Source organism: Malania oleifera, chromosome 11 (genome assembly GCF_029873635.1).
Source record: "Malania oleifera isolate guangnan ecotype guangnan chromosome 11, ASM2987363v1, whole genome shotgun sequence".
Lineage (NCBI taxonomy): Eukaryota > Viridiplantae > Streptophyta > Magnoliopsida > Santalales > Ximeniaceae > Malania > Malania oleifera.
Genome location: NC_080427.1, coordinates 60,115,663 through 60,187,751, shown reverse-complemented (window position 1 = coordinate 60,187,751; position 72,089 = coordinate 60,115,663). Strand labels below are relative to the sequence as shown.

Below are 72,089 nucleotides of genomic sequence, written 5' to 3'. Positions count from 1 at the left end.
CCTTACTGAGAGGTGTCTCACCCCAAATTATTTGAATATTTCAAGAGTCCTGGATAGGAGAGCGAATAAAGCTCCGCTGAGATAGATACCGCTGGTCTACCCTTTTTTGAAGGGTAAGTCTTTTTGGTAGGTTCAGATGGATGTTGTGGGAAACGACCCTAGGACTGGTCTTTGGAGATTTTGGGAGTTGTATTATGGATATAGTAAACTCTGGTTTTGTATTTAATGATATTTTAGGATGTATATGATTTTATGTTTTCCTGCTGCCTAGGCTTCCGCATTGTATTTTTGATATGTCCTTGGGGCTCACGGGTACATGTGGATTATTGTAATGCCCCCCTTAACTTATCATATAATAAACATAAATAATAATAATATCAACCCGAACCCGTAGGTAGCAGGGATAACCTGACATAAACGGCGGAAACCTAAGCAGCAGTAAAAATAAATTTGCATCCATCAACCATTAATTACATAATACCAGAGTCTACTTCATTCTCAAAATACAGTATTTATATACAATCTCCAAAACATCAAATAAACCTAGGATCATAAAACAAAAATCTCCTGATCCTAAATCAAAATTTTACCCTCCTAGTGGGGTATCTCACTAAGCTCAACGGCGGCCACAACCTATCGGTCTCTCAAGGTCTCCTGAAAAATCATTTAATATTCGAGGGTGAGACACTTGTCAGTAAGGGAAAATAAACTAAATATAAGTGTATGACAACATGAACATTTAATGATAATATAGATATACAGTACATTTCATATATCTGTAAACATTCATCATAATATACTGAATCATCATATGCTTTCATATTTACTAATAATTCATATAGTTCATAAAACATCTGTTATAACTGATAATACTGAAAACATACCCAAGATGAATAGCTAGTTGATATCATGTATTATCCCCCATGATGGGTTGTGTAGCCCGAAGGTGGGACCCGACAATGGCTGGCCGACCACTGTCGAGTAAAAAATGTCTGTAAGTACGATGGGCCTGCCGCATCCTGGTCCGGACTGCCAGGTGGACGTCTACAACTCTACACTGAAAGCCACATCGACTATCCATTTCCCACCCCCTCGTGGGGTGGTTAGCACAAGTCTGAACATCGATATTTGATCTATATAGCTACGGTACCGTGCTCCTGAATTGAACTAAATTAACATCCAGGTTCTGATAACATATAGTACATGATAATATAGCATCTTTCATGATTTCATAAATATGGCCTCGCGCCAAAATCATACATAAATACGGCCTCGCGCCGAAATCATACATAAATATGGCATCGCGCCGGAATCATACATAAGTACGGCCTCACGCCGAAATCATACATAAATACGTCATTCTAAAAATAATTATTTTATCATGTATTTGTCAGAATCATAATGTACTGTATACTTCTATAATTTCTCAAACCATACTGCATTCATATCAACATCATATCATAATATTTCTCCACATAAAATAATATTCATGCCACACATTTGCTGTATAAAACCATACATTGTGTTCTAAAAATCATGATTTCTGGCATCTCATACATATATACACGTTTCAACATAATAACAGTATTTTTCCCAAACATGCATTTATTCCATAATATTCAAATATCGTATATATTTTTCAGGAAATCAATTTGCTCATAAACAATAGTAATTTGCGTGAAAAATAACTGCTTTAGTTTATTCTCTTACCTGACTACTGAGAAAGCCCCCTAAAATATCCTAGTCTAACACCCGTAGGATTTCCTGATTAATACCCTGAAAATGAAAACTCTCAGTATTAAACTTCAGTATTTTCGCATGTATATCATTTCCTATAACTATCGTAAGATCAAATTTTGCTTAAAAAGCCTTACCTCAACTCAGGGATGATTTCCAACTTGCTTTCACCAACGATCTGCTCTGGGAGATTTGGAGAGAACTTCCCTAGGAGCGTCGTGGTGGCTTCATCTTGTCGATCCGGAGTAAATTTGGCCCGAAATCGAAGAAAGAAGGAGAGGGAGCCAAAGGGAGAGAGAGAGGGTGAGAGATTGCTTAGTTTGGAAGTTAAAATTTGAATTTTTGATATTTATAGGACTGGATTCGTCGACGAGCCACGTCATCTCGTCGACGAGTCCTTCAATAATTTCGTCGACAAAATCCACTTCTCATCAACGAAATTCAGTTTCCTCAAAAACCTCTCTTAGTATTTCCTCGTCGACGAATCTTGGCTTCGTCAACGAGGCCCTCTTATTCCCTCGTCAACGAATCTCCTGTGTTCGTCGACAAGGCCCTGATATTTTCCCCCGGTTATTATTCCCAAAATGCATTGTCGTCGACGAACGCGAACGCGACGAAGTCGACTTCCTCCTTCTGTTACTGTTTCCATTTCCCTTTCTCTTTATTATTTAAATCCCATTATTATTCGGGTTGTCACAATTATGATCTGCAAGATTTATTAGTTTGGAAAAAAAATGGTAGAAAAGGCAGGTCGTTACAATTTAGCACTCTGGCATTGTATTGTATATGTATATGGTTGTGGATACTCGACTTCAGCTTCTCGTTGCTTAGGTTGATGGTTCTATATTCATTAGAAAATAACAGAGCAATGGAATTTCATAGCATTTAATAGTATAAAAAAAATTAAAATTAGCAGGATGTTACACTAAGTATTTCACAAATGATGTGACGAGTAATAAATTTTTGACTGAAAATTCTTTCAATTATACCATGCTTGATAGTAGGCTTATTGTAGAGCAGTTTCATGAAATTATGCATATCCTTAATTAGTTTAATCATTATAATATAAAAATGGATGAATGCATTTCTATCTATTATTGATAAGTTACCTCTATCCTGAAAAGATGTTAGAAAATCTTTGAAGCATAGGAAGGATGATATGTCTCTTGAACAACTGAAGCAACATTTCCAAATTGAGGAAGTGTTTACGCAAAACCAGAAAGGTGCAGAAGAGTATACTTCCAAAGTGCATATTGTAACGCCCCCAAAATATGCTCTGATATAATAATAATAATAATCATAATAATAACGTCATCACATGACATCTCTGACACCACAGTTGTAACGCCCCCATTTTTTTTTTCCTTTCATTTTTCATAATAATCATAAAACACATATTCATAATATTTCCAATATTACATCTATATCCATCCACTGCCTATGGAAGTAAAAATAGACCTTTCCAAAACTAAACATACCAGAGTATTACCTCTCAACCATTATTATATAATTTCTCAAGACAGAACTATAACCCAAAAATTACCAAAAACATTTATATACACCGATTCATATCAGTACTTACCCTATCTGTAATATCTACACCCCGAACCTGAGTTTTTAGGCTTGCTTTCCTGGTGATCCTGAAATGTTGAAATATTTATTGGGGTGAGACACCTCTCAGTAAGACGGAATAAATTATTATCAGTGTGTAGCAAAAGATTTTAGCATAAGCATAATACATCCATTAATTAACTTTAAATGAAATAGCATTTATAAATTGTACTCACACCTATATAATTGTATAAATACATATTTTCCTTTCCATTTGTAAAAATTGGCCCATACTTGACCCCATTTATATAAATCTACAAATCACATGATTCGTACATCATCGTAACAATTTCCGTGATCCGTACATATCAAGCACTCGCTGAGATTGAGGCATTTTGTGTCGTTGTCCCCCAATTCAGCAATTTATATCAAACACTCGTCGAGATTGAGGTGTTTCGTATTGCCATCCCCCAATTCAACAATTCATATCAAGCACTCGCTGAGATTGAGTGTAACATCCTCAAAATTCCTCCATTTTTTTATTTATAAATATCTACATAACTATACCTAAGCAGCGAAAACATAAGTCATACAACCACATATACTATACAATACCAGAATTCTGTGCATACAAACTATAGCCATTAAACATTTCCCTATGGTATAATCTACCTCAAAAATACATCTTTGTGCAAAACTTACCCTACAACTAAGGCAACAAAGTAGTCACTCTATCTGCGAGCCTGCTCTGCTTGCCTAGTAGGCTCACTTGAAAAATGGTAAAATAATGGGGTGAGACGACGCTCAGTTAGTGGAAATATGCTATTACTAGTGTGTGGCGACCGAGTCGTAAAACTATAACATTAATATATAAAATTGCATGATTTGGCAAATCTGTAAAACACATGTATAGTAGCTTAAAACATTTGTATCATCTGAACTTTCTATCATTCATACTGCTATATCATACTATATACGACAAAAGCTGTAAAATTGTATGCATATACATAACTGTGCTCTTTCCCTCGGACTCTGTATGTCATGATTTGACCCCTCATGACAGGGTTGTGTGGCTCGTAGGCGGGACTTAACCTGTTCGGCCCTCCAGGTAAGTCATCATACTCTATAGTACCTCGGCTCGGCCAAATTGCATACTCTCCTAGGTGCGGGACTGGCTGCTACCTCGTCAAACTAGATCCCCCAACCTAGAGAACTGGGGAGCTGCATACTCTCCGAGCATAGTTGACGGTACCCACACACTATCTGAGATATGTGGTTGCACTCTATCTGTATTAGCAACAGTACCGTGCTCTATAAACTGTATCTGTCTGTAATCTTTCCACAGGGATATGATACTATATATATATATATACACTCTTTTTACTGTTTTCATTATGCTTCCAAAATAATCATAACACTAATAATCTGGACTGTAAACGCTATAATATCTGTAACATCTTGATACTATAACTATATAATCTGTCTGTATTTTCTATCTATATAATCTGTCTGTATACTCTGAGTGTTATGACATTTAGGAAGACTTAACATTCTGTAAATACTATATATTCTGATCTGAATAAACGTGTGTGTATGTATATATATCCATCTGTGAAACTATTTGAATAAAAGTGTATATGTACATGCATCTATTTGTATAACATCATATACTGGGAAATATATATAAAATTCTACATCAAATAATATCTACTCAGGCCACACATACTTTATAATCTCATATTCTGTAAAAACTATATAATAATTGGTATATATGCAACTGTAAAATTTCTGTTAATATAATTAAATCTCCTAGCATAGCATATTTCCCTTACCTTAAATCTGAAAAGCCTCTAACTGAACTCTAGCCCTACACCCGCAGGGTTCTCCACTTAATACCCTAAAAACAACACCCCCCAGAACAAAACATCAGTATTTTTTTACCTACAACGTTTCTTATAACTACAAGGAAGGCATAATCTAAATAAAATACCTTACCCTGGATTTGGGACGAATTTCAAACCTCTTCCACCGACGATCCGTTCCGGTAGACTTGCAGAAAATTTCGCCAGGAGCGTCGTGATGGCTTCAAATCGTCGATCCAGTGTCAAACGGGCTGGGATCAAAGAGAGAAGGAGGGAGAGGCATTTAAAGAGAGAAAGGAGATTTCTTGCGCTGATTTTTCATCAAAAATCCAGGTTTCAACTATTTATAGGGCTGGATTCATCGACGAGTCCTGTAGAAATTTCGTCGACGAACTTGCACCCTCGTCAATGAGTTTCAGTCAACCTTAAACCCTCTCTCAGTATCTTCTCATCGACGAGACGTGGCTTCGTCGATGAGGCCTTGTGTAAAATTTTCCGGGCTATTACATTCTCCCCTCTTTATAAAATTTCGTCCTCGAAATTTACTATTCATATACTCATCATTCTTTAAAGGAAAAATGGTCTACTTATTTTATTACCTGCCCTCACTTATGGCGGAGGAATATCGTGGTCACATTCTATGTTCTGGGGGATTACACAAATAAAATTAAAAACTACTTACTATCTAAATAGTACATGTACCTGCAAAAGAAAAATTACCTAACTGATTACATTAGTTGATTACTATTGGAACAAATGTGGGTGTTTCTTTTTAATTTCATCCTCGAGTTCCCATGAGACTTCTTCCATAGCATGGTTCCTCCATAAAATCTTCACTAGCTGAATTTCTTTAGTACGCAGTTCTTGTGTCTTTCTGTCTAAAATCTGTACTGGCATCTTTTCATAAGCTAGTGAATCCTTGAGTTCTATCTCTGTATAGCTGATTATGTGGGACTGGTCTAGGACGTATTTCCTTAAAATAGCAACATGAAACACGTCATAAATTCGAGCCAAAGCTAGCGACAAAGCTAGCTTATAGGCAGCTGACCCTATTCTCTCTAGTATCTCAAAAGGGCCAATATACCTAGGGCTTAACTTACCATTCTTTCCAAACCTCATAACTCTTTTCAGGTGAGCTATCTTCAAAAATACTCGATCTCCCACATCAAACTCTAACTCTCGGGGGTGAGTGTCTGCGTAGCTTTTCTACTGACTCTGTGCTGTACTGATTCTTTCTTTAATTAGTTGGACCTTGTCACATGCTTGCTATACAATCTCTGGACCTAACACTCGCCTTTCACCTACTTCATCCTAGAAGAGAGGAGAATGACATCTCTTGCCATAAAGTGCTTCGTAAGGTGCCATGCCGATACTAGCTTGATAGCTATTATTATATGCAAATTCGACCAACGAGATAAATTGAATCCAACTGCCTCCAAAATCAAGCACACAGGCATGAAGCATATCTTCCAATGTCTGGATTGTCCTCTTCGTCTGACCATCTTTCGGGGGGTGGAAAGCAGTGCTAAAATGCTAGTTGTGTACCCATAGCCTCCTGAAATTTTTTCCAGAATCGTGATAACTCTGATAGAACCCTGTTCGTGCAGGCACTATCAAGCATCACAAATATAGTCCGACTGCTCGACCTGGTCTATTCTTTCACCAGTGGCCCCATATACTCTTGCAAGTTGATTATCTCGATACCCACACTGATTCACATGTGTGGTTGCATTGTATCTCAGTTAGCAACGGAACCGCGCCTCTAGTTATTTAAAGCCTCAGATAACCTAGAGTATCTTTCAACTCCTTCAGAGTGTCTTTCAACTCCTTTAGTAACAAGTTGTGGTCTCAATCAATCATATATATAATTTACAATAAAACATAACAACCTGTGTAGTTCCAGTATTTTTGCAACCGTAATCATGCAATCTTTCATGCATTTTTCTTTTCTGTCGGTTAGTGGTGTTAACTGGCACAAACGCTCTTGGTTCAACCCTTTTTACATTTAAAATCTTGGTGATTAACCAGCACCTATTTTCTACATTTTCAGATAATAGAATGGAATTTCATTTTTCACAGTTTGTTCACAAACATAACAGTTTAGCATGTTCCAGTTCATATAACATGTCACATTCGTTTCGTCAGAACCGCTTTAATCAGTATATAATTCAAAAAATACCATTTGGACTGCAAACATGGGTATCAAGCAGTTCCTACCTTAGTTTTAAAGCAGTTAAAAAAGTTTTGGAAAATTTGGAGTTCATATGCCAAAACCCCTATTTTTGCCAAAAATCGTAAAACCGTAAAATCGTAAGAAACAACATTTATACTTGGTAAAATTTTGTAGATAAGCAGTCAAAATGTACTTAAAGGCATAAGCCATCTTTCTAGAGGTTCAGTTTTCTAAAAATATTGATGTAAACAAATCCCCTTACCTTAATCCCGAAAATAGAAATACGAACGGATTGATCCAAAATAACGACCCAGGATCCCCGAAACCTAAAAATAGAAGAACATTACTTCACTATAATCTCGACCACTACATAACTACCGAATCAGAAACAAAATTAGATCCTTACCTCAATTTTAGGGAAAAACTCGAAAATCCTCAAATTGGAAATCTGATCCTCTATAACTGTAGAGATTCTCCTCCTAATCCACGTAGTGATGTTGGATTGTTGATTCTGACAACAAAAAGCACGAAATCCTAGAGAGAGAGAGAGAGAGAGAGAGAGAGAGAGAGAGAGAGAGAGAGAGAGAGAGAGAGAGAGAATGGGATAACTTAGCATGGAAGTAATGAATTTTTCATAAAAAATTAGGTTAACCCGGCCAGCCTCATCGACGAGTTGAAGAAGGTCACTCGTGGCTGAGTAAGCAACCTTGTCAACGAGCCTAAGATTTCATAATCTCTGAAAATCCCTCAATATCTCCTTGTCAACAGGTCTTTGCGTCTCGTCGCCGAGCAACAAAAGAGACTTCGTCAATGAGAAATTAAGTCTCGTCGACGAGCTCTACTGTTTTATCCTTTTTAATTTTCCTCCTCTTTTCTTTATTTATTTTCCGAATTCAGGTCCCTGCAATATGTATATATGTAGAAACAGTAAAACTCTGGTATTGTATGTAAGTTAAGTATATTATGGTTCCGCTGCTTAGATGACATGTATGTATAAACAGGTAAATTTTCGGTACCCATGGGTTCAGGTTGACTTTGACTACATTTTATGGTATCATAGTATTTTTAGTAAAAAAAAAAAAATATAACAGAAATTTGAGGTCATTACAGTTTGGTATCGGAGCCTAAGTTGCTAGGTTCTGTAGACTTTAGTGTACAGCGGAAACAATACCAAAGTATAGGAAGAGATCACGTATTTAGTGAGTCAATGTTAGGGGAATTAAGATGAGTATTTAGGGTTTTGTTCTGTGATCAGGAAGCAAGATTTCCGTAATGATTTTTGTGTCTTTCTTGGGGTGACGATTTCAGGAAAGTCATAGTAAACTATTGTTGGGATGTGATTCTAAATTGTGAGACTGAATCTTAAATTGAGAATAAGGACGTTAGGTTAATTGATGATATAAGATTCCAGTTAGATAAATATGCTAGTTATGTTATGTAGACAGGGTCCTCTGACTACGTTTATTTATTTTCAGGATAGACCCTGGGGGTAGCAATGCTCATGCCAGTGGTGATGATGGCGGAAGCCCCTCTAGTGCAGGAGGCGATGATTCAGATGCAGTTCTGCATAGTGTAGCTCAGCAAACTAGGGTTGTACTATAGAGAAGTTTGCCAAAGTGAATCCTTTGGCATTTTTAGGAGGAGCTGATCCTGCAGTTATTGAAAACTAGTTGCAGGAGATTGAGAAAACACTGTTGGTGCTGCACTGCACCGATCAACAGAGGGTCCTATATGCTACATATAAGTTGATAGGTGTGCTTGAGAGATGGTGGACAACCGTGAAATTTCTTAAGGAACAGAGACCCGTACCAGTGGCCATGACGTGGAACCAATTTAAGGAGATATTCTTTGATCGTTATTATGCCCCTACTGTTAGAGAAGCTAAGATAGCAGAATTCTTGAATCTGACATAGGGGTGACTGATGGTTCAACAATATGCAGCAAAGTTTATCGAGCTGTCATTCCTTTCTCCCTACATCTTTCCAGATGAGGTTAAGAAGGTGAGAATGTTTGAGAGGGGTTTAAGGCATGGCATCCATAGATAGGTGGCAGTCCTAAAGGTGCAGGATTTCTCTGAATTAGTGGATAGGGCCACAGTGGCAGAGGAGAGCAGCCAGAGGGATGTGGGGACACCGAGTCAGAGAAAGAGGCTCATGCCTCTAGGGTTCCAGGTAGGGTCCAGCTGAGGCCCTTAAAGGGGAGATAGATACAGCGGAGCTTAGAGGTAGGAGACTGGGAGACAAGAGGTTCAGGGTGAGCAGGATTTTCTAGTTTGTCCTATGTCTGGAAAGAGACACATAGGAGAATGCTAAGCAGGGAGGAATGTCTGCTTCAGATGTGGTGGACCGGGTCATGTAGCACGAGACTGTCGTGCACAATATAGTACTGCTCCTACTCCCAAACCATTTGGAGGAAATAACTAGGCACCCAGGGGTGGCGGCCAGCAAAGGAACACAGCTCCGGCGAGGGTTTATGCATTGACGTTGGGAGATGCTGAGGCTGCAGACGACATTGTGATAGGTATGATTATTGTATTATCATATAAAGTTGTTGTTTTATTTGACTCAGGTGCCACCCATTCGTTCATGTTGCTGGGGTATGTTAAGTCGACTAGAGTTAAGACACAGTTGTTAGATACTGATTTGTCAGTAGCCATGCCAATCGAATCGGTAGTGAGATGTAGAAGGATGATTAAAAACTATCTAGTGAGTATTCAGGAGAAAATATTACTAGTCGATCTTGTGGTATTAGACATGCAGGGATTCAATATGATATTGGGTATGGACTGGCTGGTAGCTAACTACACCAGCATTGATTGCCATAAAAAAGAGGCAATCTTCAAACCCTCGGGAGAGCAGGAATTCAGGTTTGTGGGATCACGTGTGCGTGCCTCGCCACAGTTTATGTCAGCCATTCAGGCCAGGAGGCTACTCCAGAATGGTTGTTAGGGGTATGTAGCTTATATAAAAGAGATGCCAAAGGGAAAATTGAAACTTGTTGATATCCTAGTAGTCAAGTAATTTCCATATGTATTTCTAGAAAAGTTACCTGGTTTACCACCAGATCAGGAGATTGAGTTTGTCGTGGAGTTACTTTCAAGAACAACACCGATATCTAAAGCACCCTAGAGGATGGCTCCAGCCGAGTTAAAGGAGCTGAAAGATCATTTGTAGGAGTTGTTAAATAAAGGGTTTATCAGACCTAGCGTGTAGCCCTAGGGAGCGCCAGTGCTGTTTGTAAAGAAGAAAGATGGAATGCTAGGGATGTGCATCGATTATAGGGAGACAAATAAAGTAACGATCAAGAATGAGTATGATCTTCCTAGAATTAATGATTTATTTGATTAGTTACAGGGAACCCAAGTATACTCCAAGATTGATCATCAGAAGGGATATCATCAAGTGAAAATTAAAGTCGAGGATATTCCTAAGACAGCATTCAAAACCAGATATGGCCACTATGAATTTCTAATTATGCCATTTGGTCTTACTAATGCACCCGCAGCATTGATGGACTTGATGAATCAGGTATTCTATCAGTACTTGGATCAGTTTGTTATTGTATTTATTGATGATATATTGGTCTACTCGAAGAGTTTTGAAGAGCACAAAGATCATCTGAGACTAATATTACAGGTACTGAGAGAAAAGAAGTTATACGCTAAGTTCAAGAAATGTGAGTTTTAGCTGAGGCAGGTCACTTTCCTCAGATATATGATTTCTGGTGATGGTATATCAGTATATCCAAGTAAGATAGAAGTGGTAGTAAATTGGGTGAGATTAGGAAATGTTCAGGAGATCAAAAGTTTCCTAGGTCTGGTAGGGTACTACTGGCGTTTTATGGATGGTTTGTACAGATTATCGGGTCCACTGACACAGCTCACAAGGAAAAATGTGATGTTTGAATGGACCGATGAGTATGATCAGAGCTTCCAAGAGTTAAAACAGCGGCTTGTCACTGCATTGGTGTTATATATTCTTGCAGGAGATGATTAAAGTTGCTTAAAGGAATGATGCTGAATTAGAAGAGTTAAGGGATAAAGTGTAGGATAGATAGGGTGAGGAGTTTTAATATTTTAGATAATGGAGTTCTGAGGTTCCGTACCAAGCTGTGCATACCTACAGATGCTGAAATTAAGAGGACTATCCTAGAAGAGGTGCACAAATCCCTTTACACAATACATCCTAGAAGCACTAAGATGTATCGGGACCTCCGGGAGTCATTCTAGTGGAGCGGCATGAAGAGGGCGATAGCCGAGTTTGTGGAGCAGTGTTTGACATACCAGTAGGTAAAGGTTGAGCACCAAAAATCGACGGGACAGTTGCAACCACTCCACATCCCTGACTGGAAGTGGGATCATAACTTTATGGATTTTGTTACAAGGTTACTGCCAGCGTTGCATGGGCAGAACGCCATTTGGGTGATTGTAGATCAGCTAATGAAGACGGCTCATTTTCTCCCTATTAAAGTCAACTATTCCATGAGCAGGCTGGCCGAATTATATATTTAGGAGATAGTTCAACCCCATGGTGTGCTGGTATCCATAATCTTAGACCAAGACCCATGATTCACGTCCAAATTTTGGAGAATTTTGGAGGAGGCTATGGGGTCTCAGCTATCATTTAGTACAACATTTCATCCTCAAATTGATGGGCAAATAGAGAGAAGGACTCAAATACTAGAAGATATGCTCCAAGCATGTGTGTTAGACTTCAGGGGTAGTTGGACCCAATTTATGCTGCTGGTTTAATTCACATATAATAACAGTTACCAAACCAGCATTGGAATGGCACCTTATGAGGCATTATATCGTAAAAGATATTGTTCTCTGCTATACCAGGATGAAGTGGGTGAAATGTGAGTTTTGGGGCCAGAATTAGTGCAGCCCAAAGTCGACAGAAAAGTTACGTCGATACTCGTCGCCAAAAATTGGAATTTGATGTAGGAGACCATGTGTTCTTGAAAGAAGCACCGATGAAAGGAGTTATGAGGTTTGGGAGAAAGTGTTAGCTTTACTGTAATCCCAAGAGGGGGGTGAACTGGTATGTTTAAAAATCTCTCCCCTAAGTCAATTATCCAGCAGCAGTATTACACAACCCTAGGGTCAATCTAGTGCAGATATAAAATAAATCAATATATTCAGCTGAAATTAAATCACACAAGTAAACAAATTACGCATACACAAAAAAGCAAGTAAAGAAAGATAACACTAGATATGTTATTGAGGTTCGAAAAATGTGTCTACGTCCCTGCCTTAGCTCATAAACACAAGAATTCTACTAAGGCTCACTTCACGGGTGGAGCGGCACCAAAATACAAGCAGGTCAAATTAGCACAGGGCTGACCTCAACCTTTACAACCAATCCTTATGGGCTGGATTAACGCCCCCTCGGGCCATGCCTGGAATACAACCAAATCACAATAAAAGATGTGTACAAAATATATGCTTCTCAAATAAACAGATTTATACCAATATCAATCAATGCACATCAATAGTTTAAGAACTATAAGCTCAGTACTATATGTGTGCAATCAACACTCAATATAATGTCTATATTCAATCAAGCACAAGAGTGTATTAACAAGTTAATCTTTGAAACAATGTATGGATGTGAATTTCAATAACAATTTAGGGTTTCAAAGATTTTCTCCAAGAGTAATCAAAATATCTCTACAAATATTTTCTCAATATTCAAGCACAAGAGATTTTTAAAAAATGAGTTTGTGAAAATATTTTTGCACACTCAAAAACACAAGCTAAGGTGTCTTGCAATTCAAATGCTAAGACCCAGAAGCTTTAAGTTTTCTCACACAAAAGATTTATTAAATTAAATCTAGGGAAAACTTATGCTCAACTCTCAATCCAAAAATCAAACATATAATGAACAAATGAGAGTTTCTAACAAATGGGAATAACGAATAATCACTCAAGGTACTCTCACAAGGATTGATATAACAAAGGAGTAGTAGTATGGGAGTGTATGAGCTTTTTTGTTTGAAAAAGGTCTCTCAAAAATAAAGAGAATATTTTTGTTAATAAAAATGATAATTACCCTTAATTTAAGCAAATGAACTCATATTTATAGGCTTGGCCAAAATTATAACCGTTGGGGATACCAAGGGAATTATTAAAATTATTTTAATTGAGTTTTAAAAAATTAACCCTATTTAACCCCAATTAACTGCGGTAAAATTTGGCCAATCCGAGACTTTCAGTTGACTATATTTTAAGTTCGATTGACTATATTTGCAAGTTTGGTCAACCGAGTTACTTTTGAACTATAGAATATAGTCAGCAAAATCAAGGCGATTTATGAACCCTTCAAGGTTCGGTGGGCTATATTTGGGTTCATTCTGCTATATTTATAATTCGTTCAACTATATTATAAATGAACTGATCATTCGGTTTGCTGAACAGTTCGGTGTCAGACACGAGATAATTTGGTCGACTGAGGAAGACATGTTTAGAAACCATTCGGTGGTCAACCAGTTGACCCTTGAGCATTTCAGTCGACTGAGCTAAATGTTCACAGCTAGGTTCGGTTGACTGAAACCCTTTCAATTTTTTATTCTAAGTCCAAATTTTGAGTAATTTTTACGTGTAGAGACCTAGGGTCTATCTAAGGTCATTTTGAGCTTATTAGTTCCTACATGCATGATATGCATCAATTATTACAGACCTTTCTAAATTAAATATTACAGACCCAAATTGAACTTAATATAAATTATAACAAAATAAATATTCTGGATCTTTATCTTCTTCAAGTCACCACATGTCATCATATGATCTCGCCAATATGATCCTGCACACAAACTTGACAGACATTAAATTCTAGAATATTTGTCATAATTAAAACAAGGTATGACCAATAAGGTCAACAGAAAGGGTAAGATGAACCCAAGGTACATTGGCCCATTTGAAATACTTGAGAGAGTGGGTCCAGTTGCCTACAAATTAGCTTTACCACCAACATTATCCAGGATTCATGACATATTCCATGTATCTATGCTGAGGAAATACGTCTCAGATCCCTCCCACGTGATCAGCTATAAAGAGTTGGAGCTTAGAGATACTTTAACATATGAAGAAATACCAATGCAGGTTCTAGATAAGAAGGAATAGGAGTTGTGTACCAAGAAAATTCCACTAGTAAAGGTATTGTGGAGGAATCATGCAGTGGAGGAAGTTTCGTGGGAACTAGAGAAGGAGATACGATAGAAGCACCCATATCTATTCAATGGGGATCAGCATTAGTCAGGAAAAGTAAAGTAATAACTCAGATAAGGTAAGTATTGTTTTGATTTTATTTTATGCAGTGCAGGGTAATATATGTATAAATTTTGTTTTAGATTATAGGATATAGTGGGTTTGGGGAGAATTTTGGTAAGTTATTATGTTAGCTTTACCGTGATTCCAAGAGGGGGGGTGAATTGGTATTTTTAAAATTTATCTCCTAGGTATTCCTCCTAACAGCAGTATATTCACAAGCCTATGGTTAATCTAGTGCAAATAATATAAATATACCAGAAATTAAATAAAGCAGTTTTAAACAATCACACAAGCACCAGAAAGCAGTAAAGAGAGGATGACACGCAGATATGTTATTGAGGTTCGGCCAATTGCCTACGTCCCCGCCTTGGCTAACCAGCACAAGGATTATCACAATAACTTGCTCACTTAAACGGGTGGAGCGGCACCTATACAAACCAGGTCAAATTAACACAAGACTGACCTCAACCTTTACACCAATCCTTACCGAGCTGAATTACCACCCCCTCAGGCCACGCCTAGAATCTCTCAGATATACAATCAAAAGGTACAATATCAGGGTGCTTTCACGTAAAGAAAAGTTGTATCGCAAATGCGCACAATCACAAACACCACAGATGATTTAAAATGTAAGCTCAGTGTGGTCTAGATAGTTCAACTCTCAAAGGTATTTTCTATTAGTGTAATAAGTACGTGAGAGTATCAATAATAATCTGTGTTTTTCAATATGTTTCAATCAAATGTGTTCACACAGAATACCAAGCAAGCCTCAAGAATATCAATCAGTAGAATATCTCAATCACATGAATGTGTATATGCTTGGATTGCAAAATAGATAATCTTTGTATTCAACAAATGATATATATACTTGAGTAAATATTACCACAAAGATTAATGTAACAAACACAAATATCTTTTCACAAATAGTTCAATAAAAATTCCACAAGATATTTGAGTAAGTTTGAAAATGTTTTTGCAAACCAAAAACAAATACAAACTTCCAAAGGTATTGCAATGAGAATGCAACACTCGGAAGTTCACCACAAGCCTTCTTAGAGTAGGCTTATTAGAAAAGCCTCCTAAGAATGCTTAGGTTATGCTCTCGTGAAAATCGATTCAAGCACTCATGAAATGAGAGAGAGCAAACCTCTAAATGAACACACTCAATACACTTACAAATGATTTAAAGAAGTAAAGAAGGTAAGTTTGAGTAGATTTGGAAATAGTATAAGCAGTAGGAAGTATTTTGCTTGAGAGAGAAATATGTTTTTTGTTTTTGCTAATCGGTGCTTAATTCTCCCAAATGAAAAGAGTATATATAGACATACCAAAATTTTTGACCGTTGGGGACCTATTAAGGATTGTTAGAAAATATTAATGACGTTTAAAACATTTTAACCCTGGTTAAAACTTTTAATTGCGGAAAAAAAATTAAGAGCAACCCAAGAGGTCCGGTCGACTAGAATGTTTCGGTCGATCAGGTCTCATATGATTCGGTTGACCAGGGAGATTTTGAACTAAAGGCTCGGTCGACTAGGAGAGGGTGATTTGTCAATTTTCCAAAGTTCGGTCGACCAGGCCATTTTGAACTGGCAAGTTCGGTTGACCAGATAACTGGGATTTCTCCCAAGGACTCTCGGTCGACCAGGTAGTTGGAGTACAAAAAGGGTCGGTCGACCAGATGATCAAAATGTTGACCTAAGGAGGTTTCGGTCAACCAAGGCTTTTTGAACTACCTGGTTCGGTCGACTAGGGCCTTGGTCAACTGTTGACCCAGGCTTGGTTCGGTCGACTAGGGCCTTGGTCAACTGTTGACCCAGGCCTGGTTCGGTCGACCAGGGCAGAATGAACTGCCTGGTTCAGTCGACCGAAAGTGCACCAAGTGTGCATTTCGGTCCCGTTTTAAGACATTCAAACCCTAATGAAGTGTCAAATAAACATATGTGCAAATGTGTGTGTCCTAGGGTCACTTGGGGTTCAATTTGAAAACATCAAAAAAGTCCAGTGTCGGTCGACCAACACCCTAAGGTCATTCTACGGTCATTTCTCATTTACGGTTTGTTTGAGCTTACGTATTATCATGCATGTGATGTGTGTGAGCTTATTACAAATCAAATAACCTAATAATTATTAGAGACCAATTTAACCACTAAATATATATTACAATTGAGAACATAAATTTTTCTTCAAGCTTTGAGCTTTCACGTGCCATCAGTGTATCTGCTAATATAGACCTGCACATGAACTAGATATTTATTAAATACAGGAGTATTTGTCATTATCAAAACCGGACATGACCAATAAGGTCAACATATTGTAATCTTCCAGGACTGTAAATGTAACCACGATATTCTTCTATCATAAGTGAAGGTTATTAATAAAATTGTAATGTTTATATTTAAGGATTTGGTGCAAGAGATAAATAGCAAATTTCGAGGATGAAATTTTTATAAGGAGGGGAGAATGTAGAGACCCAGAAATATAATAACAATGAAATAATAAAGGAAAAGATAAGAAGGAAAAAGGAATTATATTAAGGAGTGTCGACAAGAATTCGTCGACGAGCCCAGGGTTCTCGTCAACAAATGTCCTTCTAGATCTAGTCAACGAAGTACACGTGTCTCGTCGACGAGAAGATACTGAAAGCAGGAAAATCAGGCCATTAAGGGTTTGTCGACGAACTCATTATCTTCGTCAACGAACACCCTTCTTTGACTCGTCGATGAGTATACGTGTCTCGTCGATGAAGTCACGTGGCTAGTAGTCTATATATACGCAAAAATCAGATTTTCAGCGAGGGTTTCAGTTTCTTTTCATTTTTCTCTCTCTAAATTTCAGTTTCTTCTCCTTCTCTCCTTCGATCCGACTCCATTTTTCCCCGTTTCGATGATCAGAAGTTACCACGATGATCCTAGGGAGAATCTCTACAACTTGGCTAGAGTAGATTGCTAATTTGGGGTTCTTGAGCTCCATCCCAAAATCAGGGCAAGTAAGTTATTTTAGGGTTTATGCAGTTATTTGGAATATGTGAAGTAAGGAAAGGTGTTAGATGATAATATACTGGGGTTTGAGTTGTTTGAACCGGCATTAATGCAATTTCAGGATTTGGAGTTCTGGACACTGTAAGCGTGGTTTGAGGCTTTTAACAGGCTTCTCATGAATCAGGTAAGGGAATAGATTAAGTCAAGTATTTTCAGAAATTTATTTATGAATTAATGTAGTTTTTGGGAATACTGGTATTGAACAGATTTTATGGCATATTATAGTATAATACAGAGTACAACTCACTCATGTGGCATGAGTATAAGTTTAATGGAATAACAGTATGTCAGAATATGTTATTATTTCATGAAATAAATATGATTTTATAGTAATTTTTAGAAAGATCATAAATAGTACAGAAGCTAAGATATTTATAGTATATTATGATATGATAGTCGGCGCAGATACCGTCTAACGATAGCCAGCACAGATTCCATGTAATGATAACCGGCGCAAATGCCGTGATGTGATAAGCTAGCGCAGATGTTGTGATCAGTTTTAATAAGAAAAATTATTCAGAAATTATGAAATTACAGCTTTTATTCAGAGATATGTAATAGCCAAATTTTATTTCAAAAATATGAAAATGTTATTTATGAACAAAAATATATTATGTGAAATGTATTATATAGTAACCGAACCTGGATTGTTACATATGTTATGAGCACGATACCGCTGCTAGCTAGCTAGATGGGAGAGAAGGATAACCACTGTGTGCCGACCTATTAGAGGTTGACGGAGAGTAGGATGGGCGGACCAGATTGATGTATAGTCGATAGTGCGACCACACTATTCAGGAAGTGTGGGTCGGAGGCCGATTAGCCCCTAAGTGTAGGCGGTGAGTAGGATACCCACTGTGTACTGACCCGTTAAAGGTTGACGGAGAGTAGGATAGGCAGACTAGGTAGGGTTGTCAATCATGTATAGTTATATCATGTTTGACTGAACCTGGTAGGCCAGCCAGCATTAAGTCCGGCCTACGGACCGCATAATCCAAGTCATGGGGGGTTAATTCATGATTTGCAGTTATACATCCATTATAAGATTTCAGTAATATACAAATTTAACATATGATTTAAATGATACAAAAATTCGTTATGTTATAGTAAGATTATGTTTAAAAAGTACAGATTTTCATGCATTATCAGTTACAGCTTAAAGATATATTACAGTTATATTATTTACAGTATATGTTTATAATATGATAAAACTCATGTTACCACATACTTATATTAGTCTATTTCCCTTACTGGGAGGTGTCTCACCCCAACATTACAAATATTTCAGGAAACCCCGACATACGAGTGGTGCGAACTTCGTGATAAAGGAGTTCACTGGTACTAGGCCAGTTGCAGGGTAAGTAGTCAAGTTGGAAGCAAGATGGATTTTTGGGGTACATATGTGTATATGTAGAAACAGTAAAACTCTGGTATTGTATATAAGTTAAGTATATTATGGTTCCGCTATTTAAATGACATGTATGTATAAACAAATAAATTCCTGGTACCTATGGGTCTAGGTTGACTTTGACTACGTTTTATGGTGTCAGAGTATTTTTAGTGTATATATATATATATATAGCAAAAATTTGAGGTCGTTACAAAAGCTCTATACTCACGCCCATAGCATTCGGAACTCAAAAACCCTAAAATCATGTATTCCCCAAAATAATATCACATTCACATTTTCTCGGACCCACATACTCTATTTAATCAATGAAACATCAAATAATTAACTATTTATTACTCTTACTCATTTCCTGAGGAAACGCCCACAGGGACCCTAAACCCGTGCCTACGGCGTTCGCACCAAAGCCCTGTATTCCACAAAACCAAATTTATCAGTTCAATCCCCAAATAATATTCATATTCTCATTCCTAAACCTATACAACTATTAAATCAATTAAACCACAAATCAACACCATAATTACTTCCTTACCTCAGTTTTGGGGTGGTGTCTAGGATCCTCCAAACTTAATTATGCTCCAGTCAAAATGGCGAGGATTGCCTCTAGGCCTTAGATACGAAGTCTGATTGTCGATAAGGCGAGTTTAGAGTGAGAAAATGAGGAGAGAGAGAGGTTTTTGTAATTCTAAAAGAAAATGATATATAGCCCATATATATTATTTTGTCCCAGAGAAAAACCGTCAATGGTTTTCTTAGGCTTTTAGAAAACTGTCACCAGTTTAGTCTTTAACCAAACCGATTTTCATTGTTTACCCTTAACCTGACCGCAATAAAAAATATAACTGTCGATGGTTTTCTTAATACTCCAGAAACCGTCGCCAATTTTGTCCTCACCAACCCATTTTCCTCTTTTCTTCTATTTTTCTTATCATTTCTATTTTTTGGGTATCTATAGTGTGGCACATGAGTTTAGTTATATCATAAACTACTCATTTAAGTGATTATATCATCTGAGAAAATATACAGGTATGAACTCATAATCACATAGATATATAACATAATCTTTTATAAGCTTTAATTCCATTTCTCAAACTTATACACATGCAACCAATATTTATCAGTGAAAGTTCCCGATGATAGGGGAGATTGCATGCCCATACATGTAATGCCCCTCTGCTCTGATTTCGTTTGTAACCTTGCCTGATTAATTCAGGTGCGGTTACAACTGATACTTATCAGGGCACTCACTTTTTTTCAGTAAGCCCTCAAGCGAGGAGTTTTACTTCACCCTAATTATTTATACCATTAAATCCACATTCTTTCATTTCTCATTTTCCTTTCACAGTCTAACTCATGAGTGTCAATGGTAACAAATACACATCATGTCTGTAACTCATGATTGCCCTGAGGAAATTCACATCGTTATGCTTCCCCCCATGACCAAGTTGTGCGCCCCGAAGGCTGGACCTAACCGCGGTTGGCCCACTCGATTAAATCAAAATAATGAAACGGCCTATCTATAGTACGACTGGCCTACCTACGCCTGGTTCAAACTCCAGGGTCATCTCTACCCTTCTCACTGACCCAATCGACTGCCACACCATACTCTCCATGAGATCGTGTGGTTGCACTAACAACTCACTAGCAACAGTACCATGCTCTTTATTCAACTCCAGTCCATCAGGGTTCTCATCTCCACATTCCAGTATTTGCATTTCAATATTCATATTCCAGTATTCACATTTCAATATGTTGGTACTTTTCATCACATCAGAAATATTCTCATCATTTTCTGTTTCATTTTCATCATTTAAGTACACATGTCATCTCATATCAGTATAAAACTCAACTCAATACTCCTATATAAAACATTTCTGTACCAACATATCTGTCTATCACATATAGCATTCTTTCAATGAAAACACATTTGTATCTCATATTTTTATCAAATCACTATAAAAATACTTTTGTATAACATATTCCATCATTTCCCAATAAAAATATATCTATGTTTCACATTTCATCAATTCAGTATATAAACCTCGTATCATCATACTTATATGTATGCAAATATTACTGGGTTTTCATTTCTTCATATTTGTATAAAATATTTCGATATAATCATATCATAATCTCATTTCTCAATACATTTCACATATTTCAACTTCGATCGCAATCCTAGTATTAAATAATCATTTCATATTTCCTCATGCCACACAATTTTTATCTAATATTTATAACATAATAACCACAAGCAAAATATCATAATTAATTTTCACATACTTTAAATCAACAATTCATTTCCCAATATAGTTGTTATAATTTATTCCCCTTACCTAACTTATTGAGGGCCTACTAACAACCCTAAATCCACGCCCACGGCGCTCAAAACTCAAAACCCTGAAATCACTTTTTTTTTTTTTTCCAAATTAATCAACTCAACCCCTAGAATATTTCTCATTTAGCATTTCCTAGACCCCATATACTCCAAATTAACAATTAAACTCTAAAATACCTTACTTACCCTGATTTTGGAGTGGTGCCCCGGAACCCCAATCGCGATTCCGCTCCGATTAAGTTGAAAAGAATCCTCCCTAGATCCTCGTGGTGGTTCCTAATTGTTGATCCGAACTAAAATGGAGCCGAAATTGAATAGAGAAGTGAAAGGGTGTCATAGGGTTCCGAGAGAGAGAGAGAGAGATTTTTTTTTGTTTAAAACAAATGAAGCTCGTGGATGCCCTGTAATATCAGCACTGCAAACAAAACTGTCGACAGTTTTCTACACCTTTCATAAAATCGTTGACGGTTTGGGTCTTTAACCCGCCCTTTTACTGTTTTACATGTAACCGGCCCGCGGAAAATACAAAATCATCGACGATTTTCTGCGCCCCTCACCAAACCGTCGACGGTTTGGTCTTCACCAAACCAAAAATCCTCCTTCTTCAATTATTTTTATTATTATATTTTTCAGGTCTCTACGGAAGGATAAAAAATTTAAGCTAAACAGTTATTTTCTTACTCTAAGATAAAGAAATTGCAATGAGAGGAGAGGGCTTAAAAGGAACCCCAAGCTCTTTACTAGAATGATCAGACTCCTCGGTGGATTACTGAGAGAATAACAAAGGATGTTGGTTTGAGTTTTACAATGAACTGTTGTAGTGTATGGCTCTTTCAGCTATGGGGGTGGGTCCTGCTATTGTCTTCTGTTTTGCTGGTCTTACTTTGGGTTGTTTGGGTTTTGTGTATTGGTTTGAAGTAGGAAGCATAGCTTTGGTTGAGTTGCTTCTTTTATGCTATGTTCTTGTTTCTTCATAAATGAATTCAAATTCATGTACCTATCTTTATGCTACATGAGAATTGGCAAGAAAAAACATCACGCAGTTGTCTATGCTTTTTTTTTTTTTTAACAAAAATTAAAATAACATCCAATAACTTCAAAATAGATGCCCTAGGAATATAAGCTGCATATACTAGCAAGTCGCAACAAAAAAGTTGCTTGAGGCCACAAAGTTGTAAAAAAAATATTCCATTAAGATTGTCATGTCTTATATTCAGAAGGTGTTCTACTTGAAGTCCTAAAAAGAGAACTTGAAATCATTTTTTCTTGAGCCATATGAGGAGAAAATTTCCTATATGCATCTAGGGGTTATTGTTCATCTATTCCAATGAGTCGTTTATCAAATTGCTGCAATTGATGTTCGATCCAAAGAGAAGGAAGAGATCTTTGCAAAGTAAATTTTTATATATTTCTGTCTACGTGGACAATGACAGACCTAAATTATTGGGTGAACAAAATCCCAAGTTTGAGGGTGTGGGGGTGGGGAGTACCGGGGGAGGGACTTTCTTCCCCAGCATATCATCTTGTATTCTATATTTGGAATGAGGGAGCGGCGTGCGTACATTGTAATATGGTATAGATTTGGGATTTTTTGCATGGGTCTGTCTATCTTCAACTGAAGGTTGAAAGTTGAAACCCTAACGCCATTTTGTTTATAATATGGTATAAATTTCGCAGAGAATTGCATGAAGATGGACACTTATGTTTTCCAATTGCTGTGTGCAACTGTTGGCACACATGCACATATCCCTACAGGCTTGTTTTCAAATCAAAGATGAGTACCACTGAGACAAACACTGCAATTATCAGAGACAAACACTGCAAACCCCCTCTTATTGATGGAGGAAAGAACTGGGAGAGAGTTGTCAATTGGGGAGGAAGTGCATGGAATTGGTTCCTCTTCAATAGATATGGTTAAGTCCTAGCAATTGGGGATAGCTATAACTCTTGAAAACAGTACTTTATAACACCAGAGGCACGCAACCCATTCTTCTTCTTCTTCTTCTTCTTCTTTTTTTTTGATAAAAGATGACAGTACCTCATAACTTTATTAGAAAACCCCTCACTTATGGCAGAGGAATACCATGGTTCCAATCTTTGAGACTTTGAGACAACAAAAGAAAACTCCAAGATCCTAAAACTAACTTAACCAACATAAACCAAATCAAAAAACCAAAGACCAGCAACCAAACAAAAAAACTAAGAACTAAACCACTAAAAGTGAAAAACAAACAAAACTCCAGAAGATAACACAAAACATCATGAGCGTAAAGAAGGAAAACCCAACAAATCCAATCGCATCCCCCCGACTTGCTGAGGAAGATCATCCTAACAACTATATAATCGAAAAATATTAGATTCACCCTGTTTGGCAAAGAAATCTGCGCTTTTATTCGCCTCCTTGTAAACATGTTGCACGCAACCCATTCATTAATCTATCAGGCTATTTAAAACCTACACAACCTTTTGTTTTGGTGATAGCTTACGTTTGCCCATGCAAAAGCCTGTGATACTCATTTTTGAATACCTGCACTTCACAAACTGTAGTTGCCCATCTGTTTGGAGAACATAATTGGCAATGGCAGAGCTTAAACAAAAAAAATCAGGAGATTCAGATGCCAACACCCACACAACTCTAGGAAAAAAAATATGCTCACATTAAACTAGCAATTACATTGAGCGTTTCATGGAATGAAAATTCTAAAAGATCACAAAAGAGTCTTACTAGAAACCCATCTGGTGCAGAAAACATTCTAAACAAATTATGAGGTAGAAAAAGTCATGTTGAGGAACATGCAGAATCAGATGTCAACTGCACGTTTGCATTCTGCTTTAGCCTTTGTGCATATAATCGAAAGACATAAATACTCCATAAATTTTCAACTTAGGCACCAATTATTTAGCAAAACCATAAAGATTGAATTGACAATACCATTACAATAATTTTACAATTACAGCACCATGTGCCAATAATTTTGACAAATCATAATCAATTATTTAGAAAATACCACAAAGATTGAATTGACAATACCATTACAATAATTTTGTCCATTACAGCACCATGTTCCAATAATTTTGACAAATCATAGTCTGCAATTATCGGTCTCCCTTCCAGGCTTCTTTGCACAGCTCAACTTTCTTGTATCAACTCATGTTCAGAGAATAATCTCAAGGAACAATATGATCGCACATCGTACGACCGTCCAGGAGTGTAGGCTTATGAAAAAACTTAACCTGAATTACTTTCTAGCATCAGCTTACAGGATAACAAAGTTCAGAGAAATGCGGAGCTTATGAAATAAATTCCGAGTCTTTAGAAGATGGAAAACCAACAAATAAGATCTAGCTGGTGATATCCTCTTCATATTGAAAACTCAAATTCAATGTTTGTAGCTTAAAACCTGAACCTTGTATGATCTCAACCAAACCTGAAGCCACCCCTGTAGCTTGTATAGTTGTCTGTTTTGTTAACTACACAAAAACAAAAGAAGCATCATTTTCCATATTGGCATTAACTGGGTATATTTCTCAGTGAAGAATGTAGAAATGCTTTTATAAACCAAAGAAATTACAAAACTCATAAATAACGTTTAAAATGAATATGGAAAATCACTGCCAAAATGCTGCAAAACAGATTTAATAGGTAGTATAAAAATCTTAAGGGCTTAATGCTTAAATGAAGGAAGATGGTTCAGTAGCAGATATTATTCTGGCAGGGCCCATTAGGATGAAGTAACTCAAGTCAAACCCCTTTATATTTTAACCATGCAAATTAAGTACCTAACAGATACTTTTACAGTTAGAAACCAACTCAAATTTGTCAACCAAAAAAACAAGAACTTTACGGTGCAATTTCATTATGAAATATATTAACTAAGAAGTTTGCATGCACCTCAACACTTGCAATGCCGTCAAGCAATTGAACATTTAGGTTGGTAATGCCCTCTGTCTCCTACAAAAGAACCAATTAATAGACAAAAGCAAAGGTTAAAAACTAGGCAGACAATGTTTTGATTTGAGGAAAGTACATAAGAGAGTTTTTCTGCACAAAAGAACCTAACAATGTCATATCTCATGAAAGATAGAACAACAAACCATTCAAAAGATAAAACCACCAGCCAACGACGGGATAGAATCCCTTCAGTTAATAGTTAAAGTACAGTTTCAATACTAAACCAGGAAAAAAAAATTGCAACTCATTAAATATACCAAGGATTGGAAATATGGACTGTTTGATTACAACAACAACAACAATAAGCCTTAAGTTCCACTAGTCAAGGTCATTTACATAAATCCTTTTCTGCCAATTCACCCGATTGAGAGCATTTTCCTCTTCTAAGTTAAGAGCTATTAAATCCTTCCTCATTACCTCATTCCAAGTTATTTTAGGTCTACCCAACCCCTTTTAATACTAGAAATAATAACTAACTCATTCCTCCTCATAGGTGCGCTATTAAACTTGCATTTCAAATGCCCAAACCATCTAAGCCGCTCCTCCCTTATCTTGTCTTCTACTGGTGTTGTGCCTAGTTTATTGCACATATATTTATTCTTTCATTTCTTTTTTAATGTTATACCACCCATACACCTTAACATTCGCATTTCGACAACTTTTACTTTTTGTACATGTTTCTTAGTTGCCCAATGTTGGATATGTGGCTCATATTGAGTGAAACACATGCGCCGGGAAAGCATGGTGAAGCAAAGAACAAGGAAGGAGGCTGTAGGAAGAAACCGTCGATGGTTAGGTTGACGGTTGCATCAACGGTTTACTCTCACGAGAAAACCGTTGACAGTTTCCCTAAAACCGTCGACGGTTTCAGGTTTCAGTCTTCAGGATTCGCCTCAGTATCAAACCGTCAACAGTTTGCCTGAAACCGTTGATTGTATTGTTCGGCGCACATCACAGATTTTGAATTGGGAGATCAGTAAATCGGGAGATTTGGAGGATTTTCCTCCGAAATTTGCTACAGAAGTGTTTTAGATGTATTCTAAGTCTTCTGTGCGCATAGAGTTGATATATCAACTATATTTGTAACCCTTGATGTAAATTTTGACGATTTGATAGTGAAAATTAGCCGCTTGCTCCCATGGACGTAGGCACATTGCCCAACCACGTAATTTCTTGTGTCGTGTGCTCTTATTGCTTTATTTTATTCTCTTTGTGATTGATTATTTTCGTATATTCATTGTTGGTTGCTTGCATTGCTTGTTTCGATTCATTTTGTGGTTTCCGTTGCGCATTGGCATTCAGCACTTTGCACAACACCCAACATTCTAATCCATTAAGCATGCTAGCCTTATAGACATCTTATAGAATTTTCCTTTTAATTACAAGGATATTCTACGATCACTCAACACCGCTGACACACTCCTTCATTTTACCCAACTTACTTTAACTTTATTTATTACATCCTCTTCAATTTCCCTTTCTGCTTGTATAATAGATCCAAGATATCGAAATCTATTAGTGCTATTAATTTCTTGATTATCGAGTTAATCTTCTCAACAATACTTCCTTGAAATTACATTTCATACATTTCCTACTTATCCTAAAACCTTTAGACTCTAAAATAATTTTCCAAAGTTTTAACTTATATCCCACACTGCTCCCACTTTAATCAATCAAGACAATATTATTTGCAAACAACATACACCAAGGGATCTTGTTTTGGATATTCCTAGTGAGTTTATCAATCACTAAAGCAAAAAGATAAAGATTCAAAGTAAAACTTTGATGTACCCTTATTGTGATTGAATATTCTTTAGATGTCCTTCCTACAATGTTGACATTAGTCGTTACTCTATCATACATGTCCTTAATGGCTTGAGTATATTTACAACAAATTCCCTTCTTTTCTAAAACCCATCAAAGTACTTCCCTAGCTACTTTATCATAAGCTTTATTTAGGTCAATAAAAACCATATGCAATTCTTTTTTCTTTTCCCTGAAATTTTCCAAATCTTCTCAAAAGATAATAGTTTCTGTTGTCAATCTCCCAAACATAAAACCAAATTAATTTTCTAAAACTCTCATTTTTAGTCTTATTCTTTGTTTGATTAACCTCTAATAGTTTCATTGCATGACTCATAATCTTAATTCCACGACCATAACTACAATTTTGAATATCACATTTGGTTTCCTATAAAGGTATTAACGTGATTTTTCTCTATTCCTCCGGCATTTTCTTAGTTTTTATAATAGTGTTGAATAGATTAGTTACCATATACTTTCTTTATCACCTAAACATTTCCAAACTTCAATTGTTATGTTTGATTAACTATTTATAGATTTAGCACATTCACCCCCAATTGTCTCCCATCTTTTGAAATTTGATTCTCAATCTCTAGCTTGTTTCCACTTTGATACCCACTAAGATCTCTTTGGGCAGTCAATGATCAAGATCATGATGAATTCAAATTTATGTCAAATTCAACAAATGACAAATCCGTCTGTCTACAGTCAATCCAAGAATTCAATATCTGACTACAATTAGTTAGAAATCAGGCTGTCAAGCCCACATATATGACACACTTAAGGATTTGAACTCATATCTAGCAACCTAGAATTAGTTAAAACTCCCTAGGAACCCAGGCTATGTTTGATTCATTCCATTCTTAGGAATAGAATGTTACAATAGTAGAAATTGATGATTTACACCAAAAATATATTACCATCATAAAGCAAATATCAACGCCAAAATTTTTAAGAATTTGTTATGATGAATAGAAAAGGAATAACTATTCTCAAATTTCACCAAAAGAAAGTTTATTTATTTCCTATTCCATGTTGGTTGGAATAACATAAACTTTTTTCTTGAGTGTCAAATTTTTAAATTTTTATTTCTCTATATATTTTTCTTTACATTCTTATTGTATTCTATCCTATTCCAAGAAATAGGATTTCTGTGAACCAAACATAACCTCAGCCACTTGGTATTTGGTTTATCAGATTTTCCCAAAGAGACAGATTTTTTGCATGTCTAAATCAAGCATTCAAGCTAGAAATCTACAAAATACACACTAAATTCAACCCACTCCATTCTCTTGCCATTAACCCCCTTCACTTCTAATCAAATGTTAGTCAAGTAACACAATGATCTGTCAAATAGAAGAAAAATTGCTCATCCTTGCTGTCTGATATACAAAAAAGAGAGAAGAAAAACAGAATCTTGTTAGAATTACAATATATAAAAAATTATCTTTATGCCATTGCAACAAAAGTAAAGTGCATCCAAACCCACATGTTCATATGTGCAACAGTTTCAGTGAATCTACCTCTAAAGCTTTGGTGACTGTGGGAATAGCTGATTCATCCATTGTTCCATCTGCCTTCATGTATGGAGGATACAAAATAAAAGGGTCTGTCAGCAATACATTTAGCAGATATAAAGTACACATGCACGAGCACTCACAAATTTGATAAAAATTTCTAGTTCTTTTTTAGTTTTCCAAGATTCGTATTAAAAAAATACAAAATCAAAAGTTTGTTTAGTTGTGCAAAATACAACTTGTTTTCTGATTTTCTGAAAAAATGATATAAGATAGCATGTGGAATCATAAATTTTGGACCTTCAATTTGGATTTTTGTGAATTTGGAAGAAGCTCAATACATAAATCATTTCCAACTTTTCTATATAAATTTAGAAAATTGGAAAGTAAGGTGGCATTTTCATAATTATTCGAAAAACTAGAAATGAAAACTAGAACTAATTCCACAAGCAAATGATGTCAATATTAAGCTATATAACCCAGCAACACACAAGGAGACCTTTTCACAAACACTTGGTGTGCAGGAATCTGAAGCTTTGAAATCTGTTATTCCTTTTTCTGTTTTACACAACAAACATGTAACAAATTTATTCTGCTTTATATTCCCTTCTCTTGTATATATATACGCACATCATCAATGAGAAATTCAGAGAAGAATTCAGCCATTCAGTTTCTTTACATGGTATCAGAGATTGCAACTAACAGTCCCTCCGGTCCTACAGCAATGGCAGCAAACCAGTCTTCTTCCATTTCTCCTTACTCGTCTGCTGCTTCCTCCTTCTCTCACACAGTAACCACAAAACTCTCCACTGACAATTATCTCTCGTGGAAGGTTCAAATTTCTGCCTACCTACGTGGGCAAGATCTATTCTCCTTTGTCGATGGTTCATCCACTCCTCCATCAGAATTTCATCCTGATTCCTCCCAATTGAACCCAAAAATCAACCCAGATTTTTCTGGAGGTGTACTGACCAACTGGTTCTCAGTATCCTCTTCTCCTCTCTTTCAGACTCCATTTTGGGCCATGTTGTGTCCTCCACCACTGCCCACCAATTATGGACATCTCTTTCGTCCATGTTCTCTTCTCACGCTCATGCCACAGAATTTCAAATCTAACTTCAATTCACAAATCTTTCCCGGGGTGACCAGTCCATCTTCGATTACTTTGGCCGATTTCGCCTCCTTGCCGACTCCATCGCTGCTACTGGTAATCCACTCCCCGATAAAGATCTTGTCACAAATCTGTTGAGTGGGCTTGGCCCTTTGTACAAGCAGTTCATCACCTCCTTCACTACCAGACACACCCTTGTTTCCTTCCATGAGCTCTATCCACTCCTCCTCATCCATGAATCTCGTCTTGCTCTTACAAACCAATCCATTATTTCTTCTCTCGAACCATCTACACATTTCACCTCCTCTACACGAGACCAGCGTGGTTGTGGACCCAATCGAGGAGGACGCTAAGGTTGTGGCAGGGGACACTACTACTACAATGGTCATGGTGGCAGATCTTCATCTCCTTCACATTCATCTCAGCATTACAATGCTCACCGTCCTATCTATCAGGTCTGCAACAAGGCCGGCCATGTCGCTCTTCAATGCCGACAACGTTTCAACCACGCATATCAGTTTGAAGCTCCCAGCAATTTCTCTGCACACTACACCGCTCAGACTCCAATTTCTGAATCGGTTTGGTACCAAGATTCTGCCGCCACTCGTCATCTCACGAATGATCTATCTAACTTGAACTTATCTTCTGAGGCATATGCTGGTGATGAGACCATTCGGGTGGGTGATGGCAATCAACACTCAATCGAAAATTCTGGTGATACCTCCCTCTCCTGCAGCTCCTCTACTTTTCTCAAGAACATCCTGCATGTTCCATCCATCACTAAAAATTTACTGTTTGTTCTTCAATTCTGAGTTGATAATTCCTGTTATTTTGAATTTCACTCCACTCATTTCTGTGTGATGAACAAGGCAATCGGGAAAATCCTCCTCACTGGTCCAACCCGTAATGGTCTACCATTTTCCATCGGCTACAACCATTCTGTAATCTCCATCAACCCATATTGGCGAACGAACCTCCATGGATCAATGGCATCGAAGGCTTGGTCACCCTTCTTTAACCTTGGTCTCTCATGTCCTGCAGTCCAAGTGCCTTCCAGTATCTCCCACTAATTATGTTTTCCAATGTTCTGAATATCCCCAAGAAAAATGTCATCAATTTCCTTTTTCCTCAAAACAGGCCTATTATACCAAGCCCTTACAATTGTTATGTGTTGATCTAAGGGGTCCAGCCTACTATGTCTCAAGAAATGGCTATAAATATTATCTTTCATTTTTGGACTCCTTTACACGTTTCACTTGAATTTTTCCCATCAAGTTAAAGTCCGATGTCTTCCAAATTTCACCACCTTTTTACCATTCATTGAACGGCTATTTAATGCCAAGCTCATCACCTTACAAACAGATAGGGGAGGTGAATTTCAACCTCTCACCACTTCTTGCAAACGACTTGGCATTATTCACAGATTCTCATGTCCTTATACTCACCAACAAAATGGCCTCATAGAAAGAAAGCATCGCCACATTATAGAAACGGGCCTTGCCCTCTTGACTCACTCAACTCTTCCGTTTTCATATTGACCTGAAGCTTTTGAAACTGCGGTTTTCCTGATTAATCTCTTACCCACTCCAGTCCTAAAGAACAAATCTCCCTACTCCCTGGTCTATCATTAAGAACCCGATTACAAATTTCTTAAAGTCTTTGGGTGTGAATGTTGGCCCAATCTTCAACCATATTCCTCTCACAAGTTGAATTTCCAGTCCACATCATATCTTTTCTTAGGCAACAGTCCAAAACATAAAGGCTACAAGTGTCTTGATCTAAACACAAATCGCATGTACATTTCTCATGATGTCATATTCAATGAATATTCATTCTCTCTCTCCAAAACTAGGCCCAAACCACTTTCTAATCCATCCACCTCCCAACCGGCCTCTCTACCCATTTTTCCCTCCTCTATCTTAGGCCCACATCCAAGCACCAGTGTACCTCTATCTCCTATCATCCACGGCCCGACCCAATCTCCCTCCATCTTCAACCTAATCCTCTCACCAACATTATCCCCTTCCTCTGACCCTTCTCCCAAACCCCCTCCATCCCCTGTTTTGTCTAACCCTAGTCCTTGTCTTATCCCACCTCGTTCCCCTATCACCACTCAATCTCACACCAATTCATCTCGTCCACAGAGTTTAACTGATGGAACCATGTTGTACCCTACTCGAAATCGTCTCACTGTCTCTGTAGGTGTATCGGATGATCCTTCAAGTTTTTCCGAGGATATCAAACACACTGAATGGAAGGCGGCCATGACCAAAGAATACCAAGCTCTCATTCGGAATCAGACATAGACTTTGGTACCGCTTGTACCTCACATGAATGTACTGGGATGTCGATGGGTTTTTCACACCAAAACCCTAGCTGATGGTTCTTTTGAGAGAAGGAAGGCACGTCTTGTTGCCAAAGGGTTTCATCAACAACCAGGTGTTGATTTCCATGACACATTCAGCCCTGTAGTAAAATCTTCCACCATTCGGCTTATTCCATCTATTGCTATCTCTCGTGGCTGGTGTTTGCATCAAATTGACATTGAAAATGCATTCTTACATGGTGTGCTCACTGATGATGTCTAAATGCAGCAACCTTAAGGTTTTGTGGATCCCTCTTAGCCTTCCCACGTCTGCAAGCTTGAGAGAGCTATTTATGGGCTTAAGCAAGCACCATGGGCATGGTTTGCACAGTTAAGTTCCTGGCTCCTTGATTATGGTTTTATGCTTCTAAAGCTGACTCATCTCTATTTATTCTCAATTGCAATGATTTGCATATGTACTTGCTCATATATGTGGATGATATAGTCATCACATCCTCCAAACAATCCGCCATTACTGATCTCATTCATGATTTGGGACTTGCCTTTCCAATCAAAGATCTTGGCTCGCTGTCTTTCTTTTTAGGTATTGAAGTCGATTACACCACTGATGGTCTTGTCTTATCTCAAAGAAAATATATCAAGCACCTTCTCACCTGCAGCAATATGCTTCATGCCAAATCAATTTCCTCACCAATGGCTTCTTCCCTAAAATTGTCCAAATCAGATACCCCAGCTTTTGAGGATGTTACTCTATATCGCAGCATTGTGGGAGGCTTGCAATATCTCTCGGTTACAAGACCAGACATCTCCTTCACAGTCAACAAGGTTTGTCAATTCATGCATTCCCTAAAAGCATCTCATTGGAGTGCTGTGAAACGCATACTCAGATATTTGAAAGCCACCATAAATGATGGTCTATTTTTTGCCTCCAAATCAAGTCTCACTCTCCAAGCTTACTCGGATGCCGATTGAAGGGGTTGTCCAGATGATCGTCATTCCACGGGAGGCTTTTGCATCTATCTTGGCAAACACCTCATTTCTTAGAGCTCCAAAAAGCAACAAACTGTTGCTAGATCTTCAACGGAAGCTAAGTACAAGTCCATAGCTTCCTCAGCAGCTGAACTGATTTGGTTACAAACAATGTTGTGCGAACTTGGCATCAAACTTTCTCGGACTCCAACTTTATGGTGTGATAACTTAGGGGCGACGTACCTCTCAGCTAATCCTGTTTTTCACTCAAGAACAAAACGCATGGATATTGATTCTCATTTTGTTTGAGATAGAGTGGTTGTTAGCTCGCTTAAAGTTTCTTTCATTAGCTCCAAAGATCAAATTGCTAATGTCTTAACCAAACCTCTAGTTGCTGAAAAATTTCTTCGATTCAAGTCAAGTCTCAATATTGTAGATACACCGTTGGACTCGAAGGGGCGTATTAAGCTATATAAACCAGCAGCACACAAGGAGACCTTTTCACAAACACTTGGTGTGCAAGAATCTGAAGCATTGTAATCAGTTATTCCCTCTTGTAATCTGTTATTCCTTTTTCTGTTTTACACAACAAACATGTAACAAATTTATTCTACTTTATATTCCCTTCTCTTGTATATATATAATATAAGCACATCATCAATGAGAAATTCAGAGAAGAATTCAGCCATTCAGTTTCTCTACAGTCAAAACCTTTTATTATCATTCATTTATTTCATCCAGATGTTGCAAAGGAAACCAAATTTCTTTTTAAAAAATACAGACAATTTTATCATACTGGTCCCTGCGAAGCTAGAACAGAGCAAAATCACTTTGAAGTTCCCAGAAGAAATCCGCAAGACCGAAACTAGTTATACAAAATTTTCATGTATTTCAAAATTTGAACCACAATACTAACAGAAAGATAGCAATTCCCACAAGTTTAATGAAGTCAGAAGAAACTACATTAATCATGGGAGCCATGAAGTTATGGTTGTCCAAAAGAACTGAATTACCATCATTTCAACAATATATTCTCATGTTACAATCATAACATCCCATATTTCAGAATTACGACACAAACCCTTAAATTCCCAAGTTTGGTTTGTCAAAATTCGTCCACACTTCGAAAATCCCAAAAAGCACAATCATATGCAAATAGCCGCAATGAAAGTACCACACAAATGTAACTGCTGAAAGCAAAGGTACCTGAAAGAACATGGTGAGCTTGTCAGAAGGCGAGACGGGGACCGAGACGGGCTGATCGGCCGACGTCGTTTCTTCAGTATTCTGCTCTTCTGAGGCGAGGGTTTCTTCTGCAACCGACCTGATTTTTCCCATTCCAGTAGGCTTTCTCGTGTTAAGATGCTTGAAAGAAGTGGCGAGGCCATAGTTATGACGATGTAGTACTCGAATAGGACGGCACAGAGATGAAGAAGACGAAGAAGGAGAAGAGGGGTTGGACAGTACTTGGGAAGGGGTTCTGCAGATGACAGACAGGGAGTGAAATGCAGCAATGGTAGCCATTGAAGTGATTTTGAGTTATCTTTGGAGGTGAACTGCGAGTGCCCTTAACCGTGTTTACTTCCCTATCCACAAGCGTCAGGACGTGAGCAGAAGTGCCCGCTTGGAAATGGAGAAAACGGCGTCGCATTTTTTAGGATAAACAAAACGACTGTAAATTTAATGGAAAATCACCCTTTTAAGGGTATTGGTATTCCGTGTTGTTTTCCATTTCTATTTTGATTTCTGTAGAGTAAAGAAAAAATTTTATATATATATATATATATAATAAAATTGTCGATTTTTTATTTTTATTATTTTTTAGATTAAATAATTATTTTTTATGTAATTTTTAATTAAAATTCAATAAAATGATCATATAATTTTAAAATATAATTAAAATAAAATATTATAAAATCTCAAAAAATTAAATGATAATAAATATCATTTACAAAATATTTTTACTTTGTTCAATTTTCATGTACAATAAAATTATTCTTTTGAAGTGAATTTTAAAATATAGTAATTAAGTAAAAATATTAATAAATATTGATTTTATTATAGTATTTTTAGTTTGTATTCTTTTGTATTTGTATCATTTTATTTATATATTTTTAATTATTATCAAAATGAACATTTGTTTAATCAAGTTTCTAATTTATTTTAGTTTTACAAATATTAACCAAAAAAGTTGTTGATTTTTCATTTTTAATCTCTATTTTTGGTTTTTGGTCTTCATTTCTAATTTTCATTTTCACAACTTTTGATACACACCAAACGACTCCTAAATTCATTAAGTAATGATATGATTACTTAAATGATAGTTTACATAGTTTCAACATGCTTATATTCCCCCCCCCCCCCCCCAAACAAAAAAAAATTTAAGCCACACTATTTGAGTGTTAAATCATAATCTAATAAATTGACTGTAAAAGTACATCATAATATACTCGGTATATTTTGTGGAAAATAAAGGTATAATCACCTCTACAATTTTAATTTAACTCAAAATATATTTTTTACAGGAAAAAGAAAATGATCACCCTACTCACTTTACTCTTTCCCAAATACATGTATAATAAACCAAAAATAATCAATTTCATACATTTGATTCATTTAGAAAATCTGACATAATATTCATGTATCCATATACTCAAGTTTAATCGGATCGCTTTCAAAATAAACTAACATAATCTAATCCCCTTACCTATTCCCATAGATATGACTACCACCTTCCTGAAACTATGCTTGCAGCGTTCGGACGACGAAACCCTAGTTTCCTTAACCCTTGCCAAGGAGAAAGGAATCGGCAAGTTGAGAGAGAGAGAGAGAGAGAGAGAGAGAGAGAGAGAGAGATAGAGAGGAGAGCGAGAGTGGGGAGAGTGGGGAGAATTTGGGAGAAAGAGAGAGTGGGACACGAATTAGAGGAAGGGAGAGAGAAAAGGAAAAACCCTGATTGGGAAAGTGAAGAAATATAAATAAAAAAAAAAATTAAGCTTCCTCTCACTTAAAGGCCCTCAGCTCGTATGAAACCATCAATGATTTGGTCTTGTACCAAATTGGGTTACTACAAGCATAAACAAACAAATACAAGTAGTCCTTACTAACACAGAAATTCATTTTATTGTTAAAAAAATAATATTACACATACAAGTAGTCTATTTTTTTTTCTTTTTATGGACAAGGAGTCTTTTATTACATATACATTATAACATAATATATATATATATATTGTTCAAATATTACATTAATTTAAAAAAAAATTGAATGAAATATGTAGAATTAAATTTTTCTCAAATTTTATTTTTAAAATTAATTTTATATTTAAGTTGTCTCGCGGGTTAGCGCAGGCCCGTGTACAAGTTAACCATGAAACTATAGATGCAAACACAAATCCCTATGGATCCCATAGTGTAGGAGGAATAATCTTAGCAATATGATGCATGCAATTGGAACTTCCATGTATTTGCGATGTTCTTCTATATTTTGGATTCTTTGGCTGCCCATCCTCTTGAAACCTAGGGATGGATTATGCATTTCCTTTATTTGCCTTCTCCAAAGTTGTTTTCTTGCGGAGCCCAGCTTGCCAACATATGTGAACTTGTTCTCCTTAGAGAACTTTTAACAAGCACTTGGTGGGCACCCATTGCTCGAGTTCTTAGCTGGGCTTTTACACTGTTATATGAGTTTTTCAATACAATATTACTGTCATTCACTTATTATTTAACTTAATAAGAGCATGCAAGTGAATTATTACACACTCAAGAGACGAACCCAGGGCAGCACAATACTCATTGTATGTGTGAAGTATTTCAACAAACAAATGCAAGCCAAGGCATTTATTTTATTTTAAACACATGCATGAATGCATGTATTATTTTATCAATTAAATATGGCACCACCACCTAAATGACAATAGGGTAGGAGGCATTGCATGCTAATGCCACTTTGAATTTAGGTGTACCTAGTGTTTACTCTTTCTTTGTTGAGGGCATAGACTCCAATGATTATTTAATAAAACTTGGAGTCGAGAATTCTCAAACTCATCCATGAAAGGTGAAGTCAAAAAGATGAACATAAATCTTCTAGTAGGATAAATTCTTTTGTTTATTTTCCAGCACGAAGATCAAGTTGAGTGCTACGTTAACAATTGGCAAATCTTTGATTAGAAGTATAGATTATAAGGAGTCGTCATCTCGCTTTTGGTCTTTGGACCAACAACTTCCTAACAATTGGAAATGTGGCTATTAAGGAATTAAAAATGATTGTGGTTTTTTTCTTTTTTTCTTTTTTTCTTTTTTTCGAGTGTCAAATTGATCGCGTATAGAATCACAAATCTTAAATGAGTATGATGATTTAAAAATCAATTGGTGGCTTGTTCATTTGGCCTAGTTACATGGATTTCTATGATTATTTTGGGAATCGCATGATCCCCTACATTGCATGTCATTCTATTGACATCAAAATGAGCTTCAATTTTTGGTCCACAAACCGCAACAAGGTAAAAAAGAGTAAAAAGTAAGGTGTAGTCCCAAAAAGGGGGGTGAATTGAATTTTAAAACTTTCTTTTAATTCCTATAAGGACTTTTTCTTGATTAATCAATTTTAAACTTGTTTGTTTAATTTACCAATCACACAAGAACTTAGTTCCTTTATTTAATCCACAACCACACAACTATTCAATCTTTCAAGTAAATCAATCAACCACAATTTGAAAGAAAACAATTAAGTGATTTGCCAAGTACAAGTTAACTTCAGCACTATTTAGATTTGCAAGATTCAATACTCTTTGGAATATAAACACAATCCACTCAATATCAAACTTTTAAACCATTCAATCATAATATAGCTTTTGTTGTCAACCCTAGTATATCAATTTGAATCAATCCTGTATATATGAAATTTGCCTCTCAATTTGATATTCAATGCAACATTCAATCACTCTTTTCAAATACTTAGACCTTAAATAAACTTTAAGTTAAAGAGTCTTGGGGTGTTGAATCAATCAACGTACTACTATATAGTTTCCGCAAAAGATTGATCAACTAACATACTCCATTTTGGTTTCCGCAATCCCAAAAGCAAATTAAGCTTTAAGTTTATTTAATATCTAATTCATGTAGTATATATAATTCAAATATTTAAAACATCCACGTAATTGTATATGTGCTGAAAATAAAGAGAGTAAGGAAAAAAGAGAGTGAGACAAGATTTTTACGAGATTCAGCTTATACCCAGCTTACGTCCTCACTTTTGGTAAACCACCAAAGGATTTACTAAACATGTTCCTTCAACAGGCGAACAAACTTTTACAACACTCCTTGGTTAAGGTTAGAGCTCGTCTTCTCCAAATGATGTACCCTCATTCGGTCACTCCTTACTTAGGTTAGAGCCCACCTCTTTAAGCAATATCCCCTTGTTTAACCAATGATCCAAACAATCCTTGGAATCGTCAATATACAAAATACAAATCAAATAAATGTGTACAAAGAATTTGCTCCTCAAAGAGCTGATTAGTACAACAATTCAGCACAAATATACTTCAAAGTAAATCAATATAAAGAGATTGAAACTCAATTGAATTTAGATCACCAAATATATCTTCCAAGTATTGAAAGATTTAGACTTTGAGAGCTCTACTTCGGAATTCGTATCAGCACCAATTCAGCAGTGGAAGTAGAATGAACACAAGAGAGATTGAGAGTTTTTTGAGAACTTTGATTGCTAGAAAATTTCTTAGGTATGAAAATCTTTAAAGTTTTGGACTATTTATAGATGTTTTAAAAAATAATTCCTTACCCCCCCCAAGTTTACTTAGAGTAATTCTCAAGTTTTCCAAAAGAGTAGTGCCCAAGAAATCTATTTAAAAATCTTCCTGTTAAGCTCTTTTAAAATCTGTTTCGAGTGGTAGTCGCCTGTCCTAGAGAAAATTGAACAACCCAGAAGGCTGGCAGTCGCCTGCCATAACTCAGGCAGTCGCCTGGTATTTCTTAAATCTGGCAGTCTACTACCTATATAGGTAGTTGCCTGGCTAACAATTTTTCCTCTATTTATTTGAAAAACTTTTTCTTCCTTTAAGACCTTTGTTACTTTGATTTCAAAACATATTTTAAGGTTTTTCTAAAACCATATTTCTTAATTTCTTTTGATTTATAAGAGCTTCAATTCAATTTATACTAAAGTTTACATGAAGTACTTACATAGAGACATCCTTAATACTCTATTTTTTTTATCTTCAAGTAAGTTCTTATTCTTCCATGAGCATATATCAACTTTGAGTTTTTGATCATCTTTTTTTCTTGAACCTTTTGTATAGTATATTCATCATGAGCTTTATCATCCTTTTGAGTTTGGAATTTCTTTAAGTTTTGTCTTTTTCCTGAAAGAATTCCACTTGAAACAAATCATATCAAACTTATCGTGATTTATTATCATCAAAATAAGAATTGTAAGCCTTGTTAGGCCAACAAAGAGTTTGGACAACCTCGATGACCTCCAAAGGCCTTCTCCGACACTTAATGTTGTATTTGGGAGCATAAATTTCAAACCTTACATTTAGATTGGAGTAATTTTAGACAAATTTTAATACAAGTTTGTATTACATTTTATCTAAATCCAATACAAATTTAAATCCAAACTCTCTCCAAACATAGGATTAGAAATTTTCTTTTTTTTCTTTTTCTTTTTAACTAATTTGAGCCCGTGTAAATTACTTCTTCCCACTTAGGCAATTAACCATGTAGGAATAAAATGGAATTTGAGGGAATAGATCAAATTCATCTTTTGACTTCATCATGCTCTCCAATCAAGATTTCATTTTATTTTTTTATTATTCCATTCCATTCTACAAACCAAGCATAACATAAATGTCACCATATGTTGTCGTTTTTGCTCAATGCTTACTAAATTTTTCTGCTCTTCTATGCTAGATGCCTCCACCTTGGAAACATGTTCATGTGTTGTCTTTTTCTCCTTTTAAAACCTCCTCTATTTGTAACAGAGGTAGACATGGTATGTGTACGTGTTGATGGATTAAACTAGCACATATCCACAAGCTTTCAAGTGATCCTTATTGAGTAGGAATATGAATGGGGCAACAATTTTCTTCCTTACAGCAAAATGCTCTGCCTCTAAGAAGTACAATTTTTTTTTCAACACCATGAAAACAATACAATTTTTCTTAACATCAGGCAAGTAATGCTGTTCCTGATATATTTGAAAGTGTAAATCCAACTGCCTCATCGCTCTAATGCAAGATGTAAGAACATCAGTTGCATAACCACTCGGTGGCAGACCCATCAAATGTGCCTAAACAAACAATGACTCATCTTTTGTCAAACTCATCCCTGCAAAGCACTGCTTGAAGCCCCAAGGAGTGGATTTAATTGCACAACTAGACTTTGCTAGTCATAACATGGATTCATTGGAAGACACAGTAAACATAATATTGAATTCCAGAGTACTGATAAAATAAGTTCTACAGACCTACACATTTTCTTCAGCAAGTTAAAAACATTCTCACCCCCTTAAACTAAATGTTGACGATTCTTGACCGCGAATATTCCTCAAGCCAGCAATGCCAACCGCAAAACAGGAAGCTTGAAGATGTGAATGCATCATACTTTATATCGTCCTTGAACAAAAGCGTATTCCCTTGAACGCTTCTTAATCTCACCTTAACATGTTCCATATACTCCACTTCCCAAAGGACAGAAGGATTTTGGAACCAATAACAGCAATGCTACATATGGCTGGCACCCAAGTTCTGTCAAGAACCATCATAAGTCAATGGCTGACCCTTTTATGCATTTGGGCTACTTCAAGTGAAAATCCTCTTGAATTTCACCATCTGCACAGAGCATGAGATCCATCAGACTTACTGAAGGAAAAGCAGGAAATGGAATAAAACGGAGACTTTAAAAAATCAGTAGAGCCCAGTGGTCCTCACCCCTAAGGTTTATGGCTAGATTTGCTTGAGCATCCGCTTCAGAATTATATTCCTTGAAAGGTACAGAAGGACATTCAAATGAAATATAAAAAGGCAAGGCAGAGACAAGAAAATTACCATTAACTTAACAGCAATATAAAGACACTGTAAGAAGCTTTATTATTTGAAAATAAGCAGATTTTCCATCAATTACATTAAAAAAACAATGGCAGTCGCATCATGATAGATTCCCAACGTTTACTATGGAATCTAGAATTTAATATTTATCTGTATCAGTGATTTAAAAGGCGAAATTGAGGCGCGCCTTGAGGCGATTTGGGCCTAAAACGCCCTAAGGCGTAAGTGAAAATGTGTAATTCCACAAAGGTGCCTCAGGTGAGAAGGTGTACACATCAGGTATAAAGGCTCGCCTTTTTATGCCTCAAATGTCAAGGCGTATGCCTTTTGGGATTCTTGGTTTAAAACATAAATTAAAAAACCCAGAACCTGAACCCACCTAAAACCCTATCCTCCCTCTCTCCCATGAAGCTTCTTCTCTTCTGCTCCCTCGACAAAGCCTCCAATCTTCTCCTCTCTCGACGATTCCTCTCGACGAAGCTTCAAATCTCTTGAAAAAGTCTCCAGTCATCTCCGACGAGTCGACGAAACTTCCATAGCTTTCCTCTAGCTCCTTCTCCCTCTCCAACGACTCGATGGAGCTTCCGTAGCTTTCCTCCAGCTCTTTCTCCCTCTGACAATTCCTCCAAGCTTCTCGTCTCTCTCCAACGAGCCGTGGACCCTTCCAATTTGATCTGCCTATGAACTTTGTTCATGTAGTTTTATATTCTTAGAAATTAGTGGATGATGCTTTAATTTGGCTTTTTCTATGCTTTAATACATGCTTATTTTTTAACATGTATTATTTGTGTTTGTTATCTAAAATTGGCTTATATGATATTTAAAATTTATGTTTTTATTTTTTTCTCCATTATTCTAAAATTCTTCTCATTTTGTTACTATGTATAAATTGATTTTATTTATTAATTATTTAATAAAATACAGTCCAAAATGCTTACGCCCAACGCCTTGAGGCTTACGCCTCGCCTCAAGGAGGGTAAAACGCCTCACCTTACGCCTTCGCCTTTTAAAACACTGATCTGTATCAAGATCAAGTGAGCAAGAACAAGAATCAAATCAAATAGCCAGCCATCAAGTGCATAAAGCATGTTTGGAAACATGAGTTTGAGCCTTTGGATTTGAATTTGTGTGGATTTTAATAGAACTTGACCCAATTTTGTATCGATCTTTGCTTAAATCCGCACAATTCTAATTTGAGTGTATTAATAGAATAGCGAAAATCAAAGCTCAAATTATGGGCAGTAAACTTGACTATTGAAATACAATATCTTAAAAATAATAATTGGTAATGCCATTCAAACAAGTTTCAAGAAGGCTGATAATGAGAGCATGCAGCCACAAAATGACAGCTACTAGAAACAGTAAAGACCCCACAGACTTGCCTCCATTATGGACCTACAAACTTATGAGGTGGAAGTCCTAAAAGATCAGTAATCACAACATGAAGATATATGGAACCAAATGGTAGTTATCAACGATGGTTTAATAACTGATCTGACACTAATGAACCCTGATAACCAAGTCTTGAGAGTGCAGCACCAGGAAAAAGAGAAGGAACATAATACATTTGTTTTAAAAAACAAAAGAAACACAGGTGGGATTTTGTAAATATATCTACAGCCATATTAGATAATAAGTTGCCCCTTTGGTCAGCTATATCACAAAACCATACTTGACAAAACATTAAGCCTTCAAAAAATAGCAGTATGGGGAACAGCCAAGGTTTGCAAATTCCTAAGCAGCAGGGGTGAACATCTGAAAAGACTCAAGTTGTTAATCCATAAAGAAAAATGGAGCACTGAGCCACCCGTTTCTTGTTAGGGAATAAATAAATAAATAAATAATAGCCATTAAGTATTCATAAAAAGCCAACACAGCCAAGATCAGCATCATAAAAACAACAATGCTCGAAAATAACTTCAAATACATTTTCTAGCAAGAAGATTCAGAAAGTTTAAAGATGGTTTGCTTAAACAGAAATCCAGAAGCAACAAATATCCATAAATTTGTTAAATTCACAAAAGATCTCTTCAAGAAAAAATAAGAGGGTAAACATCTTTTGTAAGTTAATGCAGGTTTCATGGGGTGGAGGGGACAGCATACAAGAAATATATTTCCAACAGCATTTGCTGGTGAATGACCATGGCCTTTAATAATCACCATGAGTAACTTCACGGCATTGGCTCCGATTCTTTAGAAAAAAGACAAAATTATAGTCATTTTGTGTTTAAATGTAACGATATGACAAGTATTTGGGTCTGAAAGACATAATAATCAACACGCCCACATATATTTCCAAACCAATGAAAACATGCATGTTCCATAACAAGAAATTCCATAGCACTATTGAATGCACATGTAGGGCTCCAGGCTCACCGAGAAGCCTCCAAAAGACTGAAAACAGCTAGACATGTATGAGTGCATTCACCACTCAATGACATGAAAATGATTTTTGAGGTATACGTCCTTCATGTACAAATTCTCTATCTTTTGGCAGAGCATTTGAAATGAGAGTATATTATTTGTACGCCAAATGAAATAGTAATAATCTCTGATATGTGTATGCTTGCTCCTGAATTTCAAGAAATAACATGATCCATTTTTTTCATCATTTTTTAAGCGCTTATTTCATAAAGTTTCATATGCCTTCTTGTTCGTCAGTTTTTAATGTATGTTCAGATACCCCATATTGTTAATAGGTTATAGTAGCACGTGAATACCAAAACTGATATCACTATCAGAAATATAAAAATTAGGTTATAGTAGCACATGAACATAGAAACCAATATCACTATCACAAATATAAAAATAAATTTCCTAGCTTATTAAACTTTTTCAGATCAACAAAATAGGGGAGAATATATACACACAAACACACACAAAAAAAGGCGTCCTCGGCCCACAAGGCTCCCCAATTTGCAAGGGTAGGAGGCAGGTTGTCACAGTGCAGCCTTACCCCTGCTTCCATGCAGAAGGGCTGTTTCCTTGGACTCAAACCTATGAGCAACTGAGCACAAAGGAGCAACCTTACCCATGACCGTAACCATATATGTTTACATATATACACATATTCATCAGAGCTAAATCCTTAACAATGCATGAATTTGATTTCCTCAATCCAGAAATTGTGAGACTAGAACTGAGTTATATATCAGATATGTTCAAAAATAAAGAGTCTTGCCAGCATCTCCCCACCCAGGTCTCTGAACCCAAAACACCCACCACCGAAACCCCCCCTCCCCAGTGCACAAAACAAAACACACACACACGCAAAATCCCAAGTTAATAAAAAGTTGAAGAAATGCAGGCTTGCATCACCCACCAAAGAGAAAGAAGTCCTCACCTCTATCATAGCAACAGGAGTTCTGTTTTGCTAAATCTATACTTCAAAAATATTATTTACCGAGTTTTTAAGACCACAGTTATATAAAAATTTGAAAAACCCTTGGAAGCATATTATATTTTAGTGCACAACTTCAAAGAACATGCGGGATTATCTGGGCATACCCTAAGAATGTGACTGATTTGGAATGATAAAAATTTATCCTTGACCTCCTTCACTTCCTTACACAAGTTGGCCATGTTCTGTTTCTTAGTTTTCCATATTCCCTGAACCTGTAAAAGGGAAATCATCAAATGAAACCAATATATAGTATGTGAAAACAAAAAGCGTAAAAGTCACAGAATGAAACCAAAGAGTCATGGAGACTAATCTAACACCATATAAATAAAGTTAATATGCAGGCCATTTATTGGAGAGGGAGTTAAGAAATTTTTTAAGATTAGGGGCAATGGTGTATCAGACTCTTTCAGCTTATGATAACCAAGTGCATGAATGGGTTCCATTTTTTGTTAGGTTTATCATGGATATATTAAATTATTAAGGGTAGATATAGTTCCCAGAACCCCAATGGTGTGGGAACTTTGTGCATTAGGGGTTACATTTTTTATTTTCTTTTCATATCTTCGCTGTGTACTATAATATTTCTCAGGGTCCGGTTCACACTTCACCAGCTTTATAACTGCCTCATTTTAAAACTTCCAAACTCAAGTCAGATAATAGCGATTTACTCCCACAGTTCAGGTTTTAAACTTCACTCTAAGAGCAACAAATATTACCATTAATATATAGACTATAGAGAGGGGATCTGCAAGTTTCTTATTAGTAAAGAATATCAAGCACCAGAAGATATATACAAGGGGAAAAAAGAAAGTGGTGTTATTAGAAATTAAATAATGAACCTGCATGCAGACAAGGTTGGAGTCCCCACGAACGTTAATGTGTTGAAATCCTTTCTTAAGAGCACACTTTAACCCTAAAAGCAGGCCTCTATATTCAGCAACATTATTAGTTGCAATGCCCACACCTTCACGCAACCGATATACCTGTCATAACAGGAATAAGAACTACAAAAGAAAGAATAGTCGCCAAAACTCATGTTGTATAGGTCAAGCAACTGCATACCAGACTTCCATCCCCAGCACGCAGCACAGCTCCTGCACCAGCAGGGCCAGGATTGCCTTTTGAAGCACCATCAAACTCGACAATACAGGTGGACTGTGCATGTACAGAGACTCATACTTAGAGTTGCACATGTATCTATATTGGGATACAAGTTCTTACCAACAAACAACAAACATATGTACACAGACACAAATAAACAAGCTTGCACCAGTTGGTTCTTAAATGCATCCTAAAATGTACAAAAGAAGAATAATTTCCACCCTAATTGTTGGACATGTTGATGGGGAGGGCATCATTGTTTACTCCCAGCATTATTTGATAATGGTGAAATTCATGGAAATTAGATGCATTTTTTTTATGGAAGATACGTTTTCAAATACATATATCTAATTCGTGGAATTTGAACCCGAAATACAAAATTTCAACTTAAAATTTACAAAAGCACCAAAATTAATTCCATGCATGGTATTTGGGAGTATGGACTACAGAGTTCAAGTGTAAGATTTGGACTTGTATAAAATTGTGGGTAAATGGGAAAAATGTAATACAATATTGTATGGAATATTTTCAAATTTCATAAAACTGTAACAACTCCATCCTACCCACTGCATTTTCAGATTCCTATAATAAACTGGAGTTATTTCATGGGCATACACACAAAAAGTTACATAAAAATATGCCAACTCCATCCTACCTAATGCATTTTCAGATTCCTATAATAAACTGGAGTTATTTCATGTGCATACACACAAAAAGTTACATACAAATATGCCTAACAGTAGCAAGTAGCAGAAGGCTACCATAGCAGCAACTTACACCATTAGAAGGAGGTGCTTGAGTGTCGATGCAAGTCCCTAATTTCACATGGTTTACTGGAGTGCTTGTTGAAGATGACCCAACCAAATCCTGTACAACATACAAAAAATGAGACACAGAAAAGTGATGCTGAATATAATCAAGCCCAGTATGCAATATTAGGTCTTCATAACTAATATGTCAACTTCCATGCATACACCCGTGCAAAACAAAATTGTTGCAATGTCTAAAACATTAGCATTAAAAATTCTTAAAAAAAACAGGCTATGTGGCTGTTAAAAGAGCAAATCTTCCATGTTTTTAGTGAAGATAGAAATCATCAAGCCAAAGCTACAACGTCATCATATGATTTCAGTAGAAGTTTTTCTTTGAACTACATCACATGCTTCCATATATAAATTCTTTGAATTGAACTTTAATTATGGACAGACCACATTCAGAAACAATATACCCTGAATAAAACATGCACTATTTATCCTAACTTACAACTTTTCCTGACCCAAACACCCGCAATCTCTTCCGAGGAGGATCTTGGTTAGGCACAGGCACTTTTCCCTGTGAAGAATCCAGTTGCTGAAAGCCAACAAAAAATTTTAAAAAATATGATAAATAATTTACAGACAAGAATCGCTTAATTTTCTGCAGATGCCTTCTTGTGTTCAGCACTTCCACAAGACACACTATGAAATGAAATAAAAGATGGTGTGATGACATTATGAATGAACACAGATAAGGCCTAGCACTGTTCAGCAAAAGGGCTAGGCATAATATTACACATGTTATTGGATATAACAATTATTTTTTAAAAACAATCACTTATATTCAATGATCTACTCTCCAACTATAAGCAATTTCAGACAGTACACAATCTTTTTTTTTTTCTGATAAAAAAAAAAAATTCATTAATAGAGAAGCTAGAAAATTACAGAGTGGAGGATAAATAATCTCGTAAAAATAAAAAACCAAAAAAATCACATGAGAAGCCCTTTCCAATCCCACTGGAGACACTATACAATCTTGACATTGTCAAAAGAGTGGATTTCCATGAAGGGGGCAAGGTCTGGATGTCATAAGACTGACAGAGTGAAGCACATTAACAAAGCATGCTTTCAGAACTATCATAAACATGGCCTTTGATATCCCAAGCATGACACACTGATGCAGCCAGCATGGAGAAGCAATTGTATTTTTGTTTTCTTATATTTCTGGCATTATATTAGGATCATAGTTTCTTATCTTACAAGCATTGTAAACCTATAAAAAGCCTATTAGTGTTTATTTAGACTTCGAATTTATTTATTGTATGTTGGACATAAGTGCCTGATATCACAACAGACTCTGATCTGTTGCAGCCATCAGTATTTATGACAAGGTTCAGTTTTCACTCAAATTTCTGCGGCTGTTACTGTTTGACAAAGTTGTCTGCGAGGTTTCAATTATCAACAAGGTTGTTTGCAACTTCCCACTAAACTAGTTGGGTTCACAATCTTAGCTTAAATCATCATGCACTGCCTCTGATTTGCCTCCGTCTCCACAGCTTGCATTGATCCATAGTCCTTCACTTTCTATCCCAACCACCACCTACATGCAGCACCGCCGCTAGCAACACATTCTGCTCTCAGCCACTCCAACCTTTGCTCACCATCAGAATCAAAATTTTTTAAAAGAAAACAAAAATTTAAAAATCCCCACTGACCTGAATCCCAAATCTTTCACTGCAATCATAAATCATTGTGGCCAGGAAAAAAATTTAAAAAAAAAAAAAATTGCAGCACCAACCCAGCCCTTGCTGAATTTCAGATGAATTGAAGTCTTCATTGAGAGTAAAGATACAAATAAACCAAGTCATTCATGAGCAGCTTGGTAGCTCAGCTCGGTAAGGGCTTGGTCAGGACTGTCCAGTTACATAAATGAGTCTCAAACTTATTTTTTATACTCATTTAATAAAAAAATCAGAGCGTGAGAAAGATAAGCTTGGCTCATTTTTGGCTCATTTATAGGGTCATTAGCCTCCTTTAGAAGCTCATTAGCCCAAATAGGAGTAGCCGTAGAGATGTCAGTATGCAGCCCACTTAATCTCTCTCTCTCTCTCTTAGTGGTTGTCAATTCATCCCCCATTTCCCAAATTCCAATTTGAGGAACCTAACCCTAAATTTTTACTTGGAGTACTGAAAGCTAAGATAGAAGAATTGCAAGCTCATTCAGCCTCAGAAGTTGCAATAGCTGATAGCATAGAATGATGTTGTTATGGCAACATCATACTATTCCACAGTCATGTCTACATGTGCCCATTTCATACATTTATCAAATAAACTTGTGTTTCAATAAAATTATATAGCTCAATAGCAAGCAGAATTTGGATTAAACTCAGTCATACTTCAATGAGCATGCTTGAACAAGTAGGCTTGAGGTTGGTTAAACTTTTAATTGAGAAGCTTGAACAAGGTAAAGGTCCGCCAATCTTAATTCAAACTCATTAAATACTTTAATGAACACGCTTCAACAAGTACATTAAAAGTCAGTTTGAGCTTGAGTCGAGAATAAGGTTGGTTAAGCTTGAACATGGTAAAGCTTTGATCAGTTCGAATCATTCAGAGTAAGTTGACTTGTCATTGCTGAAACAAGTCGAATAGAGCACTTATCATCAATTCCTTCTCCTCACTGCCTTCAATTTTCAATAATGGTGATTCTTGCAGGTTAGTGGTAACCATTGACATGAGGTTCAAAATCATCAAGGAAGCTGAAACAAAGACCCTCCTCCATCATAGTCAAAGCAACTAAAAGCATAGTGTCACAATTGCACATTGGGCAAGTAATAGGGAGATCTTGGCCACATAAGGATGTTTAGGGTTCAACTCAAGATCTTACATTTGGTATCGGAGCCATCCTTCAAATCCTATGTGGAGGTCTAGGTCCCACATACATGTGGGCCACTTGGAAAGGGAATCAAAGATCATATGGGAGTGTGTCTTGATCCTACATCAGGCATGAACCTTGTGAGGCAACTCCTTTTATGGAACAAAACTATGATGCCCAGCCAAAGCAGACACTACCTCATTGGGGATGAGCGAGGTATTTAGGCATAACCCTAACTCATTTTCATTTTCATCAAAGAAAAGAGGAATTTAAAAGATATAGAACAATTGGATCATACCAAACTAGGCCACTTAGGCCAATTAGACCAAACTATCTAAACCAACCAAACAACAACAAAAAAAAATGGGCGATAAAGGAAGAACTTGATCTTAGCTCACAAAGTAGCTCAACTATATGAACATATAAGCTTACAAGAATGCAAATCCATGAAATAATGTCTCAAGTAGCTTCTCTCAATTTTCTACTCTCTTCTCCATTTTTTTATCGAGACCAAAAATGAAAGGAAGCATTGCATATTGATGTTCCTTCTGACAGCTTGAATATTGCTCATGTCCATAACACTCTACCTATTGAATAGCGGTCTCTTTGCTTGTTCAAAGGGAAGATCCAAAGATTTTATTTTATTGGTTCAATCAAATAAAAAATATCTTTATTGATCATAGTGTTTGGACTAGAAGAAAACGTTGGTATGGCAATTATTTGTCTCAAGGGCCTTGCATGTACCAAGTGGCATAGGCTGGTTCATCAACGCACATCGCTCCAACTACTAAGCGGAGTCTCATACAACATATGATGGAAGAAAAAATTATCCCTGTCAAATGCAAGTGAGAGATGTTACAAGTAAAGAGAGGCTATACGCTTCTTCCAAAAGAAGAAAAACAGAGAGAAACCTTACGAGGCTATCAGCCTTGATATATCTATGGTGTGCTTACAGTCTACTAAAACCAACACACATCTCTTTTTACATTGTTGGGCGACACAACAGCCATGATTTTCTCTATTTTTGGTGAAATGTGAGTGGCCAACCTTGTGGTGTCTGAAATCTCGTTGAAGTATTGGGGTTTTGGAAAGAGCAAGGATTTTTTTTTTGTTTTTTTTTTGTTGGGGGGGGGGAGGGGAGAGGGGGAGGTACTTTTTTATACTTGTTCATGGGATAGAGTAGGTTTTTTTTTTTTGGCTCTATTTTGGGCAAACTTTTTGGGAATTTCATTGCCTGACCTCAAAAGGGACCAGAGACCAGCCCTTTTGTGATTGTTTATGTTGATCACAAGAGAACATCTTGTCCTCCAAAGCTCATGTTTTTGTTTCTTTCAAATGAATGAATTTTTCTTTGTTCGTCCGTTCAAGCAAGAAACGTATTTTCAGATGGGGGCATTGACTCAACATGATAAAGATGCTGATGCATAAACACTTGAGCTTCACAAATTGGTTGCTCAATGTTCATTTGATGAAGATGAATAAGGATGCATCATTTGGAAGACTGGAGGATTTTTTTATGGATTATGCATTGAGTTGCAAATCCTTTGACTTCCATTTCATTGAACAAGCCTCTGCCTTTGCTGGGACTGCTTAGACAAAGAGTAATATTGGAAGGATACTCGTAAGAAAATGTTAATTCCACATGAGATGGATTCCATTAGTAATGAGAATTTGGAATATCACATATTGATCAATCAAAGAGAGATTCAACAACTAAAAGAAAGATCGATTCTTTGGGATTCTTCCTTTCTTCAAATGGAACGAACAAAGATAGAATCAGAAAGCCATCCAAATAAGCAGGTTGAACACTTTCCATCAACTGCTATAATTGTGGGCAAAAAGGATACTGTTATTGCAATTATCCTACAAAACTCATGTTGCCATAGTGGGTACCACTGAACATATGGAACCCGAGCCTAAAACTGAGAGCTTCACTGGTGATGAGATAGTGAATGCACTCGAGCATTCCTGGGATGAAGATGACAAGGGTTATGTTAGCCAGCACAAATCTCCACTTCAACTCAAGCCCAAGTTCTTTATTCAACTGTGTAGATTGATACAATCACCATGGAGAAGTATTCTGTTTCTGTTTTTTATGGTATCTCATTAGGGTTATAATCTTTAAAATTTCAGGATTTTATGTAGGAAATTGGTATTTTATTTTTCTTGGGGACCTTTTGGTATCACAGTCAAAAACTAGAAAAACGAAAACTAAAAACCAGAAACAGAAACTAAAAACTAGAAACCAATAGCCTATTTGGTTAACATTTATAAAACTAATAAATATTAAAAACTTAATTTAATATTCTCATTTTCATCTTTAAATCAAATAATAATATAAAATATGATTAAAATAACAAAATTACAAATAATACACATCAAAAAAATCACTATAGTAAAAATTAAATTTATTATAATTATTTAATGTAACTACTTTCCAAATTTACTTTATTATAAAAATTTTAATGGACATGACAATTGAAAAATAGCAAAAGTATTTTATAATTAGCTTTATTATTATTTTTTGAAATCTACATATATTTTTCTTTTAATTATATTAAAATTCATATGATTATTTAATTTTGATTTTAATTTAAAAGTGTATAAAATGAATAATTTAATTCAAAAAAACTATTTTTGTATATTAAAAATTTTGACAATAGGTGGTCAAAACAAATGAAAACCATAAAATTTGGTTTTCAATTTTTTGGCAAACAATAGAAAATTGGCAACAGAAACAGAAAACTGACAACACAAACAAACGCATTTTTATAATCTATTTCTTCACTGAGAAGAAACAAAAACAAAAAATAGAAAACAACAGTGATACAAAACATGCCCTTAGGTTTTTAAAAGTAGTTTTCTTATCTTCGAAGCACTGAAAGCCTTTAAAGGCCCCTATTTATTAGTTACAATGCAGATTTGAACTACGATGGTTTTATGTTGGACATTGTCCCCCCATCACATACTCATTCACTAACCAAGCAAGTAATAAGGAATAATCCAAAAATCTGTTCTCTTTTCTCAACACCTCAATCATTTATATCAATTGAGTTCACCACAAAAATGCAGTTAGAATATAACCAAAATGACTTATTTACATTATTAAAAAAAAAAGGAGCATGGCCAAAAGCTGAAATAGACTTATTCTTTTTTTCAATTAAAGAGTGTTAAAAGGAATAAGGTGCATAATTATCTAACCTGAAAAGGGCAAGGAACAAGTGCCCCAAAAAGATTATCTTTAACATTGTTGACGCTAATAGAATAAGTAGCATTCTTGAGCCCATGTGAGACAAGGTATTCCTCAGATTCTCTAGGCAAACGATACCCTTTATATACAGCTAAAGATGAATCGCGTACCTGTAATGAAAATGAAAAAATATTTCCAGTCATTAGTCAAAGATCTAGAAACAAAAACAACCTTATTGCATCCATATGGAGTCTTCTAGAACAGTTTTATTGAACAGCAGAAAATATTTGGCTATTTTGAAGGTATTTGAGTTAGTTTCAGGACTTAAAATTAATTTAGGGTCTGTTTGGAATCATTGTTGTTTTATGTTTTCTGTTCATGTCTCTCTATAGTGAAAAAACAGATTATAAAAATGCATTTATTTCTATTGTCATTTTTCTGTTTCTGTTGCTGGTTTTCAAATGTTTGCCAAAAAACTTAAAACCAAATAAACTGAAAACCAAATTTTATGGTTTTCAGTTGTTTTGGCAACCTATTGCCAAAAATTTTAATATCCAGAAATAATTTTTTTGGATTAAATTATTCATTTTATACATTTTTAAATTAAAATCAAAATTAAATGATCATATGAATTTAAATATAATTAAAAGAAATATATATATATAAATTTCAAAAAATAATAATAATCCAATTACAAAATACTTTTACTATTTTTTAGTAGTCATGTTCAATAAATTTTTATTGTAAAGTAAATTTTAAAAGTAGAATAATTAATTAAAATACTTATAATAAATTTTATTTTTATTATAGTAATTTTCTAAATCTGTATTATTTGTAATTTTATTATTTTAATCATATTCCTATAATAGTTTGATTTAAAGATGAAAATGAGCATTTTTTAATTGAAATTTTAATTTATGTTAGTTTTATAAATGTTAACCACACAAGTTGCTAGTTTCTAGTTTTTAGTTTCTGTTTTGGTTTTTGGCTTTCGTTTCTAGTTTTTGTTTCTCTACTTTTTGCCAGTAATACAAAGGCCCTTTAGGTAAATGTGATATAGCTGCAACTTATTTTAGTCCAGAGGTGACATCTAGGTCTAATTTTTTTTGTGGGTTGTTTGCAGTGTGGCCTTTGACCTATTTAGGAGTTCCATTAGGTGGGAATCCTCATTCGATGATATTTTGGTATCAAATGATGTGTCCAAACATTTTGATGGGTGAAAGGGTTTCCTCTTCTCTTTACAAGGCCACATTACTTTAATCCAATCTTTTCTCCGATTCCCCCTATATTGGGGTGAAAGGGTTTGCTCTTCTCTTTGGAAGGTCACATTACTTAAGCCAACCTTTTCTTCAATTCCACTGCATTGGGAGCAGCTAGAAAACTTGAGCCTTTGGTCAGTGATGGATGAGAGAAGGGATCATCATGTAAGTTGGGAAGTTTTCTGTAGGTCTACCGAAGAGGGGTGCTCAAGTTTCAGTAATTTGGCATCTAGATGCATCACTTTCATGGGCAACAAGGCAAGTGCCTATGATGCTTTCCTTTATTTTTGGCATACAATTATTAAAGTAAACATGATTTCCAAGAGAATGGATGGGATGTTAATATTGCAGCTAAAGTTTCTGAAAGCCCATGGAAGTTTATTAACAACAAACAAAAACAATCGAAATACTCTTGCATATGGAAGGGAACATGCAGCTAAACAATCCTCTCGTATACGGAATACTCTCTCACTTGTTTTCCCATCAAATCCTTTTAGGACATTTATTAAGTTTATAAATTGAAGCTTCTCATTGGTTTAGAGGTTTTGTACCTCGTTTCTGCATGAGCAGGAAATCTTCAAACAGGTTGAATAGAACAATAAATGAAAATAAACAAACATATGTTTATTAACAGCTATCTAACTTAAAAATGAAAATAAACATATGTTCTAATAGTTTTTTTAATTTGTTTCAATTTTGAGAATATTAAGGGATCATTTAATCTTGTTGTCAAAAATTATGAAAATGAAAAACAAAAAAGAAAACTAAAAACTAAAAATAAAAGATGAAAACCAAAAACTAACAACTTCCAAAGTTGAAACAAATTAAAACCAAATTGAACACATGCTCATTTTGTCCTTGAATCAAATAAATTTTAAAAATATGTAAAATAACAAAAATTCAAAAGAATACAAATTAAAAATACTATCATAAAAAAATAAATTATTATAATTATTTAACTTAAGGCTTGGTTTGTTGTTTGCTGTCGTTGTTTATTTTACTTTAGTGATTTGAAGATTTGGCTTGGGGATTCTTCTCGTTTGTTTTCCACAAAAACTTTTCTTGCCCAGTTGTTGAAAAGGTCAAACTCTTCTATTTTTCACCCTTTGAACCATTTTATTTGGAAGGCCTAGGTTCCTTATAAGATCAGGGCTTTACTGTGGATTCTGACCCTTAATAGGCTTAATACTAATTACTGCAATTGAGGAGACCTTATAAAGCCATAAGTCCAAATATTTGTGTCATGTGTTTGGAGACCAACGAGACAAGTGATCACTTGTTTCTACGTTGTAGGGTGGCTAGGCAGCTTTGGGCTTTTCTTTTTTCAGTCTTTGAGGAGATGCTGGTGATTCTTGAGATTGTTGATGTTTTCCTAATGGTACTATACAAAGGATTGTGGAGGAGTAGCCAAGGGTAAAAAATTTATGGAGATGTGCAGTTTCTGGCATTTTTAGGACTCTATGGACCCAAAGGAATGCAAGGGCTTTCAACAGCAATATAAATTCTGTGCAAAAGAAATAGAGTTATTTTCAGGGCTTCTTTTTGGGCTCATTCTTTGGGTTTACTTCAAGGAATGTTGTTCTCAAATCTTCAAAGGGATTGGAAAGGGGCTTTGTTGTAATTGCATTTTTTGCTTTTGGTTTTTTTTGAGTTACAAGAGTTTTTTATCCTCATTTCCATGTAATTCTTTTTTCTATACATTAATGAATATTCCTTTTCTATCAAAAGATAATTATTTTACTTATCTATTACATTTCAAAACTCACTTTTAGTGTTGCTAGAGCAATACTATTGTACATTACAATTGAAAAATAGTATTAAAAAAAATTCAAATTACTTCTAATAATTTTTTTCAAATTTTTAAAAAATTTATTGACATCTTTATTTTAATTCACATAATCATGTTATTTCAATTATAAATTAAAAATAAAAATAAAACAAATGATTTAATAAAAAAATTTAATTTTGTATATTAAAGTAATGTTATAACAAGTTGCCAAAACAATTGAAAACTCTCTCTCTCTCTCTCTCAGTTTTTATGAAAACAGCTAGAAATATAGCATTAGCAACATAACAAGTGCATTCTCATTATCTATCATTCCACACAAAACTGAAAACGAAAATAGTACCAAACTGTCCCTAAGTTCTAATTTATTAATTTTAATTTTTGGTTTTGGATTCTAATTTCCATTTTCATATTTTTGACAGCATAACAACTCATTTTCTTCCAAAAAGTGCTTAGCAAATAATAAAGCAAGGGTATTAAAGGATTACAGAAGATCCAGCTTGAGCCAGGCAATCGCTTAAACTGTTGTAGACAGCAATAATATCCCCCTTCCACACAACGTAAAAAGCATCCTTCTCTTCATTCATTGCGGCCCAACACCAACTTCAGCCACCGAAGAAAACGTTCTCCTGCACAGAGTATAGCAGCACAACCATAAAGTTTGGTTTGTGTAGACTGCAAGCGTGTAAACAACACCAAATTCAGAATAACACATACTTGGCAGTTCCTTGGACGATGATGCATTTGGAAGGTTAATGAAAAAAAAAACATTTCTAATAACTTAGTAAAATTACTTTAAAATTTTGCGCTTGAATTTGGACTTGTGATGATTAGATACAATTTCGCACTGCATTTTGTCCAAATCCACACAAACCCAAATCCATGGTCCCAATTCTAATCTCCCAAATACAAGTTTAATATCAACAAATACCAGAACTCAGAAAAACGCTGCTTGGCTGCCAAGAAAATGAACTAAAACACAAGAAAAAGGAATCAAAATCAGAACCTCCTTAGCTCAGTTCCCCTACTCACATTCAACAGAGAGAGAGAGAGAGAACCCATAAAAAAAAAACAGTTTTGCAGAATTATTTGATCAAGTCTAGTTCACTGTTTTTACATTACAGACCACAACCTTCCCTTCGGTCTATGTACCAGAGATTTCTAGACATCCAAACGGAGCACGATTGAGCAAAACCCTAAAAATCAAAAAGTAAAAGAAACAAAGAATCGCAAATCAATCTTAGCTAAACTGGGAAAATGATGAAGAGAGAAACCCTTGTTTTACCTGCACAATCAATCACCGAGCACCACAGAGTAAGCTAGAGAGAGAGAGAGTGAGAGGCAAGTAACGATCTCTAGCACAGATGTTTGGAGGATTAAGAAAAATGGAAGGGGGTGTAGGCTGGAAAGTAAAGGAGGATGCCGAAACCCAAAAAGGAAGAAAGGGTGCTGAGTATTTGACAGTAGACGTTGAGACGTTTCGCAGCTTTCGCTTATTTGTCAGTCTCACATTTTAACAGAGGACTGACCATTGCGTCGGAGATATCATCTCCCACTGCATTTTTATTTTTATTTTATTTTTATCTATTTTACTCCAGCTTGAAGCCTCTTAAATAATTATTTATTTCGAAAATATTTTTTTTATAAATATTTGTGCCAATAAATAATATTTAAATATGAAATAAGTATATTTTTAAACTATTTTTATTTTTAAAAAATTAAGAATGTTCTGAAAAAAAAATTTGAAAAGAAATACTTAAGTTAAAAAATAATATAATAAGTAACCTCAAATTATTTTTGAATAATTAATTTTGTTGAGATTAACATAAATGCTTCCAAATGATCTTTTAATTTAGAAAAAAAAAAATTCTTAAATTTGACAAGAAAAAACACTTAAAATTAGGATATTTTAGTGACACTCCTAAGTTTCCTTAAGATGCATACTAATTTTTAAAATTTATAAAAAAAAAAAAAAATACGTATAAGCTTTTATTTAATTAACAAAAAAAAACCTTTACTCAACCATTAGTGAGCTTCTAAGTTAATGTGAAAGATAATTTTCATTGTAATAAAATGATGTTTTTTTTTTAATTTTACATTGAATCATAATAAAGGTTATAAACAACAACAAACCAAACATTAAGTCTCACAAGATGGAGTCGACTAGATGAAGCATTTTCCACCAATTTATGTGAGTATGGATAATTTCTTTTGACAAATTTAAGGCTATTAAGTCTTTATTATCTCATTTCAAGTTATTTTAGGCTCATCTCTACCCCTTATATTGTCAATCACAATAACTAACCTACTCTTTCTCGCTGGTATATTATGTGACCTATGTAGTGACCCGGAAAAATAAAATGATAAAAAAAATCATAAAAATGGATTTTTGGTGGGGAAAAGGAGAAAATCGTTAACGATTTTCTGAAGAAGTCAGAAAACTGGCGACGATTTTGGGAAGTTACCGCGGCCGGGTAAAGGTAAAACGGTAAATTAAGGGATCAGTTAATAGAAAATCAGCGACGGTTTTTTGAGAAGCACAGAAAATCGGCAATGGTTTTCTGGCACGTGCTGAAAGTTATAAAGAACCGAGAGCTTCATTTTGTTAAAACCAAATTAAATTACTCTCTCTCTTTAGAAACCCACGACCCCTCTCCCTTCTCTTTACAAATTCCGCTCCATTAAGCCTCATTTCAACGATTAGGAACCACCACAGGGTTCCTGAAAAGATTCTCTACAACGTAGGCGAAGCAGAATTTCGGTTTGAGGTGTTAGGGCACCATCCCAAAACTAAGGTAAGAGAATTAATTAGGTATTTATGGTTAACTTATTAATTTATTAAAGATATAAGGGTAGATGTGAATGTATTTCTGAGGTTAAATTCAAAAATTGAGATTTTTTAAATTCAAGGTTGGTGTATATGCCACAGGCAGATTAAGGAATTTAGAGGGTGTCTTCAGGAACCCAGGTAAATCATAAATAGTTTATAAATTAGAAATGTGAGTATGAAAATTATTGTGAAAAATCAGTTGATTAACAGGGAAATATGTATGTGTATAATTTCAGGATTTTGGTATTATGGACGTCGTGGGCAATAGTTAGAAATTAGCAGACGAGTTTAGTAACCAAGTAAGGGAAATATGCTATGTCAGGAATTTTAGAAATTTTATTAGTAATATATATGTGTTTTGGGGTAAATTCTACAGAATATAAATTATCTTCATTATCAAAAAATATAGATTTCAGTACAGGGGTTTTTATTTATTTAGCTGTGTAACATGAGTTAATATCATAACAATTCAAAATTTATACAGTTTTTCAAAATATCATGATTTACAGTATTTTTGCACAGAAATATGTTTTACCATATTTTACAGAATTATGAATTAGAGTGTATATACAGACATATATTTTACAGTATTTGCATAATATCATGATTTCTAGAATTTCAAAACCATAACACTCAAATATTACAATTTATTCAGTCACATATTATAGATCAGATATTTCAGTTTATTCAGTCAAATATTACAGATCAGATATTACAATTATTTTAGTCAGATATTACAGTATTTTCATATAAGTTTTACAGTGTTATAGTTATTTTGGAATCATGATGAAATAGTAAGATAATTATATATATCAGTATTATATAGTATCAGACCCTGATGAATTATTTCAGTCAGTAGAGCACGGTACCGTTGCTATTTCAGATCTGAGTGCAACCACATATCTCAGATAGTGTGTGAATTTCCGTCAATCGTGCCTTTGGAAAGGATTGCAGGCTCCCCAAGAATCTGGGTTGAGATGGCCGGTTTGACGAGGGAGAGATCAGTTGTCGTGCCTTGAGGGATTGCAAGTTCCCTAGTATTTTAGGTTGAGGTGGTTGGTCTGATGATGATAGAGTTTCAGTTGACTTATCTTGGTGGGCCAACTAGAGTTAAGTCCCGCCTACAAGCCGCACAACCTTATCATGAGGGGTTAAATCATGATATACAATTTTCTAAGGTAATTTTCACACATATATATATACAGATTTACAGGATAACAGTATATATATTATAATACTAGAAGGTATGATTAAATAAAAAGCTCAGATATTACAGATGTATTTTAAACCACATAGGTGTGAATTATACTGTGTATTATTTTATAGGCTATCTCAGTTTCAGTTATTTATTAGTAAATTATTTACGTAAACTCAGTTGCCACACACTAATAGTAGCATATTTCTTCTTACTGAGAGTTGTCTCATCCTAGTAAATTAACATTTTTCAGCTAATCCAGTTAAATGAGTAGATCAGGCTTTGAGGTAAATAGGTTATTTGCACTACCCTGTCTATAGGGTAAGTGTTATTAGAAAAATGCATTTTTGGTAGGTTTCAGGAGTTTTAGTAGATGATGCTAGGAAGATGTGTATTTATGTATATATATATTTTGAAAAAAAATACTAAATTCTGATATTGTAATAATGGTTGTACAGTTTTATGTTTTCAGCTGCACAGTTCTTTTTCAGTAGTCATTACAGGGGTCCAAAGTAAGATGATTATGTAATAACCCGGGAAATTTTACACAAGGTCTCGTTGACGAACACAGGGAGTTCGTTGACGAGGGCATAAGGAGGCCTCGTCGACGAAGCCACGTCTCATCGACGAGAAAATACCAAAAGAGGTTTTTGGGGCAGTTTGAAATTCATTGATGAGGGAGGAAGTTCGTCGACGAAATTCTTTAAAGACTCGTTGACGAGATAATGTGTCTCGTCGACGAATCTAGGGCTATAAATTGCCAAAACCCAAATTTTTTAGCAGAATTTTGGCGCAAAGGACTCTTTCTCTCTCTAAAAACACCTCTCCCTCCTTCTCTTTTCGATTTCGGCCCCATTTCTCTCCAGATCAAAAATCCGAGGCCACCACGACACTCTTGGCGAAGTTCACTGCAAGTCTGCTGGAGTTGATCGTGGGAGAAGTTGGTTTGGAATTCATCCCAAATCCAAGGTAAGGTATTTTATTCAAATTATGTCTTCCTTGTAGTTATAAGAAATGTTGTAAGTAAGAAAATACTAATGTTTTGTTCTGAGGAATGTTGTTTTTAAGGTGTTAAGTAGAGAACCCTGCGGGTAAAAGGTTAGAGTACAGTAGAGACTTTTTAGAAATAAGGTAAGGGAAATATGCTATGTTAGGAAATTTGAATATGTCAATAGAAATTTACCAACATGTATGTATACCAGTTATTATGTAGTTTTTCAAAATATGTGTTCTCAAAGTATGTGTGGCCTGAGTAGATAATATTTGATGTAGAATTTTATACAGTTTTTCTAGTATATGAAGTTATACAGAACATACAAATATAGCTAGATATTCATAGGGATTATACAGACAAATATACGTACATATACAGCTTTTATTCAAATAGTTTCATAAAACAGATATATATATATATATATATATATATATATATATATACATGTATATGTATATAGATGTTTACTCAGATCAGTATGCTATAGTTTTATATAGATTAGTATATTACAGATGTTTATCCTGAATAGTATATTACAATTTTACTCAGATAAGCATATATAGCAATTGCAGTATTCCATGTTTCCTATTACCATAACATTCAGAGTATACAGACATAGTATATAGATATATACTTTATAGATAGATATACAGAGATAGCATCAAGATGCTACAGATACAGAATATAGAGATTACAAAGTTTACAGTATAGAAAGATAACATTATGGTAATTTTGAAAACATGATAAAAAATAGTAAAAGAGCATATGTGTATATATATAGTATCAGATCCCTGAGGAATGATTACAAACAGATACAAATAGAGAATACAGAGTACGATACCGTTGCTATATACAGACAGAGTGCAACCACATATCTCAGATAGTGTGTGGGTACCGTCAACCGTGCTGGGTGAGTATGCAGCTCCCCAGTTCGCTAGGTTGAGGGGGCCGATTTGACAAGGTAGCAGCCAGTCCCATGCCTAGAAGAGTATGCAGTTTGGTCGGGTTGAGGTAGTGTAGAGTATGATGACTTATCTGGAGGACAGACCAGATTAAGTCCCACCTACGGGCCGCACAACCCTATCATGAGGGGTTAAATCACGACATACAGAGTTCCAGGGATAAAGCATAGTTATGTATATGTATACAATTTTAGAGCTTTTGTTGTATATAGTATGATATTAGCAGTATGAATGATAGAAAGTTCAGATGATACATATATTTTAAGCTATTGTACATGTGATATATGAGTTTTATAGATTTATCAGATCATGCAGTTTTACATACTATTATTATAGTTTTATGACTCGATCGCCACACACTAGTAGTAGCATATTTCCACTTATTGAGCGTCATCTCACCCCATTACTTTATCATTTTTCAGGTGAGCCAGTTAGGCGAGTAGATCAGGCTCACGGATAGGGAGTTTATTTGATTACCCTGGTTGTAGGGTGAGTTTTGACAGAGTTTTGTATTTTTGGGGTAGATGGTATTTGAGGGAATTATTTTGTATGGCTATGGTCTATATATACTAGATTTTGGTATTGTATAGTATATATGGTTATATGATTTATGTTTTCACTGCGTAGGTATGAATACTGTATACAAGATTTTGGTATTGTATAGTATATATGGTTATATGATTTATGTTTCCGCTGCGTAGGTATGAATACTGTATACAGGATTACTCCGATACTTGCCAAGGCCCGAGTTTCATAGCAGAGGGTATCAGAATAGTTTATATATATATATATATATATATATATAATAGGGGAAAAAAAGTGATGATGATGATGTAAATTTTGAGGTCGTTACAGATTATCAGTCTATTTATATTTTATTTAAAAAAAAAATGGTATGAGATTTTGAGGTTATTACATTTTAGTATCAGAGTCTAGGTTGCTAGGTTCTATAGACTCTAGAATAGAGTGGAAAACAATACCAGAATATAAAAATGAAATTTTGAAAAATAGCACAGGATATCAGTGAGTTAATGTTGGGAAATTAAAATGATAATATAGGGTTCTGTTCAGCAGTCTGGAAGCGGGAACTTCGGGGTGGTTTCTGTGTTTTTCTTGGGTGACGATTTCAGGAAAACCATAGTAAACTATCGTCGGTTTCTATTTCCATCTGGTAGGACTAGACCTTAAATTAGTAATAGGTGGTATGAGGGCATTTTAGATAGATTAAAGTTAAAATAGTATTATGAGGTTTGGATTCTTAGAATAATTTGTATTATTACAGGATGGACCCTGGAAGTAGTAGTGCTCACGCTAGCCGCGATGATGGAACAAGGTCCTCTAACATAGGCACCAAGGACTCAGATGCTGTTTTACGCAGCGTAACTCAGCAAGTCATGACTAAGATTGCACGGAGCTCTAGGGGCAGGGAGGTCCATCTACAGCGCAAGGGTGTACCATAGAAAAGTTTACTAAGATGAACCCTCCAGCGTTTTCAGGAGCAGCTAATCCTACAATTGCTAAGAATTGGATGCAGGAGATGGAGAAAGTACTAACGGTGCTTCACTACACCGATAAGCGGAGGGTCCTCTATGCCATGTATAAGTTGACAGGAGAGGCCGAGAGATGGTGAACGACTACTAGATTACTGGAGGAGCAGAGATCTATAGCAGTGCATATGACCTGGAGCCGATTCATAGAGATATTCTTTGATAGATATTTTCCTACTACAATCACAGAGGCTAAAGCGCAGTAGTTTCTAAGTTTGACTCAGGGGCTGTTGACAATTCAGCAGTATGTGGAAAAATTCATCAAGCTGTCACGATTTGCTCTATACATAGTGTCAGATGAAGCTAAGTAGACTAGGATGTTTGAGAAGGATATGAGGCGAGATATATATAAGCAGGTGGCGGTTCTAAAAATGTAGGACTTCTCTGAATTAGTTGATAGAGCCACAGTAGCAGAGGAAAGCGAACAAACAGATGTGGGAGTACGGAGCCAAAGGAAGAGGCCGGCACCTCTGGGATTTCAGGTGGGTTCCAGCCGGGGCCCATGGAGAGGAGACCGATTCAGAGGAGGCCAAACACAGATGACTGGACACCGAGGGTATCAGGGTGAACAGGCTTACCTCATTTGTCCTAGATGTGGCCAGAGGCATCCAGGTGAATATAGGATGGGTGAGAACATTTGTTATCATTGTGCGAGACCCACTCATAGGGCTTGGTCATATTAGGGACCGCCGGCCCAAGCACAAGTTCACAGACCGTTTCGGGGTGGTTACTAGGTGCCTCGTGAAGGCTAGTAGAGGAATACAACACTGGCGAGGGTCTATGCATTGATGCCGGGAGACGCTAAGGTTGCTAGAGACGTCGTGATATGTATTCTTACTGCTTTATCATATAAAGTTGTTGTTTTGTTTGACACAAGTGTCACCCGTTCTTTCATGTCATTGAGATATGCTAAGTTATCTGGGATTGAGGCACAACTGATGGATGTTGAATTGTTAGTAGCCACGCCGACTGGATCAGTAATGAGGTGTAGGAGAGTGCTTAAAAATTTTCCAGTAGGCATTTAGGAGAAAGTTCTACCAGTCGATCTTGTGGTATTAGATATGAAAGGATTTGATGTAATATTGGGTATGGACTGGTTGACAGTTAATCACGCCAGCATAGATTGTCATAAAAAAGAAGTAATTTTCAGACCCCTAGGTGAGCAAGAATTCATATTTATGGGATTATGGGTGCACACCTCGCCATGGTTAGTATCGATAATTCAGGCAAGGAAGCTGCTTCAGGGTGGTTGCCAAGGTTATATTGCATATGTAAAGGAGATGTTAGAAGAAGAATTGAAACAAACTAACATTTTTTAGATGTATTTTTAAAGGAACTACTTGACTTACCACCAGACCGAGAGATTGAATTTACTGTGGATCCTCTGCTAGGGTCCGCACCGGTATCTAAAGCACTTTACAAAATGGCTCCAGCAAAACTAAAAGAATTGAAAGATCAATTGTAAAAGTTGATAGACTTATCAAACCTAATGTCATATGGAACCCCAATAATGAACGTCCGGAGACCCCAAATCAAATTTATCAAAACCCCAAACCCAAAATAAGATTCAACATGACAGTGGATCCTTGACCTATTGCTTGACGTGAAGCACAAACCAAGAATATCAAATTAATGGATGAACGCCACAAAGGTAGTACCTTTGATAAATTCGGTAAAAGTTTAATGAAGAACTTGAAGAGAAATAAACCTCACTTGTAATTATATTCAGCAAAAATAATCATCCTTTAATACAATAGAGAGTTGGCTACTTATAGAAAATAAAAGAAACCCATGACACCAGTTCGACCAATAAAAATAGGCTATGACATCAATCTGGCCAATAAAATAGCCTCACATAACCTTAAGCATGCCATGTCATTTAATGAAACATATGCAAGTCACATGCCATGTGTCATGTCATTTAATGAAACATGTGCAAGTCACATGTCATGCTTAATTGACACAATTGGCCCACTATTTAGTCCATAAAAATTCCCCAAACAACCCTTATTGGCTTAAGGTTCCAGCTTCACACGTATTTAGACAATTTACCATCTTAGGCTCTTCAAGAAAGTCCTTTTCTTTAGTGTCCATGGCCCTTATTGACTCTTGCTCAAGCAACTTCTCGATTAGTCCTTGCATAGCCTCCTTGACCTTCTTGGCTCTAGCTCTTGTGATGGGTCTGCTTGGCATGTGCAGATCATCGTGTGCAATTGGAGATTGTGGGTTCATATCATTCCCCCTCTCTTTAAAAAGATTCGTCCTCGAATCATCACCTACATCAAAAAAGGATAAATCAGAAACGTTGAAAGTTGCATTGACCTTATACTCACCTGGTAGATCCAACTTGTATGCATTATCGTTGATCTTTTATACCACTTGAAAAGGTCCATCACCCCTCGGGTGTAGCTTTGTTTTCCTTTTAGTAGGAAACCTCTTTTTCTCATATGCACCCATACCCAATCTCCCGGTTCAAAAGTAATGAACTTGCGCCCCTTATTAGCTTGAGATGAATATTGTCGGTTCTTCTTTTCAACGTGCTATCATGCTTGTTCATGGATCCTCTTCACAAAGTCAGCCTTGTGTCGTCCGTCTAAGCTAGCTATCTCATTCACAGGTAGCGGCATCAAATCCAATGGAGTCAAAGGATTAAAACCATAAACAATTTCAAATGGAGAAAAATTAGTAGAAGCATGCACAGTTCTATTCTTCCCATGATTTTAAATTCCCTTGAATGACCGCACGCAATAAGGTTGCTAAAGTCCGATTAACTACTTCGGTTTGACCATCGGTTTGAGGATGACAAGTAGTAGAAAACAAAAGCTTAGTTCCTAACTTTCCCTACAAAACCTTCCAAAAGTAGCTAAGGAATTTAACATCCCTATCACTCACAATTTTCCTAGGAATGCCATGCAATCGCACAATGTCCCTAAAAAGTAAATTGGCTATATTTGTGGCATCATCAATTTTATGGCAAGGAATAAAATGTGCCATTTTAGAAAATCTATCAACCACCACAAATATAGAGTCCATACCCCTTTTGAACCTAGGCAAACCTAATATGAAATCCATTGAAATGTCTACCAAAGGTTCACTAGGTACAGGCAAATGAGTATAAAGCCCATGAGGTAAGACCTTAGACTTAGCTTGTTTACATGAAATGCATCTAGAACACACTCTCTTTACATCTCTACACATATGTGGCCCAAAGAAGTGTTCATGTAGAATATCCAAAGTCTTTTGTACCCCAAAATGTCCCATCAAACCCCCGCTATGTGACTCTCGCACAAGCAATTCTCTTAAGGAGTAGTTAGGCACACAAAGTCTATTCTCCCTAAACAAATATTCATCATTCCTATAGAATTTATGAAACATAACTTTATCACATGCCTCATACACATTAGAAAAATCAGAATCTTTAGCATATAAATCCTTTATGTACTCAAAACCCAATAGTTTTAGTGCTAAGTGTAGTAATTAAGGCATACCTACGAGAAAGCGCATCAGCCACGACATTTTCTTTCCCCTGCTTATACTAAATGACATATGGGAAGGTTTCGATGAACTCTACCCATTTGGCATAGCAGCGATTTAGCTTACCTTGCCCCTTCAAATGCTTTAATGATTCATGATCAGAGTGGATCATGAATTCTTTAGGCCACAAGTAGTGTTGCCACGTCTCCAATGCCCTCGCCAAGGCATACAGTTCTTTATCATACGTGGAGTAGTTCAATGCTGCCCCATTGAGATTTTCACGAAAATATGCAATGGGACGCTTATCCTGCATCAAAACAGCTCCAATACCAATCCCGGAGGCATCACATTTAATCTCAAAATTTTTAGTGAAATCAGGTAAAAGCAACAATTGAGCATAACATAACCTATCTTTAAGCATTTTAAAGGAATGTTCTTGTACATTACCCCATTTAAACCCCATGTTCTTTTTTATTATTTCAGTTAATGGTGCAGCAATGGTATTAAAATCTCTCACAAACTGCCTATAAAAACTAGCCAACCCATGAAAACTACGTACATCAGTCACAAATTTAGGTGTTGGCCAATCTTTTATTGCTTTCACTTTTTCCTCATCCACTTCTACGCCTTTAGCACTCACCATATAACCCAAGAAAATAACCTTTTCCATGCAAAATTACATTTCTTTAGGTTAGCAAACAATTTTTCTTTTTTAAGAACATCTAGTACACCTTTCAAATGATCCAAGTGATCATCAAGATTCTTGTTATACACTAGGATGTCGTCAAAGTAGGCAAAAACAAATCTGCCTATAAATGCACGCAACACATGATTCATCAAGCGCATGAAAGTACTAGGTGCATTGGTCAGACCAAAGGGCATAACCATCCATTCATACAAACTGTACTTTGTCTTAAATGCAGTTTTCCATTCATCACCCGGTTTCATTCTTATTTGATGGTAGCCACTTTTTAAATCAATTTTAGAAAAGATGCAAGAGTCATGCAGTTTATCTAGTCTAGGGATAGGATGACGATACTTTACAGTGATTTTATTGATGGCTCTACAGTCGACGCACATCCTCCATGATCCATCTTTCTTCGGTACCAGTAGCACGGGTACTGCACACGGACTCATGCTCCCCCTCACATGCCCCTTGGCAAGCAGCTCCTCAACTTGTCTTTGAAGTTCCTTAGTCTCCTCGAGGCTGCTCCTATAGGCTGGACGGTTGGGAATCGTAGCCCCGAGGATGAAGTCAATTTGATGCTCAATTTTCTAATTGGTGGCAAACCATTGGGCACGTTCACAGAAAAGACATCCTTGTATTCCTACAGCAAAGAAATAATAGCAGTAGGCAAGGAAGAGGTGAGTTCGTTAGTGCTCAAATATGCCTCCTTGTACATGAGTACAACTAGAGGTATTTGTGCATAAAAAGCTTTCATACACTCTTTTTCTTTTGTATACAAACTCATTTTTTCCTCTCTCGTTATTTTTCTCTCATTTTTACCACACCTTTTTTTTTTTTTCTAATTTCAATGCTCTCTACCTCTCCTTTGTTTTATTCTCAGCCTCTTTTTTGTTTTTCTCATTATTTGCTCTTTTCAATCTCACTTGATCTTCATACACTTGCTTAGGAGTCAATGGTATAAGGGTCACACTCCTCCTATCATGAGTGTGACCCTTATACCTATTCTTGAACCCATCATGAGTGACACGTTGATTATATTGCCATGGCCTGCCCAATAAGATGTGACTAGCATGCATAGGGACTACATCATATAGAATCTCATTAGAATATTTTCCAATTGAAAATACAATCAGCACTTGCTTATTCACCCTAACCTCCCCACACTCATTCAACCATTGAAGTTTGTAAGGCCTAGGATGTTTTATGCATTGCGAGCCCAACTTCTCTACTAATGTGGTACTAGCTACGTTAGTGCAGCTCCCTCCATCGATGATCATGTTACACACCTTATCATGGATGTAACATCGAGTATGAAATATGTTCGCACGCTGCTCCTCATTTTCATCTTTCACCACATGCATGTTTAAAGCTCTCCTAGTTACTAATGCCTCGCCATGGACAGCATACTCAACATCACTAGAATCTTCTAGTGAAGGCATGGACTCATGATCACTCTCTTCATCGTCAGTCTCAATAGTACCATCATCTCTCATAATCATTGATCTTTTATATGGGCATTGTGATGCAATATGGCCAGTCCCCAAACACTTAAAACACTTGGTATTTCTGTACCTGCTAGATTGAGAAGAAGTTATACCTTTTTCATGGCTGCCCACTTTGTCTTTGCCTTTCACTTTCTCTTCCCTGGATTTGGAAACAACCATTTCTTCTTTTGATTTCTCCCAATTCGGTTTCCATGTAGAATGGGAAGCCGAAGTTGTTGTAGCATGCTTGTTTCCACCCTTGTGTTTGAGTTGCCTCTCTACTTTCATTGCCATATGCACCATGTCCTCTAACTCCGCATAGTGCTGCAGCTCCACTATGTTAGCAATTTCCCAGTTCAACCCACATATGAATCGTGCCATTGTAGCTTCTCTACCTTCCTCAGTATTTGCCCGAATCATAGCTATCTCCATCTCCTTGTGGTAGTCCTCCACACTTTTGGTACCTTGGGTAAGGCTTTGAAGGCGTTGGTGTAAATCTCGGTAGTAGTGGTTTGGTACAAATCGCTTCCTCATCACCGCCTTCATTTCAACCCACGTCTCAATAGGTCTTTCCATGTTTCTACGCCTACTAAGAAGAATTTGATCTCACCATACTAGTGCATAGTCAGTGAACTCCATAGCTGCCAATTTCACCTTCTTTTCTTCGGAGTAGTTATGACACTCAAAAATGAGCTCAACCTTCCTCTCCCATTCAAGGTAGACATCCGGGTTATTTTTTCCTTGAAAAGGAGGAATCTTCATTTTGATGCTTTCAATGTTTCTATCGACGTTATCTCTGCCCCTTGGCTCCCATCGAGGTTTTTGCTCTTACCTAGCACCTCGATAAGAAAATCTGCCCATACCGTCATGTTCATCATCACTTGCTTCATTGCTACCTATATCATGTTCAAATTTAGCAATCAGAGGAGTATGTGGCTTTCGCCGCCTTTCATTGGACTGCCCTCTTCTCAGTCCATCAATTGCAGCGTCTTGTCTGTCCAATCTATCTCTGAACTCCCCAAAAACCGTATTGAGTCTTTCAAACTGCTGTTGAATGGCTTGCAAGGTGAAGAATGAGTCTTGTGGCGGGTTCTCATTCTCGCTACCTTTGCTAGAAGTTTCAGCGTCAACCACCTTTCTACTCATAATTTCAAACCTGCCAAAAGGATATTAGAGAGGAAAAAAAAAATTCCTCACTCACTCCCTTATGTGTTTACCCTCCAAACAATGACACTCAACGCTCGTGTTTTTGACACAATTTTTTTTTTTTTTTGGCTTTTTTCCTCTGATACGCTTACACACTCGTGCCTCTTACTACTCAAGATTTCTCTTTTAGTTCTTTAATGAACTAATCCCAAACAAATCAAACGCAACTAAATCAATGAAAACAACTAAATCAAGACATGAAACAAAGAACGAAAGACAAAAAGAAGTCAAGAAAACAATAATGACGCAAACGAAATAAGAGAAATTCAATGGAACAAAGTATCCAACTCGACAAAGGATATATTTAAACACAAATTTGAATAATAAGCTACTGTGTCCTCTTTTTTTTTTTGAATACAAAATACTGCCTTTTCTCTTTCTTTCTTTTTTTTTTTTTGAATGCACAAAATGGTTTTTTTTTTTTTTTAATGTGCTATAATCAGCCTTGCTGTATTTCTTGCAATTTCCAGCCACAAAAGATTCAATCTTGATGATGGACGATATTAAAGAAGAGATGAAACATTTCGAAAACAAGAAAACAAAATAGGTAGATCGGATGATAGAAGAACATGAAATAAGGATAAATAATTATAAGATAAACAAACAAGAAAAATAAGATAGACAGAACCTGATTTGAACCAAAGCTCTGATACCAAATGATACGGAACTCCAAGAATGAACATCCGGAGACCCCAAATTAGATTTATCAAAACCCCAAACCCAAAATAAGATTCAACATGGCAGTGAATCCTTGACCTATTGCTTGACGTGAAGCACAAACCAAGAATATCAAATTAATGGATGAACGCCACAAAGGTAGTACCTTTGATAAGTTCGGTGAAAGTTCAATGAAGAACTTGAAGAGAAATAAACCTCACTTGTAATTGTATTCAGCAAAAATAATCATCCTTTAATACAATAGAGAGTTGGCTACTTATAGAAAATAAAAGAAACCCATGACACTAGTTCAGCCAATAAAAATAGGCTATGACATCAATCTGGCCAATAAAATAGCCCCACATAACCTTAAGCATGCCATGTCATTTAATGAAACATGTGCAAGTCACATGCCATGTGCCATGTCATTTAATGAAACATGTGCAAGTCACATGTCATGCTTAATTGACATAATTGGCCCACTATTTAGTCCATAAAAATTCCCCAAACAACCCTTATTGGCTTAAGGTTCCAGCTTCACACATCTTTAGACAATTTACCATCTTGGGCTCTTCAAGAAAGTCCTTTTCTTTAGTATCAATGGCCCTCATTGACTCTTGCTCAAGCAACTTCTCGATTAGTCCTTGCATAGCCTCCTTGACCTTCTTGGCTCTAGCTCTTGTGATGGGTCTATTTGGCATATGCAGATCATCGTGTGCAATCAGAGCTTGTGGGTTCATATCATAATGTGTCGCCTTGGGAAGCACCGATTTTGTTCATGAAAAAAAAAAAGATGAGACTATGAGGAGGTGCATAGATTATAGAGAGATAAACAAACTGACAGTTAATAATAAATATCCTCTTCCCAGAATTGATGATTTATTTGATCAACTCCAGGGGACCCAGGTCTACTCCAAAATTGACCTTTGGTCGGGTTACCACTAGGTGAAAGTTAAAGCAGATGACATTTTGAAGACAACATTCTGAACCAGATATGGGTACTACGAGTTCCTAGTAATGCCGTTCGAATTAACTAATGCATCAGCAGTGTTTATGGATTTAATGAACCGGGTGTTCCATCAATACTTAGACTAGTTTTTTGTAGTATTCATTGATGATATACTAGTTTACTTAAAGAGTTTTGAAGAGCACGAGGATCATTTAAGGCTAGAATTGCAGGTGTTAAAGGAGAAAAAGTTATACGCTAAATTCAAGAAATGTGAATTTTGGTTGAGGCAGGTCACTTTTGTGACTCTCTGATTTTTGTACCAATTTTTTTTTATAAAAAAATAATAATTATTCACGTATCATTAATGACATTCACAAATCGACCATGTCAACAACCCGATTACCACCCATATGACCCGACCCACATTAGGTACCGGGTAAATAGTCATTTCATTTATACAACCTAACAGCGGAAGACGATATATACATAACAATCAGAATACAATACCTAGAGTATCAACATACACATATATATATTACCATCACATACCCAAAAACAACATAACCCTAGGGGAATTACACCTCCCTAGTCCAAGAACTCACCCTGTG

General features: G+C 36.0%; 2 protein-coding genes across 8 annotated transcripts; both read right to left on the bottom strand.

Annotated features, from left to right (window-relative positions):
- Positions 1-24,278: 24,278 nt before the first annotated feature.
- LOC131168001 (uncharacterized) lies at positions 24,279-34,731 on the bottom strand. 2 transcript variants are annotated; one of them, XM_058127123.1, is made up of 4 exons: positions 34,265-34,731; positions 28,659-28,712; positions 25,273-25,332; positions 24,279-24,851 (listed from the first exon to the last, which is right to left on the bottom strand). In XM_058127123.1, the coding sequence occupies exons 1-4, from the start codon at positions 34,580-34,582 to the stop codon at positions 24,723-24,725; spliced, it is 561 nt and encodes a 186-aa protein (XP_057983106.1). In that variant the 5' UTR covers positions 34,583-34,731; the 3' UTR covers positions 24,279-24,722. The 2 variants fall into 2 exon arrangements, with proteins under 2 accessions (XP_057983106.1, XP_057983107.1); XM_058127124.1 differs by having other exon boundaries at positions 25,273-25,329; positions 34,265-34,693.
- A 5,687-nt stretch (positions 34,732-40,418) lies between these two features.
- Positions 40,419-57,042, bottom strand: LOC131167984 (uncharacterized). Of its 6 annotated transcripts, XM_058127101.1 has the most exons (12): positions 56,781-56,999; positions 56,613-56,691; positions 56,290-56,467; positions 55,984-56,124; positions 52,462-52,620; positions 46,891-46,977; positions 46,405-46,494; positions 45,589-45,681; positions 45,366-45,509; positions 44,631-44,738; positions 41,007-41,058; positions 40,419-40,907 (listed from the first exon to the last, which is right to left on the bottom strand). In XM_058127101.1, the coding sequence occupies exons 4-12, from the start codon at positions 56,080-56,082 to the stop codon at positions 40,873-40,875; spliced, it is 867 nt and encodes a 288-aa protein (XP_057983084.1). In that variant the 5' UTR covers positions 56,083-56,124; positions 56,290-56,467; positions 56,613-56,691; positions 56,781-56,999; the 3' UTR covers positions 40,419-40,872. The 6 variants fall into 6 exon arrangements, with proteins under 6 accessions (XP_057983084.1, XP_057983083.1, XP_057983085.1 ...); XM_058127100.1 differs by lacking the exon at positions 56,290-56,467 and having other exon boundaries at positions 56,648-56,691; XM_058127102.1 differs by lacking the exons at positions 56,290-56,467; positions 56,613-56,691 and having other exon boundaries at positions 56,781-57,042.
- Between the last annotated feature and the right edge of the window lie 15,047 nt (positions 57,043-72,089).

Excerpts from the sequence above, each read along its gene's own strand:
- LOC131167984 (XM_058127102.1), bottom strand. The coding sequence starts at position 56,082 with ATGAATGAAGAGAAGGATGCTTTTTACGTTGTGTGGAAGGGGGATATT. Across the intron at positions 52,621-55,983 it reads TGGCTCAAGCTGGATCTTCT|GTACGCGATTCATCTTTAGC; the intron begins GTAATCCTTTAA and ends TTTTCATTACAG. Across the intron at positions 41,059-44,630 it reads AAATCAGTCACATTCTTAGG|GAATATAATTCTGAAGCGGA; the intron begins GTATGCCCAGAT and ends GTACCTTTCAAG.
- LOC131168001 (XM_058127123.1), bottom strand. The coding sequence starts at position 34,582 with ATGGCTACCATTGCTGCATTTCACTCCCTGTCTGTCATCTGCAGAACC. Across the intron at positions 28,713-34,264 it reads AGCTCACCATGTTCTTTCAG|GCAGATGGAACAATGGATGA; the intron begins GTACCTTTGCTT and ends CCATACATGAAG. Across the intron at positions 25,333-28,658 it reads CAGTCACCAAAGCTTTAGAG|GAGACAGAGGGCATTACCAA; the intron begins GTAGATTCACTG and ends GTTCTTTTGTAG.